At 36.4% G+C, this 51479-nt stretch overlaps 5 protein-coding genes and 1 long non-coding RNA gene across 8 annotated transcripts in view; 5 read left to right on the top strand and 1 right to left on the bottom strand.

Annotated features, from left to right (window-relative positions):
* The first annotated feature begins 4248 nt into the window (after positions 1-4248).
* Positions 4249-8036, top strand: LOC110437916 (C3a anaphylatoxin chemotactic receptor-like). 3 transcript variants are annotated; one of them, XM_087284538.1, is made up of 3 exons: positions 5447-5600; positions 5937-6179; positions 6542-8036. In XM_087284538.1, the coding sequence occupies exons 2-3, from the start codon at positions 6176-6178 to the stop codon at positions 7459-7461; spliced, it is 924 nt and encodes a 307-aa protein (XP_087140664.1). In that variant the 5' UTR covers positions 5447-5600; positions 5937-6175; the 3' UTR covers positions 7462-8036. The 3 variants fall into 3 exon arrangements, with proteins under 3 accessions (XP_087140663.1, XP_087140664.1, XP_087140665.1); XM_087284539.1 differs by having other exon boundaries at positions 5496-5600; positions 6061-6179; XM_087284537.1 differs by having other exon boundaries at positions 4249-6179.
* A 1434-nt stretch (positions 8037-9470) lies between these two features.
* On the top strand, positions 9471-18816 carry LOC137487697 (C3a anaphylatoxin chemotactic receptor-like). Its single transcript, XM_087284536.1, has 2 exons — positions 9471-12054; positions 17215-18816. The coding sequence occupies exons 1-2, from the start codon at positions 12000-12002 to the stop codon at positions 18087-18089; spliced, it is 930 nt and encodes a 309-aa protein (XP_087140662.1). The 5' UTR covers positions 9471-11999; the 3' UTR covers positions 18090-18816.
* LOC147840677 (uncharacterized) lies at positions 16647-27842 on the bottom strand. The gene is made up of 3 exons (XR_015509783.1): positions 27595-27842; positions 17958-18082; positions 16647-17889 (listed from the first exon to the last, which is right to left on the bottom strand). It is a non-coding gene; the product is annotated as an uncharacterized LOC147840677 (long non-coding RNA).
* A 3333-nt stretch (positions 27843-31175) lies between these two features.
* LOC137487696 (chemerin-like receptor 1) lies at positions 31176-33318 on the top strand. Its single transcript, XM_087284535.1, has 2 exons — positions 31176-31452; positions 32052-33318. Exons 1-2 carry the CDS (start codon positions 31449-31451, stop codon positions 32996-32998), a joined length of 951 nt encoding a protein of 316 aa, XP_087140661.1. The 5' UTR covers positions 31176-31448; the 3' UTR covers positions 32999-33318.
* Positions 33319-37650: 4332 nt separating this feature from the next.
* Positions 37651-44889, top strand: LOC147840676 (C3a anaphylatoxin chemotactic receptor-like). Its single transcript, XM_087284527.1, has 2 exons — positions 37651-37709; positions 41823-44889. Exons 1-2 carry the CDS (start codon positions 37655-37657, stop codon positions 42755-42757), a joined length of 990 nt encoding a protein of 329 aa, XP_087140653.1. The 5' UTR covers positions 37651-37654; the 3' UTR covers positions 42758-44889.
* Positions 44890-45768: 879 nt separating this feature from the next.
* The window catches only part of LOC137487694 (C3a anaphylatoxin chemotactic receptor-like), a 15796-nt gene continuing 10085 nt past the window's right edge, over positions 45769-51479 (top strand). Inside the window, exon 1 of the mRNA XM_087284526.1 lies at positions 45769-45959. Within this exon, the coding sequence (XP_087140652.1) occupies positions 45905-45959 (55 nt within the window). The 5' untranslated portion in view covers positions 45769-45904. The remainder of the gene's footprint in view (positions 45960-51479) is intronic.

The raw sequence follows: 51479 nt of genomic DNA, 5'->3' as shown, positions 1-51479 counted from the left end.
TATAAAATAATTCATTCATTCATTTTTTTGTTAGCTTAGTCCTTTTATTAATCTGGGGTCGCCACAGCGGAATGAACCGCCAACTTATCCAGCAAGTTTTTACGCAGCAGATGCCCTTCCAGCCGCAACCCATCTCTGGGAAACATCCACACATACATTCACACACACACACTCATACACTATGGACAATTTAGCCTACCCAATTCACCTGTACCACATGTCTTTGGACTGTGGGGTAAACCGGAGCACCCGGAGGAAACCCACGCAAAGGCAGGGAGAACATGCAAACTCCACACAGAAACGCCAACTGAGTCAAGGTTCGACCCAGCGACCTTCTTGCTGTGAGGCGACAGCACTACCTACTGCGCCACTGCCTCGCCCTATTGTTTTCAGTGTCTGTATATTTACTTAAGGCTGATTTCATTTTTTAGTTCGGTGCTTGTATTTACCAATCTCTGATTGTTATCTCTGATCCCTGATCTCACAAGAAAATGTAAGTATTGTACGTTTTGTGAGTTTAGTGGCTGATTTGTATGAGTTCAGTCGTATAAAATTGTACGATTTTATAAAGGAGGCGTGGCACCTAACTCCACCCCTAAACCAAACCGTCATTAGGGGATGAGCAAGTCGTACTAAATTGTATGAATTAGTTTGTATGAATTTATATGAATTAGCCACTAAATTAAAAAGTTAGGAATTGGCATGAGATTGTGTTGATATTTAAGTCTCAGTCTGTCTTCATTGATATGTGTGTAGTTAACCTGTTCATCTATTTTATTAGATTAAAAGCATTGCTGTGTACATAATTTATTTCTATTCTCTTTAATCAGCACTAACACTTTATTTGTCAGATGACCATTACTGACCAGTTAAGGATTTTTTATGATATTAGCTAAATCGTTATTTTAAAGCTTTTTTTTGTCTGGATTCTGCCACTCCGGTCTTGATAATTCTTGTTTTGGTGGCGGACTCCAGACACTAGACCTGTCATGTCTCATATGTTGAATTTTCTTTCATGTCTGTCATGCCAAATTCTGCATCTTTTCATCTTTCATCCACTAAGTGTTAAAAAGCACTGCTTAAAAAGCAGTATTTTTTTTTGCTGAGACAAGCTTTACTGAGGAATAGAGAGGATCCTTAAGCTAACAATATCTAAATATCGTTTTGTTTTTTTTATTCAAACATTGGCTCATTCTGAAAATGTAGCCCTATTTACATTTCTGGAGACCGCAAATTATATGGGTAATTCTTCAACAACAGGCACTTTTATGTCTTTTGATCATATATCCAAAAATATATATAATTTTGTTCAAATTCCTCTTTCTTTGTCAAATTAACACTAAAACCTATCTTTAAAAAATATACTAGCTTTCTATTTAATTTTTTTTCATATTATTTATCCTCCTTTAAGGTGTCAAAGTCACTGTTTTTGCTTTGTCGCACACTCAGAGTTTTTAACTTCAACAATGAAAATAATATTGAAAAATATTATTTATCTGGTAACTATTAATGTCATTCTAAGCTCTTTGCCTATTCACACACATGCACACGTCAGGTGTGCGGCTGCGGCTGTGTGAAGTTGGGGGTTTTATCCACCTTAAATAAAGCGATTCTCTTCAATGTAGTTAATACAGACTAGTTCATTAATTAGTTGCGGCAAAAATGCCGATTACAGATGTAATTGTCCATGAATCTGCTGTATTAGCGATTAAAATTACTTAATATTAGCTTGTTGCTAACGCTAAAGCCGTTTCCCATGCATTGTTTAATTTGAGACGACTTTGCATTATGTTAACTTAACATTAACGACCACAATTAGCATATTGTTTAGTTGTGTATTTGCTAAATGAGTACTGTGCACACTAACCCCACTGTATTTTTGTAAAAATCAGTTTCTATTGATTTAAGTGACTCAATTAATTTAAAATTAAAATGTTAACCATTTTTAATTCTTTGTTTTTATTGTTGTGATTATTTTAATGATAGTTTTGCATTCTGTATGTAAAGCACTATGAATTACCATTGTGTATAAAATGTGCTACAGTATAAATAAACTTGCATTGCAGTGTCATGTCTTGGCAAATACTAAAAAATGACAAGAGAAATAGACATAAGATCATTTTTCAGTGCAGCTAAACGCCAAGTACAAAAAGTTCACATATTAAGGCAATTTGGCTTTCAGAATGAGTGCTTATGAAAATACTAATGTCACAATATTAATCACAGGCAAAGAGGAAAGAAATGATTGAGGAACAGACAGAGCAGGGTCAGTCAGATGTACAGTATCAGGTAAGGGTGTTGTGCTTTATTGAAGGGATAATGATAATTCTTTTGGGATGAACAATTTTTTTTTTTTAATGTTTTTGGAGTTGTGGCTGTTTAGCAGATGAACCTCACAGGCTCACTGATTTACAATATGATCGGTCATTTTAACAAGTGTAATGTAAACGAGTTAGTTATTATGAGTATGGAAAATGTATTTTCCTGCATTTATTCTGCTTCAGGACTTCAAATAATGCAATGAATAGTTTTGAAGAAAAATTTGCTTTGTCGTTGAACCTGAGAAAAACTTAATCAAAAAATAAATAAAAATAATCATAATGACATAATCTCCATGCTATAATACTAATAATGATGAAACCATTTTTAACTGCGGGGACATAACTTTATTAGTACAGTTCGGCTGTATTATTTGTTTCCCCTTCAAAAAAATGCTGAAAAATTTTTTTATATTTATTGTCCCCCCCTACTGTTAAATCAGATTTACGCCCATGAGTTCAAAAGAGGATAAATTGTTAATGAGCGTCTCGCTGGCACATCTGTGACTAAGACAGCAAGTCTTTGTAATGTATCAACCAAGAAGAAGAACCACATCCAACCGGAGTAACTGTGGACACAAGAGGAAGCTGTTTGAAAGGGATGTCCGGGTCCTTACACCAATTGTATCCCAAAAAAAAGATAAAACCACAGCTGCCCGACTCACTGCAGAATTAAATGTGCACCTCAACTCTCCTGTTTCCACTAAAACTGTTGGTCGGGACCTCCACAGGGTAATATACATGGCCAACTGCTCACTCGTGCCAATCCCAAACGCCTGTTTCAATGATGCAGCAGCCAAAATCTTGTGCTGTGGATAAAGTGAAACATGTATTGTTCTCTGATGAGTCCAACTTCACTGTCTTTCCCTCATCCGGGAGAGTTACGGTGTGGAGAAGCCCCAAAGAAGCGTACCATCAAGACTATTGATGCCAGAGTAAAACATGGAGGGAATCAGTGATGGTTTGGCCTGCAATATCATGGCATTCCCTAGGCCAAATACTGGTGCTAGATGGAGCATCACTGCCAAGAAATACCAACACATTCTGAAGGACCATGTGCATTCAGTGGTTCAAACAATGCATCCTGAAGGCAGTGGCGTGTATCAGGATGATTATGCACCAATACACACAACCAGACTGGTGACGGAGTGGTTTGATGAACATGAAAGTGTAGTTGAACATCACCCATGGCCTGCACAGTCAACAGATGCAAATATTATTGAGCACCATGGGGTATTGTGTGGGAATGAGTCAGGAAATGTTTTCCTCCAGCAGCTTCACATAGTGACCCTGAACACTATTCTGCAAAAAGAATGGCTCAAAATGCCTCTGGCCGCTGTGCAGGACTTGTGTCTGTCATTCCTGAGATGAACTGATGGTATAGTGTCTGCAAAAGGAGGTCCAACACCATACTAATGAATTATTCGTCCGTTCATTTTCTTTTCATCTTAGTCTCTTAATTCATCAGAGGGTCACCACAGCGGAATGATCCGCCAATCTTATCCAACTTATGTTTTACCCAGCCACTGCCCTTTCAGCCGCAATCCATCACTGGAGAACACCCATACACTCTCATTCACACACATACAATATTGCTTACCCAATTGAACTATAGCGCATGTGTTTGGACTTGTGGGGGAAACCGGAGCACCCATGCAAACACACAGAGAACATGCAAACTTCACACAGAAATGCCAACTGGCCTAGCCGAGGCTCGAATCAGCGACCTTCTTGCTGTGAGACAACAGTGTTATTAACTGCGCCACCGCACTAATGAATTATTGTACTCTAAAACCAGGCCTTTCAGTTTCCTTGTCTAACCCAGGGGTGGCCAACCCTGTTCCTGGAGAGCTACCTTACTGCAGATTTCAGTTGCTACCCATATCAAACACACCTGAACCAATTAATTAGGACCTGAACACCACGTGATAATTACAGGCAGGTGGGTTTGATATGGGTTGCAACTGAAATCTGCAGGAAGGTTGCTCTCCAGGAACAGGGTTGCCCACCTAACCCCTGTAGATGTGTATTTTTTTATCATTTATATAAGATTTGAATAATAATCAGTTATTTATAGTAACACTGTTACTGTTCGTCTGTTAGACAAATCAGCTTTTAAGATAAATGTCAGCTTTACACATGCAAAACGTGTGGTTATGCTTAGTAATTTTATAAATTGAGTTTAATAAGTGTGAGTTTAATATTTTTTTCTAATAAATATCTAATGTTTTTCTACATCAACACTGATTCATTGTCATTTCCACCACACCCTGTCATTTCCACCACTGCTCTGTCATTTCCATCACCACACAAATTTTTCTAAAATATTTTCAAAGGTTCTTATCAAACATTAAAAATGTATTTACAATATATGAGATCATGCTCTGTTTAATATACAAATTCAATTTATTTATTTTCTAATAAGCTCGTAACCAAATTAATATTAAGTTTTAATGTGTATCAGGTGTACAATTAAGCATTCGGTCCTGAGGGACTTATTTATTTCATTGACAAATGTATAATTATTGTATAAGATAAGTGTAAAGATTGGTTAAACTAGATACAAAAATGATCTCAGACAATGTTTGACTGCCAAAATTTATTTCATTTTGAAATAAAAAATGTGTATTGAGATGTGGTGGAAATGACATTTTTTCATTCACGATGGCAAAAATGTAAAATATTGACAATTTATCTTCATATCTAAGTTTGTCCTCTTACAGAACTTGAAACTTTAATCTTATGAGGCTATGCTACATTAATTGTGAACAAGTACTTTTTGCTCAACTACACAAGGCTAAAAGTGTCCGTAGTTGAAGAATTGCACAAAGTAGGAATCACTGTTGGCTTTATAAAAGATTGTTTAAGTCTTCATTTTTGAAGCTGCTAGTTGACAAAAGCAGTGCTGTTTTAAAATGTCCAAGTCATTCAGAAAGTTAAGTAGAAGAAATCAAGCTTTACTTTTCTGTTTCATTTATTGCATTTAATGAGCAATAAAATCATTGTGGGCCTGATTTCAATAGCAATACTCCACTTTTAAGAGCAAGGTAGGGCCCCAAAATTATTCTGCTTAGGGCCCCCAAATGTACAGGGCCGGGCCTGATTGGAACTGAACTTTGGCAGCTGATGATGACATTACACTAGAACACGAGGACGCAAGACCACTGAAGAAGGCATATTGAGAAACAGCCAAATATGAGAAGTGGTATGTGTTGAGTCTTCTGAGTGAGACGCGGTTTCCATCTGTGAGGCATTGTGAGGTGCGGGTAAAGTTATTGCCAAGTAAGTTCCTTGACGACATGTTTGTAATTACCCTTGTATGTTTGATATTAAGTCTGTGATGTTGTTAATGACTCGTCATCAGCTGGCATCTTGTTTGTGTTTGATTATGATTCAGTGTCCTATATTCTACATTTGTTATGCCTTATGCTGTCACACGTCCTCTATATGATGCAGCTTTAGTCATTTATGTCCATTTATAATCTGTTTACACCCAGCATAGATTAGTCTGCTGACTGCACTTTAAGAGAGCTGCAAATACTGTATTGTTTGTAACAGGATATTTATTGTTTCAGTACATAAATATTTTTCATTTTAACTCCTTGCTCAAAATGAAAGGTGGAAAATAATTCCTGACTCCTACTCCTTAATCAGAGTGCTGAAGTGGTCAGCAACATTAAAGAACTGGCATGCTAAATTGGGCAATACCCAACAGCAGATATTTGCTGATGACCATATTTAGTTTTATGAGGATGTACCAGGGTTTGCTGTGGTATAAAACCAACTATCGGTCAGCACACGCAAGAAGACGGAACAAGATCAAGACTTAACTCTTTCCACTGCATTGACACCTCAACATGGGTAAGAAATTAATATCTATTATGCATATTATACGTTTATAAAAACCTTTCAGAATATAAATACAAGATTGTTTATAACACAGACAATGCACAGAGATAATATATAATCCATATAATTAAGCACAAGATACACAATTACTATCTCAAACAAATGACCATTCAAACAAATATTTGCTTCTAATGAATCCACACACTGCAAATGCAAAATTATTCAATATAAAAGACTAATTATTGGTTTTATTCTAATGAGGTTTTATTAAAATGTTTGAGAGGAGCATGATCAGATATACTCTAATAGCTAATAGTTCAGAATTTAGCAGCACAATGACACACTGACAGTCCTTTCTGTGCTTCCTTGTATAGAAAACAGCAGTTTTTGGCTTAAAAATGTGATTGGAGGTTTAACAGACAAGAGCACTGTGGAGATCAAGGGATTTGGGATTTTTTCTGCCTGCATTTTCTTTTCCACCATCATAGTGGGTGTCATTGGAAATGGGATGGTCATATTTCTGGCCGGCTGCAGAATGAAAATGACTGTCAACTCCACTTGGTTTCTGAATTTGGCGATTACAGACTTCATCTTCCTTTTATTTTCAGTCACAAATTTTTGCCTAATCATGAGCAATCAGCACAGTGATCTCACATACATATATCTCTTCATCACAACATGTCTAAATGTGTTTGTTAGTGTTTGGTTTCTTGTAGTTATTAGTCTGGATCGATGCCTGTGCATTTGGATGCCTGTTTGGGCTCAAAATAACAGAACTCTGCGTAAAGCCAGAATCATCTGCATCATCATCTGGGTTTCATCCATCGGCTACATTTTACCTCTTGTCAACGTTTTTGAGATTACAGGTACAATTCTTGTGACATATGGATTTATAGTGGTCTTTTTCATCCCCTTCTTGATCATTACATCTTCATACATCGCTATTGGAGTAAAAATCAATCGCCTCAAAAAGAGGAAGCAGTTCAGGTCATACAGACTCATTATAACTGTAATCCTGACTTTCTTCATCTGTTCATTTCCACAACATGTTTGCTATTTTTGGATGGCAAGAGCAGAAAAGAATAATTTGACTCTCACTTATCAATTTTGGGTGCCATTTGGTTTTACTCTCTACCTGGTTAATCTCAACAGCAGTCTGAACCCATTTCTCTACGTGTTCATGTGTGATGATTATAAGAAGAAGCTGAAACAGTCTCTGGTGCTGGTGCTGGAGACGGCTTTTGCTGAAGATCATCTGGACAATAAAGAAATGAGACAGACAGAAAATGATTAACAGGCAAAACAAACCACACTTGAATTGCTAGAAATGTAGAAAACTTTTTTGGGGGAAAAAAGTTTTCCAATCATTGTTAATAATGCATATTATTATCACAGTTAAACAGTAACTGTCATCTGTATTCAGCATAATTTTCTGTCTAAGACATCTCTTGTAAATTATAGTTTTATAAATCCAGGTTTTGTGCTTGGTTTAGTTTTGTGTTCTTGTTTTCAGTGTCTGTATATTCACTTAGGTCTGATTTCATTGTTTAGTTCAGTGTGTGTAAGTCTCAGTCAGTCTTCATTGATGTTTGTGTCATTGACCAGTCCATCTATTTTATTAGATTAAAAGCATTGCTGTGTACATCATTCATTTTTGATTGTCTGTTATCAACACTAACACTTTATTTATTTACCAGATGACCATTACTGACCAGTTAAGGATTTTTTATGATATCGGCTTAATTGTTAAAGTCATTTTACATTTTATTTTTTTTAGAGTCCAGACACTAGTCCTGTCATGTCTTATATGTTGTGCTTGGCTCGAGTTTTCTTGGGTTGTGCACTCATTTTCTTTCATTGTGTGTCTCTGTATGAGCGCTGTCGCAGGGGTGTAGATTTAGGGTGGATGGAGGGGACGCATCCCCACCAATATCCACCAACCATTAATATGTCCCCACCAATAATTTAATCACACTGTCAACATTAACCTAGACACGCAGAAAGGGTTAAATGACGTTCTCTCCTCGAGTCTTCCCACCCCCAAAACACATATGGACATTTTGATTGGCTGTGCCTTTCCCTGCTGTCATGTGAGGGGGTGTGGCTGTGTTTAGATACAAACAGCGCCAAATGCAGTGGATTGTTTATTCCATGCAAGAATAAGGTGTGATGGGTGACACACACACAAGCGAGGATGGCAGCAGCAAAAAAAATGTTAGGTCTTCCAACGAAAAGTCACATACTGTAAATGCATCTTTCCTACTGAATGAGTTCATCATGATAATGCCAGTAATGATCATGTGTTTTTTCCCAGCTTAAACGCACAGTCTATCGTTATACAGGCTGATATAGTCTGTGAATAATATGCCCTGAAAACTAACTGCAGTATAAACAGCTAAATGTAAAAGTATGTGATCCCCGCCAGTTCTTTAATCTCTCAGAGTAGCATGTGCAATTTCGGTTGAAACAGTTTGTCAGAAAAAATACAGCATGTGGATAGGCATAATACTGATAAATGAGATGTTTCGTTTGCACTATGGCTAAAATAAACGGAAGTCTTAATTAAACTCTCTCTTTATCAGTTAATAAACTTTATTCTAACATTACACTATCAGGCCTGTAGCCAGCTTATTGAAAGGGATGGTTCTTTTTTTCTGAAAAAACTGAACCTTTTTGCAGTTATTTGCCTGATTTTCTATTTAATTATGAATGCTATAAATATTGCATTTTAGTGACATTTTAAAAACACATTTTTGCTGGATTAGCTTGTCGGATGGTTATCATAACCACACTTCTTAATATACCAAAAAATATTTCCTACCATGTTGTCAAATTGGTTAGCATACTATTTTAAGTTAAAGTTAAATTAGTTTATTTACAAATGTACATTTAAACTGTAAGTTTTATATTACAGTTTTATAACTAATGGAAATTTTGTATAAAGAATTATAAAGAGATACTTATTTTTAAAATACAAATTTATTATCATCATTACATTTTTATTTTTTTAGAAATCTGTTAAAACTTGTTTTAAATTAAAAAAAATTATGCCTATAGGTAAATAAAAAACTGGCCAGCACATTAAACTTTCCTCAGAATTTGGCCATTTGAATATATATATATATATATATATATATATATATATATATATATATATATATATATATATATATATATATATATATATATATATATATATATATATTTATATATATTTATTTATTTATTTTTTAATACTATTATTACAACTTTTGGTCTTTCAAATCACCTGAACCCCCCCTTTGGCTATGAGCCTGAAAATTTATTTAACCTAATAAATTGTGTGAAGAGAGGATTAATAAAAAATTAATAACATATATTCACCCGTCCCCCCATATATATATATATATATATATTAATTCACCCGTCCTGCTTAAGTGTCAAATCCACGTGTATGCTCCAGCACAGCCTGCAAATAGCCACATAGCCCTCGCTGTGGTCGTCGCCGATGCTGACACGCACCGCTCCAAAAATGTAACTACATGTTGCATTGACGCGAAGCGCAAGCACTGTGATTGGTCAGCTTGGTGTGCTGACGAGACTGAGAGCTAAGTGAGTGTTCACAAGTGTCGAGTCTCGTGAAAGAGGTCCAGATGGAAAGTTCTGTTTTGATTGAAGTTGTTGCACGTCCACTGGTTCCCGCTTCTGAATGAGCTAGTTCGAGCTACAGTACTTCTACATTAAGGTAGCGTTCAGAAAAACAACACACTAGCGAAGAAACTTGATACAGAGAAACATAAAAACCTACTGCCAACTAGTGTTTCTGTGCTATTGCAGAGGGACACAAACAGCACGCAGAAGTATAAATGCAAAGCAATGCGCAAGGCAGATACATTTAAGTCATGCCAATTACTCGACGCAGAGGTATAAACAAAGCTTTAATGCAGGCGTGTGGGGTTTTTTTGTCTGTAGCGTGATCTCTTCTAAGCGTCTGTTTCTTGTTTGTTTCTGTTTTGGCACATCATCTGGACATTAAAAATGAGAAAGACAAAAAAGGATGAGCAAGAGAAGAAAACCACAATTGAATTGCTAAAAATTTAGAAAATCTTCAAATGTTTGTGATCATTGTTAATACTGTATATAATTATCACAGTTAAAACAGTCTGTATTCAGCATAATTATCTGTCTAAGCCATATCTTGTAAATTATAGTTTTTCTTCATCTATGTTAAGCTTCTTTTAGAAGTTTGGCCCCAACAGAGGCTGTTTCTTTTAAGTTTTTTTTTTTTTTTCTTTCACTTTCATCAATTGGTGAAGTTTGTTCCTCACCGTTGTCACCACTGACCTGCTTGGTTTGGGACTTGTGGAGCTGTGTATCGATGGATTTGCTCTTCAGTTTTTGGACTTCCAGCAGTGAAAATTAAACCACACTGAACTGAACTAAACTAAACTTTAACTCTGAAAACAGTTTCAATTACTAGAACTTATAATAAGCTGCTTTGACACAATATACAATGTAAACGCTCTATAGAAATGAAGATAAACTGATTTGAAGTTTACACCTGGAACTGGCAGAGGTGCAACAACTTTAATCATAAAGTCAAAACAAAAGCAAAAAGTTTCCATCTGGAGCTCCTTCTCGGGACTCCACACTTGTAAACACTCGCTCCATTGGGCTTGCAGCTCTCAGCCCCACCCCCACTCATCACCGCTACCAAATCGACCAATCACTGACCATCATCAAAACATGTAGTTGCATCTATTGAGAGATGCCAATAGATGCCATCAGCCAATATAACAGAAAGAACATAAAAAAAAAGAAAATTTCTCTATTAAATAATCAAGTACTGATCAAGAGTTATCCTCACAGGTGTGTGGGTCCTCTGAAATCTTCAAAGCTTTATTTAAAATCAAGTGTCTTATGAAATAACATGGTGATGATAATAATAATTCCATTATTATATCGCATTTGGGTACTCAAAGCACTTAAAAGATGTTGGGGGAATCTCTTCATTTATCAACAATGTGCAGCATCCACATGGATGATCAGTTTTGCTGTAACCCTAATCAAACACAGCTGATCCAGCTAATTAAAGGTGTTCAAGACTACTATAGACTTTTAAGCAGGTGTGAGTTGGAGGTGGTTGGAGATAAACTATGCAGAGCTGTGGCCCTCTAGGAACTGAGTTTGAGGCCATTGGTTTAGAGTCCCCATCACTATACTGGGGCTTTAGGAACCACATAGGGGCATGAGAATCCCCTGGCAGCAACTAAGTTTTCCCATCTAGGTACTAACCAGGCACAGCCCTACTTAGTGTGTGATCATGTTAGAGCTGCAGAGAGCTTGCTGCCAGGTAACCTAACCCATTCTCAGAATTTGTCGTCAGTATATAATCAAATGAGTGCACAACTTAGAAACTTATATTATTTCAATAGAGGTGTCACAGTCATTTCTTTAATGAGCATCACTAACATCCTCCACTGTGTGCCTAAGAATATTTGTAAGGTCACAGTGTATCTTCTATTTAAAAAATTTCCTAAAAACACCTCAATGTTTTATTTAAAGTTATTTGCTTCATGTTAGTGTTAGGGAAGTGAAAGTGAGGTGAAATTGTGATGTGGCCAAATGTGGTGACCCATAGACCTCAGAATTTGTGCTCTGCATTTAACCCATCCAAGTGCACAAACACAGCACTGAACACACACACCCAGAGCAGTGTTTGAGCTACAGAAAATTCTAGCAGGAAAGGTCCTGTGTGGGTTCAACTGCTGATGACCATATTTAGCCTTATTGGCCAATAGGGATGGGTTTACTCTGGTATAAAACCAACTATCGGTCAGTGCAAGCAAGAAGATGGACCAAGACCAACACTCGACTCTTTGTACTGCATTAACATCTCAAAACATGGGTAAGAAATTATTATCTATTATGAATATTATATGTTTATAAAAACCTCTCAGAATATACAGACAAGATTATTTATGCAGACAATGCACAGAGATAATATAAAATCCATATAATTAAGCACAACATACACATTTATTTTCTCAAACAAATGATCCTTCATACAAAGATGTCCTTATTACATAATGAATCCATGCACAGCCAATGCAAGGTTATTCAATTTAGATGACAAATTTTTGGTTTTATTCTAATGAGGTTTTATTAAAATGACACAATCGGATATACTCCACACTGTAAAAAAAATCCTGGGAAACAAAAAAAAGTTAAATTATGGCAAGTAAAATTACTGGAACTTCCTGTAATTTACAAAATTATTTTTTATTAGTTTTTTTGGCTGTACAGTAGATTACACATTGGTTGACCGTATGTTGACAGTTTTAAACAAACAAATCAAACAAACTTAATCCTGTTGCACAACTACACTTTAATTGGGTGTTAAATGAAAATCTGAAATATTTTATTGCATACACCAAAAAAAAAAGATTATGTAGTATTCAAAAATGTTTTATTTTGATTATGTTTTTAAATAAATAATAAATTAAATAAATTGGTCTTGCACTTCGTATTTTTCTGATTTTCATAGTATATGTATTAATACTGTACTTTCACCATAAATCGACATATCAGCCATTTGGTAAAGGCTGATATTTTAGAAATTATGTAATTATTAAGAAATGCAATCCAAAAAAAAAATTCTTTGTGGGACAGTTTAAGGGTTAGAAAACTAAATAACACTAAGTTTGTCATGAGTGCAAAACAGTGTTTTAATCATTTGTTCACCAAACTGCAACAATATTCAAGTAGAAAAATGAGTCCAAAATATAAAATGAAACCAACATCCCAATTCAGTTCATGCAAAATAATGAATTTAAAAATATATATCATAACTAGCACAATAAACCCTTTTCAGAAGACGGTGATGGCGCATTTCAATGGTAATCAGCATCTTAAATCCTTTCAAATTGAATTTTTAGACTGTTTAAAACATTTATGTAGATTTACAAACAATACTTTTAAATCAGGGTGTCTGTGCGGGACCGTGCGTTTGACATTGTTCTCTCTTCATTCTGCTGCTTTCTGTCTCACACAATAAGGCTTGAAAAAAATTCAAAGCAAATTATCAGCAAATAAAATATTGCGCCAATTAGTTATCACTTACCTAATATTTTAAATTAAGTTAACATATCTGAATGTGTTGACATAACTTACAGTATATATCAAAGTTTAGGCTTCTTAAGAGACTAATATTTTAGTCACCAAGCATATTTAACAATTGAAAGATAATACCATTAAATTAAAGCAAAATATTGCAAAAAAAGAAAATAAGTTACAGCCTTCAAAATTCCAACTAATTTATTTTTAATAAATTCGCTTGATTTTTCCTTTTTTTAAATTTTGTATTTAATATTTTTCTATAACATAACTTTGGATGTACTAGTTTCTGGACTGTTATCGTAAGTTATTTTGTTAGATAAGCTCCAGTGGGGTGTACTTTTATATGCTGAACACTATATACAGTTGAAGTCAAAATTATTAGCCCCCCTGAATTATTAACCCCTGTTTATTTTCCCCCCAATTTCTGTTTAACGGAGAAAAGAATTCTTCACCACATTTCTTAACCTAATAGTTTTCATAACTTATCTCTAATCACTGATTTGTTTTATCTTTGCCATGATAATAATATTTTAGATAATTTTTAAGACACTTCTATACAGCTTAAAGTGACATTTAAAAGGCTTAACCAGGCAGGTTAGGGTAATTAGGAAAGTTATTGTATAATCATGGTTTGTTCTGTAGACTATTAAAAAAATCTAGCTTAAAGCGGCTAATAATGTTGACCTTAAAATGTTTTTTTAAAAATTTATAACTGCTTTTATTCTAGCCGAAAAAAACAAATAAGACTTTCTCCAGAAGAAAGAATATTATCAGAATTACAGTGAAAATTTCCTTGTTTTGTTAAACATCATTTGAGAAATATTTACAAAAGAAAAAAATTATGAGGGGGTTTAATAATTCTGTAAATTAAAACTATAAGTGTACAAGTTAAATATTCAACAAAAACTAAGTGTGTTTACCTAGTCGTTTTTAGTTTATAGGTGTGTGTGTGTGTGTGTGTGTGTGTGTGTGTGTGTGTGTGTGTGTGTGTGTGTGTGTCCTTGGTAAAATTTGTATTGGCTGACTTTAAAAACCTGTTTTTAGTATTAACTGAACCATGGTCCATTGGTCATCCTGGGTTGTGTTTTTGAAAACCATCGTTAGCCAACTAAGTTGTGTTGCAAGTTTTGTCATTACTAACATAGTTAGTTGATTTGGCGTTTTCCAAATCCATCGTTTCCAGGAACATTCGCAAACTGCATCGCAAACTTGTATGCTGGCAACTACACCTCTGGAGCTGTAGTTAGAAGCATAGTTCCCCTTCAGGAGGGGAATTCAAATATGTGGAAACTTCCACTATGATGAAATCCCCATAGTGTAAGTTTCCACATAGCATTTCTGTTCCCTCCCTCGAGGAAAGAGTATTATTTTTGTAACTGGAGCATTCCTAGCTGTGTTCTATTCCCAGTTATTCCCCTATGCCCTATTCGTTTAGGCACATTAAAAGATGTTCTTAAAACTTTGACTAACACAATGGCATAACTCAAGTATACTTTGACTGTACAGGCTAATAATGACGTTTTCTATTTAGAACAATAAAGTACACTACAGAAAAAACATCCAAAACAGTTTTATTAGTGTAACCTGAGAAATGACACAAACAACAGAGATAGGTTCCACGTGCAGGTTTAATCAGTGGTCAGGCAAGCAATGGTCAATACAGGTGCAAACAGACATACAAGGGAAATCCAAAATCGTAGTCAAAGGATCAGGCGAGTGGTCAGAAGGCAGGCGGCAGACTGAGACACACGGGTTAACAAGGCTAGGGTCAAAACACGGAAAACAAGACTAAGAAATGCATTGTAGTGTTACTTTACAGTTAACAAGACTCGGCAATGTGAATGAGTGAGTGTGTTGCTTAAATAGTGTGTGCAATCAGTCTCTGACAATCCTCAGGTGGTGCGAGTAATCAGTCTAGATGAGAAAGCATGTGTGAGTGTGAGCGGAGTGCATGTATGAAAATGTAGTCCAGAAATGGCGGAATTGTAGTCCAAGATTATTGTGAATGAAGTTATCGTGACAATTAGTGTGTTTTTCAAAAGTGTGCTTTAAATGCTTTACATTAGTTGATTTTTAGTACACTGTTTACAAACTAATCCTAAGTTTAAAATAAGTTAATATATAAAAAATCTATTAGTAATGTAGTAGAAGTACATTTTCCCAAAAGTTGTACTTAAGTACACTTAATGTGAATGCATTATTATCACTAACACTTAAATAGATTTTGAGTGTGGTAATTTTAAGTTTATATTAAATTGATTTTATTAAAAATCTATTAGTAATGTATTGTAGTAGAAGTACATTTTCCCAAAATGTCTTTACATTTCATGTATGTGCTGTAATGTTGCATCTTATTTATATTTTTGTGTTCTCAGTTTTTGCTAAGTTTTTGTTCCCTCCCATAAGGTATTTTTGGACTTGTGGTTTATTGCACAAAAAGATTAAAGTGTTTTCTTTGTACCCACAGAATCCCTTCAAAATATATTCTTTAAATAAATGTTTAGTATGTTAAAGCACATTTTAGATCAGCTTCATGGTGTCTCATAATAGCACAGTTACACTTAGATGTACTTAAGCTTATCTTAAAATGTACTTAATACTAATTTTAGTACATTAAATACAAAATTAGTTTGGGAAAATCGAGCACTTTTAAAACAGTATTTAGCACACTTTTTTACAATTTGTATATTCTTTTAATATATTACTATTATACTTTCAATTAGTCATAAATATATTTAAATGTTTATAATTAGGGTTCAATTGTATTTCTAGTTGTAACTAAATATATATTTAAAATACAGATATAGTATGTTAAAAGCACATTTTAGTTCAATTTCAGGGTGTCTCAAAATAGCACAGTTGAGTACACTTAGATGGTATTAAGTGTACTAAGTATACTTAAATAAAGTGCATTTTAGTGCACTTTTTTTACCTTAATTTAATATAAACTTAAAATTACCACATTCAAAATCATTTTAAGTGTTAGTGATAATATTGCATTCACATTAAGTGTACTTAAGTACAAGTTTTGGGAAAATGTACTTCTACTACAATACATTACTAATAGATTTTTTATATATTAACTTATTTTAAACTTAGGATTAGTATGTAAACAGTGTACTAAATATCAACTAATGTTTAAAGCATTTAAAACACTTTTGAAAAACACACTAAAAAACTCTTTTGGATGTTTTTTCTTTAGTGTACTTTATTGTAGTACACTAAAAATTTATTTAAGTATTACTGGTATTTGGTATACTTTTGTCAAGTGTACGAAAGTCCTACTGAAGTATAAACATACTTTTAATTATTATATTTATAGTGTAAAACCATCAAACTTTTATTTAACACAAAAAAAAACAATGTACTAAAAATGCATTTGCGGGTATTAAAGTATATTTTAATTGCATTTAATTTTTTTTTTTTTTTTCACCTGGGGAACCTTACAGTGTCAATGTACAAACTTGCATAAAACAACTTGAATCATACATTGATTATGTTTCTATATCATTGCAGTCATTTTCTTATTTTGAACTTATAAATACATTTTTAAAAATGACAAAAATTTAGTCAAAAACTTTGTATTGAACAATATAAAACCTCAGGGTTCTATATAGAACCTTGAGTCTTGGGTTGGGTTTTTGAAACTTTTCAACATTAAAAGTTGTTGGAGGAAAGATCAAGGTCACACTTTTCAATTAAATTGCATTAAAAAATAATAACAAAAAAAATGAATCACAAAATACAAAAATTTGTTAATTTACAAAGTCCCCATGAAGATAACTGTAAGTGCGCAATCCCTCACTCTTAAATCTGTTCTCATACAAAAAAATATGACAAATATGCTTAATATTTGCTTAAACATTAAGTATAAGTGTGATCTTATGAAAAAAAAAGCTTTTGCAGCACAATGACACACTGACAGTCCTTATTGTGCTTCTTTGTTTAGGAATCAGCAGTTTTGGACCTGAAAATGTGACTGGAGTCTCAACAGACATGTGGTTTATAATCTTTCTTGCCTGCATTTTCTTTGCCACCTTTGTAGTGGGTCTCATTGGAAATGGTCTGGTCATATTTCTGACCGCCTGCAGAATGAAGACGACTGTCAACTCCATTTGGTTTCTGAATTTGGCGATTGCCGACTTCATCTTCATTTTATCTTCAATCACAGGTGTTTGCTTAAAGTTGATCGACTGGCACAATGTCTTCACAGCCTATTTTTTCTCCATCACAACATCTCTAAATCTGTTTGCTAGCATTTTGTTTCTTGTAGTCATCAGTCTGGATCGATGTCTGTGCACATGGATGGCTGTTTGGGCTCAAAATAACCGAACTCTGAGTAAAGCCAGAATCATCTGCACGATCGTCTGGGTTTCATCCATCGGCTACATTTTACCTTTTTTCGAAGGTTTTGAGATTGCAGATACAATTCTTGTCACATATGGATTCATAGGGGCTTTTCTCATCCCCTTCCTGATCATTGTGTCTTCATACATCGCTATTGGAGTAAAAATCAAACGCCTCAAAACGAGGAAGCAGCTCAGGTCATACAGACTCATTATAACTGTAATCCTGACTTTCTTCATCTGTTCATTTCCATTCCATGTTTGCTGTTTTTTTATAACTGCAAAAAATAATAGTAATTTGAGAGACACTAAACAAATTTCAATGCCACTTATTTTTAGTATGTACCTGATTTATCTCAACAGCTGTCTGAACCCATTTCTCTATGTGTTCATGTGTGACGAATATAAGAAGAAGCTGAAACAGTCTCTGGTGCTGGTGCTGGAGACGACTTTTGCTGAAGATCCTCTGGGCTGTTAAGAAATGAGACAGAAACAAAAGGATTTACAGGCAAAGAAAATCACACTTGAATTGATAGAAATGTTTGCGACCATTTACACTACAGCATATAATATAATACTGCCAATTTTGCTATTATAATTTTCCAAGACATAATTTGTAAATTAAATATGTATAAATATATTATTTTGTGCTTGTGTAATGAAGGCCAGCTAGTGAATTGCTGTGCAGGCAAACCTCACTCCTCTGAGCTCAACTTTAGAGCCCAAAGTCTTTAGTCTCCTTGTTAGAGCAACCACCTTCAATGCAAAGAACCACTAGTTCAATCACAGCTCAGAGCGGGTTGGGTAGCGTAGGACCGGTGGATTGCACTTGGTTTAGTTGTGTGTTCTTGTTTTCAGTGTCTGTATATTCACTTAGGGCTGATTTCATTGTTTAGTTCAGTGTGTGTATTCAAGTCTCAGACTGTCTTCATTGATGTTTGTGTCGTTGACCTGTTCATCTATTTTATTAGATTAAAAGCATTGCTGTGTACATCATTTATTTTTATTGCCTGTTATCAGCATTAACACTTTAACACTTTATTTTTTCGGATGAACATTTGTTAAACAGGTAAGGAGTTAGATATCGCCTATCTCCTACAATCGATTTGAACATTTATTAGTACATGCTGTGCATCTTTTTTCTATATTATCTATGATATTTTGGCAAACATGTCAATAAATGTGAATAAAATCATTGAAAAGGTTGCTTACTTCTGTCTTTGGAAGAAAGTGCTTCTTTTCACCTTTGTGGATATTTCTCAAATCACAACAGACAGAGCTTTACTGCTGTTTGATTCGATGACAAAAGTCCATAATCATGGACAACAGCCTTTAAAATTGGTGAAATGACCCAGAACCGAAAAATTATGACCTGAAAATCGATGCAGGTACCGAAAGGGTTGAAGAGACCTGAAATGTTCATTCATTTATTTTATTTTCGGCTTTAAATTAGGGGTAGCCACAGCATAATGAACCGCCAACTTTTCCAGCGTATATTTTACGCAGCGGATGCCCTTCCACCCCCAAACATTCTTGCATTCAGACACATACACTATGGCCAATTTAGCTTACCCAAATTGCAAGCCTGGTGGTATTCAGCCCAGACAAAATCAACCTGAGCCTAAAGTGGCCCACCTGTACAGTGGCAAAGGGGGCCAAAGACTCAAATTCATATATGGGCCATTTAAGCATTTAAGATTTGGCACCCATGGCAAAAAAATAATCTGAATATCCGCATTTCCACTATCGGGCCAGTGCGAGCCAGGGCTTTAATCCAATAGCCCGGAAGGTTGAGAAATGAGGCTGAAATCATGTCGCTTTTCCACTGTCAGGCTAGTAGCTCACAGCGCGTCACGCAAACACCGCCCCCAGAACGTCCCCGAATCAAACGTCACACAACCCGCCCACTTCAGCAGGAATGAGGACAGACAGATAAAGCACACCATAGAATCATCACGAAATGAAACCATTAAAATGAAGACAACCGAAACAAACAAACAACGCGTTACTGTACAGCAGTACATGAAATGTCTATACGCACAGACCTGTGTATTTCCATTCATTACATTTATTGGTTACTCGCCGACCGACTGTTGACATTGTGCATCGAGTGCTCTCACCACTAACGCAGGGACCCAACACAGAGAGCGCACACATCCATAATATAAAGCCACAGTAATTCTCCTTTATAACTCGATATGGCATGTATTTTATAACATCCTCGTTTTGATAGAAGTCGTGTTAAGTGTTTCAGCACAAGAGCGAGTAGCTTAATAAAATATAGCCATATTTGTTGCGCTCGGCAGATATTCACTAAAGCTCTTCATTTAAAGTTTCATTTATAAATTTAACCACGTCATATTAAAACATAAACAGTTGTTTGAGGATATAGAACACATTTTGTGTTTGGACTTTCCCTTGATGCGTTTAAAGCAGCGAGCGATGCGCAGGACTGACTGAGTGACAGAAAAAAAGGTAGGCTAGATTCTGCTTTCACTCACCGAAATAATGCTCTGTTTGCACGATTAGATTAATATCATCGTATCCAAATACTTTATAAATATTTACTTTATATAAATATTTTAATCCTTCTCCGGTGTTTAGTTTTTAGAAAATATCGAAAATCTTTTTTTTTCAGACAGGTCTTTGTAAAATGAAAGTTACTGTAGGCTATATGTGGCTTTCAAACGGTTTGATTTATGTATTATATATAGGCTACCTACATTGTTATAGCTATCTTTTGTTTATTTAATATTGATTAATTTATTTAATGTAATTTTAAATGTATATCCGATATTTGTAATTCTTTAAATTATATTTCAATGTAGCTTAGGCTATTTTATCAAGATATGACAATATATTGTTTAAAGTCTACGAAAGTGGGCACGTAATTTGTTAAGTTTTATGTCTTTCTGTTGTATTTATATTGTGTATTATCTCCAAAATAAATAAAGAAAAAGCCGCTCGCGGCATAACAGAGCTGTGAAGGAGCGCTTTTGCCCGGTCTCACACACACATACAGGCATCTAAACGCGCAAAAACAAACATTTTAAACTTGACAAAAACCCTCGAAAACCTTTACTGTCTGCTGTGTCTTTAATATGGTGTAAAGATTATTATGCGTTATTGAAACATAAAGGAGGACGCAGCAAAAAACGTCACTATAAATTAAAACTACTTTATTATTTTATGCAGCAGCCTTACATTTAAAAGGGAAACATAAGGGTGATCATACGCAAAAAGACCCCAGACTATAAGGCTAGATGTTTTCTTTCCCTTATTTCTTTATTTATTTGGTGCATGTACTCATGTGCGATCAGAAAACTGCCCGCCTCTCATTTCACTCCACCCCGAAGCCCCAGCTGGCCCTCCTTGGTCCAAGGTATTCGGCGGGCCGAAAAAGGCCGGCCGCTGGCCCCAAGAAAGCCCCGCTTTGGCCCGATTAGGCCCCGGAAGTGACAGTGGAAACCCCACTGGCCTTGGCTCACCCTGGCTCGCTCGCTTTAGGCGCGATAGTGGAAACGCGGCTATTGTGAGCCTAATGTGGCCCGTGTGGAAAATGATGAATTTGTCCCAAATGATGGAGGACAAATGTGCACCACAGTTGGCAAAATGTGGCATAAGCTGCATCCCAAATCGCATACTTATGCACTATTCTACGCCATTTTGTAGTATAGATACTGTAAGTAGTGCATTTACACTGAAAACTCTAAAAATATTAAGTGCACTTTACTTATCCGGATGATACACTCATTCAGCAGATAAAATGAAGTGTGTAAAGATAGACACTTCATGCACTCAACGACCGCCGGTCTACTTAAATATTTAGCAAATGTTGAATAACTATTTATTTTGGATGGTGAAAGCAAAATTCTCCTATGAGAGTGATTATAGCGCCTTCTGATGGTGAATGCAGTTATACTAAAGGCAGGTATTATTTGATAATTCGGTCGTTTATTTCACTGATTTTGCGACTGTCAAACGTCATTAGGGAAACGGTTTGAATTTCCGTTTATTAAAAAAACATTAGTGTGCCATTTGGGATGACTCTACATACATATACTATACTGTTGAGTGTGTAAGTGCATAAGTACATAGTGCATAAGTGTATAGTGTGCCATTTGGGACGCAGCTATAGTCATTTAAGGGTAATCTGGGTCTAAACCTAAAGTGGCTCACACGTGTAAGTGCAAATGTGGCTCAGTTATCTGAAGACATATGTGTGCCACTTTTGGCAAATAGTCGGCACAATAAGCTCTGGATAATGCAGCTGTTGGCCTATAGTGGCCCAGAGAAGATATGGAAAATGTGGCCCAGTTATCTTAAAACAAATGTCGGCCACTTATGGCGAATATTCAGCACAGTAAGCTATGGCTAATGTGGATTTGAGCCTATAGTGGCCCAGACAAGATATGGCAAATGTGGAAAGGGGTCTGGATGCAGACCTGGTGCAGTGGAATCTGTACTGCATCCAATGCTTTTTAAAAGGCTCACCTAACCCCACCCCTAACGCTACCCGTCACAGTGACGTCACTAGCTCCATTGAGTGCATTGTGTCTGACATTGCATCCCTGAGTGATGCAATCTCAGCTTGCATCATAAAGGCTGCATCCAGATACTATTGCAAATGTGGGCCGCTTTTGGCAAATATTTGGCACTGTTAACTCTTGCTAATGTGGCTGTGAGCCTATAGCGGCCCAAATAAATGTGGCTCAGTTATCTTAAAACATGTGGGCCACATAGACTAAAGTCACCATCATGGACAAAAGTGTTTGCTCACAGCCCTGAACCTCTTAATATATTTTTCTTTTGGGCTGCTGTAACTCTTAGGAACTTTTAGGAACTTTTTACTTGAAAAGTTTAAGATTTATTACTTTTGAAATCACTATAACAATACATACGTCCACACCTCATATCTGACAGGCAGAAAGTGATTCATTTTTATAAATTGTTACGTTTTTGGTAATTGTTATGCAGCAAGCAATGGTTGCGTACACTGATTTTGTATAAAATGTACTTTATTGTGTGATAAGAATTTAAAGTGATCATAAACGATTAAATTTCTCAACTTAAATGAGTGGCGGCTTGGACCCGGAAACAGTATTACATACGTCACCAACAGGTCACCACTTAACAAGCGGACTCTTCCTTCATGCCGCTTGCAGATTAACCAGGTTTGTTCAGGCCCTTATGCAAGTTCCAGCGTGAGGCCGCCTCCGCTGATGTCACCAACGCCGGCAGCCCCTTCTCTATTCTCTTTTCCTTCCACCTGTGATCCTAGGGCTATCAGTAGCGTGAGCATGCCTCCGCAATCGGCTCTAGCCCCCAACTTTCTTCAGGCCCTGACGCAAGTTCCAGCGTGAGGCCACCTCCGCTGATGTCAATAGCACCAGTAGCTTTCCTCTCTTCCCTTTTCCTTCCACCCGTGATCCTAGAGTCATCAGTAGCCCGACCATGCCTCCGCGAACGGCTCTAATCCCCAACCTTCTGTCAGGCCCCGTCGTAAGTGCCAGCGCGAGGCTGCCTCCGCTGACGTCACTAACGCCAGCAGCCCCTCTTCTCTTTTCCTCCCACCTGTGATCCTAGGGCCATCAGTAGCGCGATCATGCCTCCGCAAACGGCTCAAGTCCCTAACTTTCTTTCAGGCCCCAACGCAAGTTCCAGCGTGAGGCCGCCTCCACTGTCGTCACTAACGCCGGCAGCCCCTCCACTCTTCTCTTTCGCTTCTACCTGTGATCCCGGGCCACGTATAGACTATATTCCTTAGATTCATCGTCTAGGTACCTAACATGTATAAACTTAAATAGGTTATTAATGTTTACATAGACAACACGCGTATATAAAATAAATCGCTTAATTAAATAAATTTGATAAGTAATTATGAACTAATAATAACACCAAGCAATTAGCAACTTCAGCTCAGAAATCATCCAGAATCCCATGACTAGCTTACCCCATCTATTTTCACAGCGATTCAAGTCGTAATTGCACTCAATATAAACCACGGAACTCCATTCAAACTTTCGGCTACTACTCAATGCTCCTCGCACTACCTTAAGTTCCTTTAATACTATCAATTACATTTTCCACAGAAATTAAACTGAAAAGTCAGTGGAAATGCGCCATCATTGCCCCCATTTTTAGTATTTCAACCCCTAAACCTTTCCTAATCCTGGTCATTAACCCCTTCAAGGAGTTCTATTATAATGTTGCTGCTGCACAGCGACCGCTCTAACTGGGGACGCACACCCTATTACATACTACCGCAAGCACAGTGGCTGCTTCCACTCTAGACGTACACATTATTATTATTATGCACCACTGCTAGCGCAGTGACCGCTCTCACTGAAGACGCACACCTTATTTATCATGCACCACTGCAAGTGCAGTTACCACTCCTACAGGAGTCACACACCTTATCATTTTGTATTATTGCAAGCGCAGTGACTGCTCCTACAGGAGTCGCACACCTTATCATTTTGTATTATTGCAAGCGCAGTGACGGCTCCTACAGGAGTCGCACACCTTATCATTTTGTACTATTGCAAGCGTAGTTACCGCTTCTACCGGAGTCACACTCCTTATCATTATGCACTACTGCAAGCGCAGTGACCTATTCTATGGGAGATGCACACCTTAAATTATACTACTGCTAGTGCAGTGACCTCTCCTACAGGAGACACACACCTTATTATCATGCACCACTGCTAGCGCAGTGACCGCTCCTACGGGGGACGCAAACATTAATATTATGCACCACTGCAAGCGCAGTGACCGCTCCTACAAGAGACTCCTCATATGGGAGACACACCCTATTATTTTGCACCACTTCAACCGCAGTGACTGCTCCTATGGGAGAAGCACACCTTACTATTATGTGCCACTGCAAGTGCAGTGACAGCTCCCACTGAAGACGTACACCTCATCACGCACCACTGCTAGTGCAGCGACCGCTCCCACGGGGGAAGCCCACCTTATTATGCACCACTACAAGTGTAATGACAGCTCCCACTGGAGACGTACACCTTATTATGCACCACTCCAAGTGCAGTGAACGCTCCTACGGGAGACACACACTTGATTACACACTACTGCTAGTGCAGTGACCACTCCTACGGGAGACGCACATCTTATTATGCACCACTGCTAATGCAGTGACCGCTCCTACGGGAGACGTACACCTCATAATTATGCACCACTGCATGCGCAGTGACTGCTCCTACGGGAGACGCACACCTTATTACACACTGCCGCTAGGGCAGCGACCACTCATACCTCATACAGGAGACACACACCTTATTATTATGCACCACTGCAAGCACAGTGACCGCTCCTACGGGAGACGTACACCTCATAATTATGCACCACTGCAAGCGCAGTGACTGCTCCTACGGGAGACGTACACCTTTGTAGTAATGTTCGTTGTTGTGTGGGAAGAAGAAGACAGGGTCGGTGATATCAGGTAAGCAATATACTTTATCATATTTATGCACACCACTTGCAGGCTGTGTCTGTGTGTGTGTGTGTGCTCTCTCTTCTCTCGACTGCTCCTCCCGTTCTCCTTAAGAAGGGAGTCTCTCCGGCCCAATCACTAGAAAGATAGGTGTTATTTATCATTTCTGATTGACCTGATGATTAGCCACCGGGCTCCTAACATGCTCTCCCCCCTTATTGGGTGTTCGATCACGCTTACCTCTACACAACCTTATAATTATGCACCACTGCAAGTGCAGTGACCGCTCCTATGGGAGACGTACACCTCATAATTATGCACCACTGCAAGTGCAGTGACTGCTCCTACGGGAGACGCACACCTTATTACACACTGCCGCTAGGGCAGTGACCACTCATACCACATACAGGAGATACACACCTTATTATTATGCAACACTGTTAGTACAGTGACCGCTTCTACGGGAGACGTACACCTCATAATTATGCACCACTGCAAGTGCAGTGACTGCTCCGACAGGAGACGCACATCTCATTACACACAGCCGCTAGGGCAGTGACCACTCATACCTCATACAGGAGACACACACCTTATTATTATGCACCACTGTTAGTACAGTGACCGCTCCTACGGGAGACGTACACCTCATAATTATGCATCACTGCAAGTGCAGTGACTGCTCCTACGGGAGACGTACACCGTATTATTATACACCACTGCAAGCGCAGTGACCACTCCTATGAGAGACGCATACCTCATCATACACCACTGTCAGCACAGTGACAGCTATTTCGGGATGCATACTTTAACACACACCATTGCTAATGCAGTGACCGCCCTTACGGAAGACGCCCGTCTCCCGTGGGAGCAGACACTCTTGCTGGAGAAATTCACTATCACTATCAACACAGCAAATGCTTCCTCCCGAAACACATACCTTATAACTCAACAGCACCCCTCCATATTTTTAAGATCAGCAAATTTTGGGGGGCTTGCACATTGTCTGGCTGCTGTCCTGTAACCAAATAGCGTTTTTTGGGGAGCGTTCTGGGGCCGGGCTAGATACTTCGCTCGGATCCCAACTGCTCTTTGTTTCCTGATAAGGGGAATAACTCGAGTTGGGGTGTCTCCTCGAGCTCGAGCTTCGTTATACTTAAACGAATGCAAGTGTGAACTTGTAAAATTATGTTAAAAAAGTCACATACTGCATTTATAAAAGGTAAGATTCATCAAAAAAAATGTCATTTTTGTATTCGCGGCCGGGAAATCATACGTGACGTGAGCTGCTGACTGTGCGGGCGCATACGCAACTTAATGATAGACGCGCACACGTCTACTTTAGTGAACAGAACCTTCATTTGCTTTGAGTAACAGGTAATAAAGTTGTAAACAATATTCAGTTTGTAGCACCTAGTGATCATTTGAAGCGCTTAATCAAATTATATACGATGATACATAAATTAATTGAATTATGTTTTTGTAAGGTAAGGTTAAATTGTGATGATACCAAAATTGCAATATTGAACAGTTATGTCCATGAAAAAGTGCTACTATAAAGGGTCACATTAAAGTGCAGATGAAAGGCAATGATATGCCAAGATTACAGAGGCCGCAATAGACCTAGCTATATGCAAGAACCCGATTAACCATAGAAACTGGTAAGCCGAGATGTCATGTCATGCGAAGTGCCATAAAATCCAACTGGACCACCACCAGTAGCTGCAAAGACAACACAGGATGATTATTACTTGAAATGAAAGGAAACATTTGAAACTTAAAATGTATGTATTGGACTTACATGTTAGGCTGACTATGTACCTGTAACAGCTTGGTTCATTGAAACAGCATATTTACGATTATGCCATCGAATTGGTTCAACCCGATACTATGGTATGTCAGGGTGCATTCACGATGCTTTCCATAGACGATTATATTTTACTTCATAGCACAAGAAAAAGTATGCATAGACTTATTTATATGTATTATTTGTAATACAAGTTGTCATTTAATACAAACAGTCGGAACTGTACTCTAAAAAACTTGAGCATGTACATAACAACATGAGAATTTAAAGCAAATAAACAAAAGTGAATGTCCTGCTCGCTTTATCGAGTGAATTCAGTTGCTCTGCAATTGCACTTCCAAAAAGCTAGTTGGCAGTGAGGTGTTAATGTTCCTCTGTGTCGTGTTTCTTCGCAGTTTTTTTTTTTTTTTTAAAGAGTTCGTAACATACAATTGGCCCCAACGGTCTTCCATAATGTCTCAATGCATAAACTGCGCTCGACGGAAAGGGCTGCGATTGGTTCTAACGGCTGGCGCTGTTCGCCAATGAGTGACACTGATAAAGTTTAGAGGCGATCACAGCTGATCAATGATAAACACGGAGAAAAACTCGCTATGCTATGGATCCACGAATAAAGCTATTACAGCCGAGAGGAGAGGAAATGTCACCTTCACAAGTCAAAGGGCAACAGTGAGAGAAATGGTGTTTACCTTCATTTTCTCAATCGCAGTGAAATTGAGGCTGTACCTGTAACTTCCGTGTCAGCAAAGGACTGTCCAGCAGACACTCGATGTTGCCACTGAAATCTGCAGGAATGTGGCTCTTCAGGAACAGGGTTGCCCACCTAACCCCTGTAGATGTGTATTTTTATTTTATCATTTATATAAGATTTGAATAATAATCAGTTATTTATAGTATACACTGTTACTATTCGTCTGTTAGACAAATTAGTTTTTAAGATAAATGTCAGCTTTACACATGCAAAACGTGTGGTTATGCTTAGTAATTTTATAAATTGAGTTTAATAAATGTGAGTTTAAGAGTTTAATATTTTATTTTAATAAATATCTAAGGTTTTTCTACATCAACACTAGGGATGTAACGGTATCAGAATTTCACGGTACGGTAATACCTCGGTATGAATGTCACGGTACGGTATTTATTGAATCATTTACAGGAAAAAACAAAACTTATGAAAATACTCCAAAAAAGTGCCAAAAGTGTCAATGACATACAAATTAGCCATCTATCTGTAAGCTTTGAAACAGGAACTTCAATTTTAATAACAAAAAAAATATTAAACCATGTAAAAAAAATAAAGTTTTTAATTTAGTATTGTTGAAAACTCATCACATTCAACATTTAATCACTCACTCACTTAGATAGAGATGGGTTTAAAGGAAAATTATCATATAAATATAATCTGGTAAAAGCTGGGATCTCTGGGCATTTACATTGTCCCCTGCAACAGAAAAAAAACCCTCTCATTTGGGACTGAGGTTTCTGGGACAAGAGAGATATGACTTATATGACTTATTTCTCGAGCGCCGAAAACGGAGCGTTTCGAAAACGCTGGAGAGGCCGTTTTCATTCTGAAACGCTGCTGCTTCGTCTCAGTGTGGATGGGGAAAGACGGAGACATCTGTAAACGGAGGCGGGGCTGCAAACGTTCGCCTATCTGATTGGGGCTTTTCCTGAATATTAAGTAGCCTAACACACACAGTTCAGTCTCGCATCCTCTTCTTGTAAGTTCAGACTTCGCAAGTTTGATCAAGGCTGCAGTCTCCCCCTTCTCAGTTTGATATGGAAAACATACCGAGGACACGCATAAATCTTCAAAGGGAACAGTGTACTTTATAACTTCATTCACATCACCTTGGCTACGTTGTTTCACTTTCTCAACAATAAAATGTAAACATGATTTAAGGAACTGCATATTTCCTTTTTAATATTAGAAAACTTAACAGACAGCAGAAATGTTGAGGCGCCGTGCTGCATATATGAGCGTCATCTTCACTGTGTGGATATTTATAACAAAACGGAGCCGATAACAACTGCCTCCTTTCAATTTCAGTGAAAATACGAAACACACCCTCTCTTTTGCTGAGTATCAGTTTTAATAATCGACAATTATAAAAGTATAACATACAATAAGTTTATACATTGTAGGAAATAAAGGCAAGCGATCAGTCAATGTACCTGGATTAATCATTAACTTATCTTTGCGCTTAACCAAAACATGTTACCCGTGAACAAGTAACTTAATAGATTCCAATGACCAAAGTCAGGGAATTGGCCTATGTCGTTAGATAAAGACAACAACATGAATGAAATATCACGTTTAGCAAATATAGTGAGATTAGATCCAGCGGGAGATGCTTGATAAGCAGTCCGACAAGCAGAGCTCTCATCTGGGTAAAAATGCTGGAGCGCTTGCCCGAGAGTGTCTGTGGTCACGTGATGTGCGTTTTCAGCGTTTTGGTCTGGACGGAGAGCTGTTCAGAAACGCTGGGTAAAACGCGAGTGTGGACGCGGATCGTTTTCATTCTACAACGCCGTTTTAAAACTAAAACGCACTAGTGTAAACGGGGCTTACAGCTCTTTTTGATCCCCGCTTCTAGCAGCACACTCCATTTCCGCATTACTGGATCTGTAGCGACAACAGACCGCAAGGGATGATGGGAATTGTAGTTTTCGCTACCTCCCGTTCGCTTCATTCGCCTGAGCAAATTTTCTCAGAAGACCTATAGTTTTACCGAGTCATGCGACTTCGGTAATATCGAAAAAAATTAATATTGCGGTATGACGGGATTTACAATACCGTTACATCCGTAATCAACACTGATTCATTGTCATTTCCACCACACCCTGTCATTTCCACCACTGCTTTGTCATTTCCATCACCACACAAATTTTTTAAAAATATTTCAAAAGTTCTTATCAAACATTAAAAATGTATTTACAATATATGAGATCATGCTCTGTTTAATATACAAATTCAATGTATTTATTTTCTAATAAGCTCGTAACCAAATTAATATTCAATTTTAGAGTGTGTCAGGTGTACAATTCAGCATTCGGTCCTGAGGGACTTATTTATTTCATTGACAAATGTATGATTATTGTATAAGATAAGTGTAAAGATTGGTTAAACTAGACACAAAAATGATCTCAGACAATGTTTGACTGCCAAAATTTATTTCATTTTGAAATAAAAGATGTGTATTGAGATGTGGTGGAAATGACATTTGTTCAGTTCACGATGGCAAAAATGTAAAATATTGACAATTTATCTTCATATCTAAGTTTGTCCTCTTACAGAACTTGAAACTAGGCAAATTGTTTAATCTTATGAGGCTATGCTACATTAATTGTGAACAAGTACTTTTTGCTCAACTACACAAGGCTAAAAGTGTCCGTAGTTGAAGAATTGCGCAAAGCAGGAATCACTGTTCCCTTTATAAAAGATTGTTTAAGTCTTCATTTTTGAAGCTGCTAGTTGACAAAAGCAGCGCTGTTTTAAAATGTACAAGTCATTCAGAAAGTTAAGTAGAAGAAATCAAGCTTAACTTTTCTGTTTTATTGATTGCATTTAATAAGCAATAAAATCATTGTGGGCCGGATTTCAATAGCAATACTCCGCTATTTAGATCAAGGTAGGGCCCCAAAATTATTCTGCTTAGAGACCCCAAATGTACAGGGCCGGGCCTGATTGGAACTGAACTTTGGCAGCTGATGATGACATTACACTAGAACACGAGGATGCAAGACCACTGAAGAATGCGTATGGAGAAACAGCCTAAATATGAGAAGTGGTATATGTTGAGTCTTCTGAGTGAGACGCAGTTTCCATCCGTGAGGCATTGTGAGGTGCGGGTAAAGTAATCTGTTATTGGCAAGTAAGTTTGTTCCTTGACGGCATGTTTATAATTACCCTTGTATGTTTGATCTGTATGTATGTTGTTAATGGCCCAAGATCGGCCACGCAATTTGATTTCTGTGTAAAACAAAAGTAAAAGTTCTAGCATCAGCATCGTGACTAATCCCAATGTCATCGTTGGCATCTTGTTTGTGTTTGATTATGATTCAGTGTCATATATTCCACATTTGTTATGCCTTATGCTGTCACACGTCTTTTATATAATGCAGCTTTAGTCATTTATGTCCATTTATATTCTGTTTACACCCAGCATACATTAATCTGCTGACTGCACTTTTAAGAGAGCTGTAAACACTATTGTTTGCAACGGGATATTTATTGTTTCAGTACATAAATATTTTTTACGTTTGACATTTTATTATGTACTTATACTTATTGTTCATCACAGAAAATGACTTGCTCCCAGTAAGAGGTGGAAAATATCTCCTGACTCCTACTCCTTAATCAGAGTGCTGAAGTGGTCAGCAACATTAAAGAACTGGCATGCTAAATTATGCATTACCCAACAGCAGATATTTGCTAATGACCATATTTAGTCTAAGCAGTCAATAGGGATGTACCAGGGTTTGCTGTGGTATAAAACCAACTATCGGTCTGCACACGCAAGAAGACGGAACAAGATCAAGACTCGACTCTTTCCACAGCATTGACACCTCAAAACATGGGTAAGAAATTAATATCTATTATGCATATTATATGTTTATAAAAACTTTCAGAATATAAATACAAGATTGTTTATATCACAGACAATGCACAGAGGTAATATATAATCCATATAATTAAGCACAAGATACACATTTACTTTCTCAAACAAATGTATTTTCATACAAATATTTGCTTCTAATGAATCCACACACTGCAAATGCAAAGTTATTCAATATAAAAGACTAATTATTGGTTTTATTCTAATGAGGTTTTATTAAAATGTTTGAGAGGAGCATAATCAGATATACCAACACAATCTCACGGCAATTCGTAACTTTTTCATTTAGTGGCTAATTCGTATGAATTCGTACGATCTAATTCGTACAATTTAGTACGATTTGCTTATCCCCCAATGACGGTTGGGGTTAGGGGTGGGGTCAGGTGCCACGCCTCCTTTTTAAAATCGTACCATTTCGTACGAATTAGCCACTAAACTGACAAAACGTAAAATACTTACGTTTTCTCGTGAGATCAGGCTGGATATACTCTAATAGCTAATAGTTCTGAATTTTGCAGCACAATGACACACTGACAGTCCTTTCTGTGCTTCTTTGTTTAGAAAACAGCAGTTTTGAGCTTAAAAATGTGACTGGAAACTCAACAGACAAGAGCACTGTGGAGGACAAGGGATTTGAGATTTTTTTTGTCTGTATTTTCTCTGTAACCTTTGTAGTGGGTCTAATTGGAAATGGTCTGGTCATATTTCTGGCCGGCTGCAGAATGAAGATGACTGTCAACTCCACTTGGTTTCTGAATTTGGCGATTGCAGACTTCATCTTCTTTTTACTTTCAATCACAAATTTTTCCTTAACCGTGAGCAATCAGCACAGTGTCTTCACAGGCGACTTTCTCTTCATCACAACAGCACAAAATGTGTTTGCTAGCGTTTGGTCTCTTGTAATTATCAGTCTGGATCGATGTTTGTGCACATGGATGACCGCTTGGGCTCAAAATAACAGAACTCTGCGTAAAGCCAGAATCATCTGCATCATCATCTGGGTTTCATCCATCGGCTACATTTTACCTTACTTTAAAGTTTTTGAGATTACAGGTACAATTCTTGTGACATATGGATTTATATTGGTCTTTCTCATCCCCTTCCTGATCATTGCATCTTCATACATCGCTATTGGAGTAAAAATCAATCGCCTCAAAAAGAGGAAGCAGCTCAGGTCATACAGACTCATTATAACTGTAATCCTGACTTTCTTCATCTGTTCATTTCCACAGTATGTTTGCTATTTTTGGATGGTAAGAGCAGAAAATAATAATTGGACTCTCACTGATCAATTTTGGGTGCTATTTGCTTTTGCTCTCTACCTGATTAATCTCAACAGCAGTCTGAACCCATTTCTCTATGTGTTCATGTGTGATGATTATAAGAAGAAGCTGAAACAGTCTCTGGTGCTGGTGCTGGTAACGGCGTTTGCTGAAGATCATCTGGACATTAAAGGAAGGAGACAGACACAAAATGAACAAATCACACTTGAATTGCTAGAAATGTAAAAAAAAATTTGAACGAAAAAGTTTTGCCTTCATTGTTAATACTGCATATATTTATCACAGTTAAACAGTAACTGTCATCTGTATTCAGCATAATTTTCTGTCTAAGACATCTCTTGTAAATTAAAGTTTTATAAATCCAAGTTTTGTGCTTGGTTTAGTTGTGTGTTCTTGTTTTCAGTGTCTGTATATTCACTTAGGGCTGATTTCATTGTTTAGTTCAGTGTGTGTATTTAAGTCTCAGTCTGTCTTCATTGATGTTTGTGTCGTTGACCTGTTCATCTATTTTATTTGATTAAAAGCATTGCTGTGTACATAAATAATTCATTTTCTGTTGTCTGTTATCAGCACTAACACTTTATTTATCAGATGACCATTACTGAGCAGTTAAGGATTTTTCTATGATATCAGCTAAATCATTAAAGTCATTTTAAAGTGTCCGGTGCTGGTGTAAATAAACAGGGGTGCTAATAATTCAGAGGGGCTAATAATTCTGACTTCAACTGTATGTTTGTATATAGATTCTTTTTGTAAGAAGGACATCCATTTAAGGGTCACTTCTTTTACAGAAAAACGTATATCTAACTTTTGCTCTTATTTATATGATTGATTTTGTCTTGTATTGACTGTATTGACTGTATCTTAAAAAGTTTAGAGTTTTTATTCTGAGAGTTTTCTATAAACATTTGCACAATAAATATACATTTCTCACACATGTTTTTGAGGTGTCAACGCAGTGGAAAGAGTCGAGTCTTGATCTTGGTCCGTCTTCTTGCTTTCGCTGACCGATAGTTGGTTTTAAACCAGACAGCAATTCTGCTACTGCATCTCTATAGGCTGATAGGTTTAAATATGGTCATTAGCAAACTTGATGTAATGATTAGAGATGTGCAGTCTCATGAGTGGGCATTGAATCCACCGCAGAACATTTCCTGCCACACCAGGCTTTTCTTTTGCTCAAACATGAACAAACTATTTTAAAATAAACATTCAGGTGTTTATAAGAAAGAATAGGACATATGTTGGATATTTTCTACACATATTCTTTGGCACACAGTGGAGGATATTAGTGATGATATTAGTGTTGGATTTTGGTCGCTTTCCAACTCAACCTAAAATCAACAAAATATTAATGTCATTTTACACCGTTATTGGACGTCAAAATAACATTGTCCTTAGACTGAGTCGACTTAAATATAACCTGATATCAACGTCTTATGACGTTCTGTATCTGCTGGGTATCGATTGGGTTTAGGGATGGAGGAGGGTGAGTCAGACGATCGGTCAGTCAGTCCTTCAGTAGGTCAATTAGTCAGTCGACAGTGGCCTCTAGTGAAGGCTGAGAAAATAAAACAAGTCGCGAAAACAAAAACTAGAAAAGAAGTAAACCCTGGGACGTATTTGGCGCCTCCAGAAATGTATATAGTGGTACGTTTTCAGAATGAGCCTGGGTTGTTTTATTCTTTTCATCTGTTAAGCTTCTTTGACACAATCTGCAATGAAAAAGGCTTAACAGATAAATTGTCACTAAAATGCAGTATTTAAGCCTCATAAATAAATGCAAAAATGACAAGAATTACTTCAAAATGCAACCAGTCTGTTTCAATGAAGATGTCACAGTAATTTCTCTAATAAACATCACTAATTTCCTTCACTGTGTGCCAAAGAATATGTGTAGAAAATATCTAACATATGTCCTATTCTTTCTTAAAAACACCTGAATGTTTATTTTAAAAATTGTTTGTTCATGTTTGAGCAAAAGAAAAGCCTGGTGTGGCAGGAAATGTTCTGCGGTGGATTCAATGCCCACTCATGAGACTGCACATCTCTAATCATTTCATCAAGTTTGCTAATGACCATATTTAGACTTATCAGCCTATAGAGATGCAGTAGCAGAATTGCTGTCTGGTTTAAAACCAACTATTGGTCAGCGAAAGCAAGAAGACGGACCAAGATCAAGACTCGACTCTTTCCACTGCGTTGACACCTCAAAAACATGTGTGAGAAATGTATATTTATTGTGCAATTGTTTATAAAAAACTTTTAGAATAAAAACTCTAAACTGTTTAAGATACAGTCAATACAGTCAATACAAGACAAAATCAATCATATAAATAAGAGCAAAAGTTAGATATATGTTTTTCTGTAAAACAAGTGACCCTTACATGGATGTCCTTCTTACAAAATGAATCTATACACTGCAAATGCAAGGTTATTACATTTAAATTCCATTTTTGTCTTATTCTACTGAAGTTTTATCAAAATAGGGGAAAAGCTCGATCAACTAATTAGGAATTAGGAAATTAGCAAAATCTAATCTTTCTAAATCAGTGGATCTCAAACTTTTTTCACTAAGTACCACCTCAAAAACAATTCTCTCTCCAAGTACCACCATAATAAGCAGTATTGAAATATAGTAGCGCAGTAGGCCCAGTAAAGAAGCTACAGCTCTGTACCGTTCAAAAACATGGCAGATTAATTCCTATTATTAAGAATATTTATTATTATCAGCCACTTTATACAATACAAATACTTTGAACATTAACACTGTACTGTGCTTATAACAATATAAAACATCAATGTTTAAATTAAAATCTGCTTTTAAAAGGTACAAACGGTAGGCTACTGTTCTTTAAAAGTTAAAAAAAAAAGACTGCTGTTATAAAATGTAAAGTAATAACATATAGCCTTTTTATCAAAACTTGGAGTTGTTGCTTGGACCTCATAAATATAGGCTGTATGTCCTCACATTGATATACTGTATAAATAATTTTTTAAATATATGTAGCATGTACATACATATTTGATTCCTCCGCGTACCACTAGAAGGAAGCCCACGTACCACTAGTGGTACAGGTACCACAGTTTGAGAACCCCTGTTCTAAATAACTTGGTGTGTGTGTGTTTGTGTGTGTGCGTGTGTGTGTGTGTGTGTGTGTGTGTGTGTGTGTGTGTGTGTGTGCCTGGTATTCTTGACCTCGTGAGCACCATACTGTATGTCCTCAAAATTATAGCAATACCAGTACATTTTGACCTTTGGGAATATTTTTTGGTTTCCATGAGGGAAAGGGCATTTTGAATCCATGGTATTTAGAAAATGTAAAAATGTAGACTGTTTTCTATGATGGTTTAGGGGTAGAAAAGGAACAGAATATACAATTTGTACAGTAGAAATGTCATTACGTCTATAAGAAGTCACCTAACTTAAACAACTAAATAACACTTAAATAACTGTAAATGTGTGTGTCCTCAGTCCCAAAGTTTTCCAGCTTCCTCACCCCTATTTCCTCACTCTTAATCTTAAACATTTATTTATCTTCATTTAACTTTAAAAAGATGTCTAAAAAAACATTTATTCTAGCTCCTTAATAGACGTTTTTTATATGTTCTCTAAAATGACGTCTAAAAAGACTTCATCTTCATTTTATCTTCAATCACAGGTGTTTTCCTAAGGTTGAATGAGCAGCACAATGTTTTTACAAACTACTTTTTCTCCATCACAATATCTCTAAATCAGTTTGCTATTGCGTTTTGTTTATTGTAGTTATCAGTGTGGATCAATGCCTGCGCATATGGATGACTCAAAATAACAGAACTCTGCGTAAAGCCAGAATCATCTGCATGATCGTCTGGGTTTTATCCATCGCCTACATTTTACCTTTCTTTGAAGTTTTTCAGGTTACAGATACATTTCTTGACCCATATCAATGTATAGTGGTCTTTCTCATCCTCTTTCTCATCAACTCTGAAAACTGGACTGACAGTTTCAGTTACTATAATCTTCTATGTTAAGCTGCTTTGACACAATCTACAATGTAAACGCGCTATAGAAATGAAGATGAACTGATTTGAATTTTACACCAGGAACTGGAAGAGGTGCAACAACTTTAATTATAAAGTAAAAACAAAAACAAAAAGTTTTCAGCTGGAGCTCCTTTACGGGACTAAACACTCGCTCCTCGGCTTGCGGCTCTCAGCTCCACTCCCACTCATCACCGCTACCAAATCGACCAATCACCAACCATCATCACAACGTGTAGTTGCATTTATTGAGAGATGCGCATCGGCATCAGCCAACATAACATAAAGAACATAAAACAAAAAGAAAATGTCTCTATTAAATGATCAAGTACTGATCAAGAGTCATCCTCACAGGTGTGTGGGTCCTCTGAAATCTTCGAAGCTTACTTCAAAATCAAGTGTCTTATGAAAAGACATGATGATAATAATAATGCTTTTATTATATCACATTTGGGTACTCAAGGCATTTAATAGATGTTGGGAAATCTCCTCATTTATCACCAATGTGCAGCCTCCACAGCTGATCCAGCTAATTAAAGGTCTTCAAGACTGCTATGGACTATTAAGCAGGTGTGAGTTGGAGATGGTTGGAACTAAACTATGCAAGTGAAGTGGCCAAATGTGGTGACCATAGACCTACTCAGAATTTGTGCTCTGAATTTAACCCATCCAAGTGCACAAACACAACCCTGAACACACACCCAGAGTAGGGTTTGATCTACAGAAAATTCTAGTGTAACAGGAAAGGTCCTGCGGTGGGTTCAACTGCTGATGACCATATTTAGCCTTATCAGCCATTAGGGATGGGTTTACTCTGGTATAAAACCAACCAACCAATCGGTCAGTGCAAGCAAGAAGATGGACCAAGATCAACACTCGACTCTTTCCACTGCACTGACATCTCAAAACATGGGTAAGAAATTATTATCTATGCTTATTAAATGCATATAAAAACCTTTCAGAATATTAATACAAGATTGTTTATGCAGAAAATGCACAGAGAAAATAAAAAAAAAACATATAATTAAGCACAAGATACACATTTACTTTCTTAAACAAATGACCTTTCGTACAAAAACGTCCTTATTACATAATGAATCCATGCACGGCCAATGCAAGGTTATTCAATTTAGATGACAAATTTTTTTGTTTTATTCTAATGAGGATTTATTAAAATGACACAATCGGATTTACTCCACAATCTAAAAAAAAATCCTGGTAAACAAAAAAAAAAAAAAGTAAAATAACGATAAGTAAAATTACTGAAGATTCCTGCAATTTACAAAATTATTATTTAGTTTGTTTTAGATTTTTTGCTGTAATTTCACAGTAGATTACACATTGCTTGACCATATTTTGACAGTTTTAAATAATGGTTTACACTACACTGCATTGTTGGTTTACAAAAAAAAATCAAACAAACATAATCCTGTTGCACTACACTTAATTTGGATGCTAAATGAGAATCTGAAATATTTTATTGCAAACATCAAAAAAATAAAGATGATTTAGTATTCAAAAATGTTATATTTTAATTAGGTTTTTAAATAAATAATAAATTAAATAAATTGGTCTTGCTCTTCATATTTTTTTGATTTACATAGTATATGTAATAATTCTGGTACTTTTACCATAAACCGATATATCAACCATTTGGTAAAGGCTGATATTTTAGAAATTATGGAATTATAAAGAAATGCAATCCAAAAAAAAAATCTTGGTGGGACAGTTAAAGGGTTAAAAAACTAAGTTTGTCATGAGTGTAAAACAGTGTTTTAACCATTTGTTCACCAAACTGCAACAATATTCAAATAGAAAAATGAGTCCAAAAGATAAAAAGAAACCAACATGCAAACTCTGTTCAAAATAATGAATTTAAAAATATATATCATAGCTGGCACAATAAACCTTTTTCAGAACACTGTGATGGCACAATTCAATGGTAATCAGCATCTCAAATCCTTTCAAATTGAACTTTTAGACTGTTTAAAACATTTATGTAGATTTACAAACAATACTTTTAAAGCAGGGTGTCTGTGCGGGACCGTACGTTTGACATTGTTCTCTATTCTTTCTGCCGTTATCTGTCTCACACTGTGAGGCATAAAAAAAATAAAAGCAAATTATCAGCAAATATTTAAGGTCTGTGACACTGCCAAGAATTTCTGGTACACTGCAAAAAATGATTGCATCAATAGTTATCACTAACTTGATATTTTAAATTAAGTTAACATGTCTGCACTGAATGTCTTGACATAACTTACAGTACATATCAAAGTTTACTTTGCTGGACTTCTTAGGCTTCTTAAGAGACTAATATTTTAGTTACCAAACATATTTAGCAATTGAAAGATAATACCATTAAAGCAAAATATTGCCAAAAAATTAAAATAAGTTACAGCCTACAAAATTTCAACTAATTTATTTTTACTTTTTTAATATAATTTTTATTTTTTTTATTTTTTTTTGCTTCGCTTGATTTTTCATCTTTTTAAAATTTGTATTTAATATTTTTCTAAACCATATAAATTTGTATGTACTAGTTTTTGGACTGTTATCGTAAGTTATTTTGTTAGATAAGCTCCAGTGGGGTGTAATTATATATTGCTGAACACTATATACATTTGAAATCAGAATTATTAGCCCCCCTGAATTATTAACCCCCGGTTTATTTTTTCCCCCAGTTTCTGTTTAACGGAGAGAAGATTTCTTCAACACATTTCTAAACTTAATAGTTTTAATAACTCATTTCTAATTTATCTTTGCCATGATAATAATAATATTTAACTAGATATTTTTCAAGAAACTTTTATCCAGCTTAAAGTGACATTTAAAGGCTTAACTAGGATAATTAGGTTACCTAGGCAGGTTAGGGTAATTAGGCAAGTCATTGTATAACAATGGTTTGTTCTTTAGACTATTGAAAAATATATTGCATAAAGGGGCTAAAAATTCTGACCTTAAAATGGTTTTTAAAAAAATTAAAAACGAATTTTATTCTAGCAGAAATAAAACAAATAAGACTTTCTCCAGAAGAAAAAATATTATCAGAATTACTGTGAAAATTACCTTGCTCTGTTAAACATCATTTGGGAAATATTTAAAAAAGAAAAAAATAATGAGGGGGTTTAATAATTTTGTAAACTAAAACTGTATGATATGTTAAATATTCAACAAAAACCAAGTGTGTTTACCTAGTCGTTTTTAGTTTATAGGGGTGTGTGTGTGTGTGTGTGTGTGTGTGTGTGTGTGTGTGTGTGTGTGTGTGTGTGTGTGTGTGTGTGTGTGTCCTTGGTAAAATTTGTATTAGCTGACTTTAAAAACCTGTTTTTAGTATTAACTGAACCATGGTCCATTGGTCATCCTGGGTTGCGTTTCTGTAAACCATCGTTAGCCAACTAAGGTCGCAAGTTGTGTCATTACAAACATAGTTAGTTGATTTGGCGTTTCCCAAATCCATCGTTTCCATGAACATTCGCTAACTCCGTCGCAAACTTGTATGCTGGCAACTACACCTCTGGAGCTGTAGTTAGAAGCATAGTTCCCCTTCAGGAGGGAAATTCAATTCTATGTGAAAACTTCCACTATGACAAAAGTGTAAGTTTCCATGTAGTATTTCCGATACCCCCCTCGAGGAAAGAGTTTTATTTTTGTAACTGGAGCATTCCTAGCTGTGTTCTATTCCCAGTTATCCCCCTATGCCCTATCCATTTAGGCACGTTAAATGATGTTCATAGAACTCCGACTAACACATTGGCATAACTCAAGTGTACAGACTGTACTGGCTAATAATGACTTTCTCTATTTAGAATAACAGAGTATTGTTGAGACCAATCTTCATGTGGGTGGACCTTTATCTCTAAACTTATAATACTATTTAAATCATATGGTGATTACTAATAGTTTGAGTAAATTGGTCTGCTTGATTCTAAAGTAATGATCATGATTAAATAACAGATCTATGGGAACAACACAAAAAGAAACTCTTAAATGAGTATGTAGGGTTCTGCCTTTTAGAATAGTGGTTAATCACCTCTGTTTAGTGACACAGACTGACATGCTTGTGTCTAAGGGATTGTATAGTCAGCCAGTACAAGACTCAGGATGTTGTAGGAATCTGAATGAACAAGTGTAATATATAGAAACAAGATTAAATAAAATAATGATTTTATCTAAATGAAATATTAAAATAAGTTTCTTAATGTTTTATGATTCAGATAAAAGAAGATAAAATATTTACATTCTAAATCACCTCATATTAAATTGGAGTCAGATATGAATTCAATTTAAAGGAATTCAACATTGTGCACTGAAAAGACCGAACATGCAGCAAACCTTCATCCGCCTAGACACCATTGTTGGGCCAATTGGGTAAACCTTACAGTGTCAATGTACAAACTTACGTAAAAAAAAAAAAAAAAAAAAAACCTTGAATCATACATTGATTAGGATTTATATCACTGCAGTAATTTTCCTATTTTTGACTCATAAATAAAAAATCATCAGTAATTTTTTTTTAAAATGCCGAAAATTTAGTCAAAAAAATTTATTGAACAATATAAAACCTCAGGGTTCTATATAGACCCTCGAGTTTTTTTAGGATAGTCACTTAAAAATAAAATAAATCAAAGTCACTTTTTGAAACTTTTCAACATCAAGAGTTGTTGGATGAAAGATCAAGGACACTCACTCACTGCACAACTGCAAGAACAAAAAACATGAATCACAAAATACAAAAAACAACAATCACAACCCCCACCCCTTCCCCTACACTTAGCGTGAATTCCAGATGGTCTTTTTGCATTTCAGTTTTTGCATAGTTTTTGGCCTGGAATCAGTCAGCTACATCTAGCAACACTGTGTGCAATTTCTCATTCTTAAATCTGTTCTCATACAAAAAAATATGCCAAATATGCTTTATATATGCTCAGACATTAAATATAAGTGTAAATTTGTAAAAAATAAAAAATAAAGCTTTTAAAGCACAATGACACACTGACAGTCCTTACTGTGCTTCTTTGTTTAGAAAACAGCAGTTTTGGACCTGAAAATGGGACTGGAGGGTCAACAAAAATAGGGTTTATAATCTTTCTTGCCTGCATTTTCTTTGCCACCTTTGTGGTGGGTCTCATTGGAAATGGGCTGGTCATATTTCTGGCCGGCTGCAGAATGAAGACGACTGTCAACTCCATTTGGTTTTTGAATTTGGCGATTGCAGACTTCACCTTCCTTTTATCTACAATCATAGGTGTAAGTTTGAGCAAGCAGCGCAGAGACTTCATGATCTACTTTTTCTCCATCACAGCATCACTAAACCAGTTTGCTAGCATTATGTTTCTTGTAGTCATCAGTCTGGATCGATGCCTGCGCACATGGATGACTGTTTGGGCTCAAAATAACAGAACTCTGAGTAAAGCCAGAATCATCTGCATGATCGTCTGGGTTTCATCCATCGGCTACATTTTACCTTTCTTCGAAGTTTTTGAGGTTACAGATACATTTCTTGACCCATATCCATTTATATTGCTCTTTCTCATCCCCTTCCTGATCATTGCATCTTCATACATCGCTATTGGTGTAAAAATCAAACGCCTCAAAATGGGGAAGCAGTTCAGGTCATACAGACTCATTATAACTGTAATCCTGACTTTCTTCATCTGTTCATTTCCATTCCATGTTTGCTGGTTTTGGATGGTAAGGGCAGAAAATAATAATTGGACTCTCACTGATCAATTTTGGGTGCTATTTGGTTTTACTCTCTACCTGATTTATCTTAACAGCTGTCTGAACCCATTTCTCTATGTGTTCATGTGTGATGATTATAAGAAGAAGCTGAAACAGTCTCTGGTGCTGGTGCTGGAGACGGCGTTTGCTGAAGATCATCTGGACAATAAAGAAATGAGACAGACACAAAATGATAAACAGGCAAAACAAACCACACTTGAATTGCTAGAAATGTAGAAAACCTTCAAAGGTTTGTGAACATTGTTGATATTGCATATAATCAGTCTTCATAATCAGTCAATAGTCTTTATTCAGCATCATTTTCTGTCTATAGGCCCGTGCACACTGAGACATTTTTTGCTCACGTTTTCCGTCGTCGTTTAACGCCTTGTGACTAAATAAAGGGTGTCAATGTGATCGTGCACACCAACGTGTAAAACGGCAGGCGCAAAAGCGTAATTTTGAAAAAAAAAACGCCTCATGCTCGTTTTTTCGTTTTGACGCACCGCATCAAAACCTTCTCCACCAATCAGTTTGGCACTTTTGTTCATGTGCACGGAGCTGCTGAAGTTACCGTAAACAGCACTTGGAGGGGCTCTGGCGCAAAACTGTCAACGTGAGCGCACATTGAAGAAGATGCCCAGAGGCGATATGAACGTGGAGCTGCTTATTGCACTTGTGAACAATCATTTCTGCATCGCTAGAGCTGGAGCTGCTGCTTGAACCATCCATGCTTGTTCGAGTCACCAGTAACTTTAACAACACGCGTGTGAACTTCCTCTCCTCCTCTTCTTCTGTGTTATAAGCGGGTGTCAGAAACTTTAAGCTGAGTAGCGCCATCTAACATCTAATGTCTCGTAAAACTCTGACGTTAAACGCAAACGAAAATCGTCCCGGTGTGTAGGAGCCTTAAAGGTTTTCATTTGCGTTTATCGTCAGCGTTTTATGAGACGTTTTTCAGTATTTAAACCCAAGGGATTTTCACTGGCGTCAAGCAGAAAAGTATGTAAAATGAATGACGCTTTTCATTTGCGTTAATCGTCAGCATTTTACGAGACGTTTTTTAGTATTCAAACTCAAGGGATTTTCACTGGCGTCAAGCTGAAGAGTATGCAAAATCACTCTTTTTAACGTTAAATGGCGCTACTTTTCAAAATTACGCTTTTGCGCCTGGCGTATTGCGCGTTGGTGTGCACAAACACATTGGCGCCCGTTATTTAGTCACAAGGCGTTAAACGTCGACGGAAAACGCAAGCAAAAAACCTCTTGGTGTGCACGGCATATCTTGAGACATATCTTGTAAATTATAGTTTTATAAATCCAGGTTTTGTGCTTGGTTTAGTTATATGTTGTTGTTTTCACTGTCTGTATATTCACTTAGGACTGATTTTATTATTTGGACATGTATTTTATTCAAGATGTCCTCGCTGTAGCAAGATGTCATACTAATGTACAAGATGTACATACACTGTATTTTGTTTTTAGATGACCATTACAGAGCAATTTTAATGATATTGGTTAAGTTGTTAAAGTCATTTTAAAGCTATTTTTATGTTCCATTTATCAGTCAATATTGTGTTTAGAAATAAAAAAATAATTAGTAGACATCAAATCCTTATCATTTGTCATTAATTTAGCATACACGGCTTGTGTTTACCAAACACTTTATCTTACCACTAAGCGTTCTGCTAAAAAGGAGTAAACGTTTTCGCTGAGAGACTTTGCTAAGCTAACAATATCTGAAATATTGTTAATATAATATAAAGAGGATTTTATTTCTCTTTTCTTCATCTATGTTGCTTTTGCAAACAGCAGTGTTTGAGCCTACTTTGGCCCAAACAGAGGCTGTTTCTCTCAAGGTTTTTTTTTTCTTTCACCTTCATCAATTGGTGAAGTTTGTTTCTCGCCACTGGCTTGCTTGGTTTGGGACTTGTGGAGCTGTGTATCGATGGATTTGCTCTTCAGTTTTTAGACTTCCAGAAGTGAAAATTTTACCACACTGAACTGAACTAAACTAAACTTCAACTCTGAAAACTAAACTGACAGTTTCAATTTACTATAATCTTCTATGTTAAGCTCCCTACAATCTACAATGTAAACGCCCTATAGAAATGAAGATGAACTGATTTGAATTTTACACCAGGAACTGGCAGAGGTGCAACAACTTTAATTATAAAGTAAAAACAAAAACAAAAGTTTCCAGCTGGAGCTCCTTCACGGGACTCCACACTTGTAAACACTCGCTTCATTGGATTTGCGGCTCTCAGCCCCACCCCCACTCATCACGGCTACCAAATCGACCAATCACCAACCATCATCACAATGGGTAGTTGCATTTATGGAGAGATGCGCATCGGCATCAGCCAACATAACATAAAGAAAATGTCTCTATTAAATGATAAGTACTGATCAAGAGTTATCCTCACAGGTGTGTGGGTCCTCTGAAATCTTCGAAGCTTACTCCAAAATCAAGTGTCTTATGAAATGACATGATGATAATAATAATTCCTTTATTATATCACATTTGTGTACTCAAAGCAATTAAAAGATGTTGGGAAATCTCTTTATTTATCAACAATGTGCAGCATCCACAGCTGATCCAGCTAATTAAAGGTGTTCAAGACTGCTATGGACTATTAAGCAGGTGTGAGTTGGAGATGGTTGGAACTAAACTATGCAGAGCTGTGGTCCTCCAGGAACTGAGTTTGAGACCATTGGTTTAGAGTCCCCATCACTATACTGGGGCGTTAGGAACCACATAGGGGCATAAGTACCCCCTGGCAGCAACTTATTTTTCCAATCTAGGTACTAATTAGGCGCAACCTAGCTTCAGTGTGTGACCATGTTAGCGCTGCAGAGAGCTTTCTGCCAGGGATCCTAACCCATTCTCAGAATTTGTCTTCAGTATACAATCAAATTAGTGCAAAACATAGAAACTTGTTTTTGTATTTCAATGGAGGTGTCACAGTCATTTCTTTAATGAGGATCACTAATATCCTCCACTGTGTGCCTAAGAATATTTGTAAGGTCACACTATATGTTCTATTTTTTCTTTCTCTAATAACACCTGAATGTTTTATTTAAACTTCTTTGCTTCATGTTAGTGTTAGGGAAGTGAAAGTGAGGTCAGTTGTGAAGTGGCCAAATGTGGTGAACCATAGACCTATTCAGAATTTGTGCTCTGCATTTAACCCATCCAAGCGCACAAACACAGCACTGACACACACCCATAGCAGTGTTTGAGCTACAGAAAATTCTAGTGTAACAGGAAAGGTCCTGTGGTGGGTTCAACTGCTGATGACCATATTTAGCCTTATCAGCCAATAGGGATGGGTTTACTCTGGTATAAAACCAACCAACCAATTGGTCAGTGCAAGCAAGAAGATGGACCAAGATCAACACTCGACTCTTTCCACTGCACTGACATCTCAAAACATGGGTAAGAAATTATTATCTATGCGTATTAAATGCTTATAAAAACCTATTAGAATATTAATACAAGATTGTTTATGCAGAAAATGCACAGAGAAAATATAAAATCCATATAATTAAGCACAAGATACACATTTACTTTCTTAAACAAATGACCTTTCATACAAAAACGTCCTTATTACATAATGAATCCATGCACGGCCAATGCAAGGTTATTCAATTTAGATGACAAATTTTTTTGTTCTATTCTAATGAGGATTTATTAAAATGACACAATCGGATATACTCCACACTCTAAAAAAAATCCTGGGAAACAAAAAAAAAAAAAGTAAAATAACGGCAAGTAAAATTACTGAAATTTCCTGTAATTTACAAAATTATTTAGTTTGTTTTAGATTTTTTGCTGTAATTTCACAGTAGATTACACATTGGTTGACCATATTTTGACGGTTTTAAATAATGGTTTACACTACACCATATTGTTGGTTTACAAAAAAAAAAAATCCCGTTGCACTACACTTAATTTGGATGCTAAATGAGAATCTGAAATTTTTTATTGCAAACATCAAAAAAATAAAGATGTAGTATTAGTATTCAAAAATGTTTGATTTTAATTAGGTTTTTAAATAAATAATAAATTAAATAAATTGGTCTTGCACTTCATATTTTTCAGATTTTCATAGTATATTTAATAATACTGGTACTTTTACTATAAATTGACATATCAACCATTTGGTAAAGGCTGATATTTAAGAAATTATGGAATTATAAAGAAATGCAATCCAAAAAAATAAATAAATAAAATCAGTAACACTTTACAATAAGGTTCATTAGTTAATGCATTTACTAACATGAACCAATCATGAACAACACATGTACAGCATTTATTAATCATAATTGAACATTTACTAATGCATTATTAACATCCAAGTCCATACTTGTTAACATTAGTTAATGCACCATGAGTTAACGAACTAACAATGAACTACTGTATTTTCATTAACGTTTATTAACATGAATAAATACTGTAGTAAATGTATTGTTGATTGTTTGTTCATGTTAGTAAATGCATTACTTAACATTAACTAATGAACCTTATTGTAAAGTGTGACCATAAAATCTTGCTGGGACAGTTAAAGGGTTAGAAAACAAAAGAACACTAAGTTTGTCATGAGTGTAAAACAGTGTTTTAACTATTTCTTCACCAAACTGCAACAATATTCAAATAGAAAAATGAGTCCAAAAGATAAAAACAAACCAACATGCAAATTCTGTTCAAAATAATGAATTTAAAAATATATATCATAGCTGGCACAATAAACCTTTTTCAGAACACTGTGATGGCACAATTCAATGGTAATCAGCATCTCAAATCCTTTCAAATTTTAGACTGTTTAAAACATTTATGTAGATTTACAAACAATACTTTTAAAGCAGGGTGTCTGTGCGGGACCGTACATTTGACATTGTTCTCTATTCTTTCTGCCGTTATCTGTCTCACACTGTGAGGCATAAAAAAATTAAAAGCAAATTATCAGCAAATATTTAAGGTCTGTGACACTGCCAAGAATTTCTGGTACACTGCAAAAAATCCTTGCATCAATTAGTTATCACTAACTTAATATTTTAAATTAAGTTAACATATCTGGACTGAATGTGTTGACATAACTTACAGTACATATCAAAGTTTACTTTTCTGAACTTTTTAGGCTTCTTAAGAGACTAATATTTTAGTTACCAAACATATTTAGCAATTGAAGGATAATACCATTAAAGCAAAATATTGCCAAAAAAATTTGGTAACGCTTTCTTTTACAACCCGCAAAGTACCGCGTAAGTACAGTGAAATTACAGTGTACTTTTCTGTACGTACTGTGTAAGTATAATGAACGTATGTGTAGGTATAAGGGAACAAACCGTAATGTTTGGGTAATAAGGGGGTAACAACCAGATGTTCATCACGAAAATTACCGCGTAAGTATAGTGAAATAACGGTGTACTTTTCTGTACGTATAGTGTAAGTATAAATAACGCTTACTTAGGTATAAGGGAACAAACTGTAATGCTTGGGTAATAAGGGGGTAACAACCAGATATTCAGCATGAAAAGTACCGCGTAAGTACTGTGAAATAACGTTGTACTTTTCTTTAAATTGCAAAAGAACAAACCATGATGTATGCGTAATAGGGGAGTAACAATAAGATATTCATCAAGCAAAGATCCGCGTAAGTATATTACGTTTACGATGTACTTTTCTTCAAGTATTGTATACATACGAAAAATTATGCAAGGATGGTGACAACCTATTGCTATCTGCAAATGTACTGTACATGCACCTGCGTGAGTACATTAGTACTCTTATTCAGTGCTTGGGTTTTATACGGGGTGTTTAATGAATAAAAGGTTTACAACCTGTGAAATTATGAACCCTTATTGTATACTGTATGCATTTTAAATCTGCAATTCAATATAAAATATATTTCCATACACTACTTACCTTGTTTACTCGTCGATCTCACCAAAGCCATCAATGTCTCCATAACTCACTATCAACAAATAACTTTGCATGATATAGGCCTTACCGTCAGGGTTCAATGTAGATTAAAACAGGATCGCATCTTTACTGCTGTTTGCACAGGGGGGCTAACTGTTGCATTTCAGTAAATGTATAACTGATGCTTTATAGAAAAATCTAGTAATTTGGTCTTCAATCAATAAAAACTGCTGCTGTAGTTTACTCTGTTCTTAGTGTTCACGTATACACTAGTGTGTTAAAAGTTCAGCTTCTTCCCTCTTTGTTCCCTGTAGTTAAAGGATGAATACAGTATTTGTTCCCTCCTTGTTCCCTGTTCTTACAGGGTAAATACCACATTTGAGGGTTGTAAATTAAAGTGAAGCATTGTTCCTCTCTTGTTCCCTTTACTTACAGGGTAAATACCACATTTGAGGGTTGTAAATTAAAGTGAAGCATTGTTCCTCTCTTGTTCCCTGTACTTACAGGGTAAATACCCCATTTGAGGGTTGTAAATTAAAGTGAAGCATTGTTCCTCCCTTGTTCCCTGTACTTACAGGGTAAATACCACATTTGAGGGTTGTAAATTAAAGTGAAGCATTGTTCCTCCCTTGTTACCTGTACTTACAGGGTAAATACCACATTTGAGGGTTGTAAATTAAAGTGAAGCATTGTTCCTCCCTTGTTACCTGTACTTACAGGGTAAATACCACATTTGAGGGTTGTAAATTAAAGTGAAGCACTGTTCCTCCCTTGTTACCTGTACTTACAGGGTAAATACCACATTTGAGGGTTGTAAATTAAAGTGAAGCATTGTTCCTCCCTTGTTACCCCCTTGTTCCCTGTACTTACAGGGTAAATACCACATTTGAGGGTTGTAAATTAAAGTGAAGCATTGTTCCTCCCTTGTTCCCTGTACTTACAGGGTAAATACCACATTTGAGGGTTGTAAATTAAAGTGAAGCATTGTTCCTCCCTTGTTCCCTGTACTTACAGGGTAAATACCACATTTGAGGGTTGTAAATTAAAGTGAAGCATTGTTCCTCCCTTGTTACGCCCTTGTTCCCTGTACTTACAGGGTAAATACCACGTTTGAGGGTTGTAAATTAAAGTGAAGCACTGTTCCTCTCTTGTTACCTGTAGTTAAAGGGTAAATACAACATTTGTTCCCCCCTTGTTCCCTTTAGTTTACAATGTAAAATCTTGAAGGCAGTGAAATAAATATACAAACACACAATATATTTCTTCTTTACTTTGTAACCTTTATTTTAATAAATAAGCATTTTAAAACACTTCATCTTAATCAAACATTGTCTTGTCTATCATTGCCTATACTCATTCATTTTCTCTTCGGCTTTGTCCTTTTGTTAATCTGGGGTCGCCACAGTGGAATGAACCACTAACTTATCCAGCATATGTTTTACGCAGTGGATGCCCTTCCAGCTGCAACCCATCTCTGGGAAACATCCATACACACCCATTCACACGCATACACTACAGACAATTTAGTCTACCCAATTCACCTGTACCGCATGTCTTTGGACTGTGAGGGAAACCAGAGCACCCGGAGGAAACCCACGCGAACGCAGGAAGAACTCCACGCAGAAACGCCAACTGACCCAGCCGAGGCTCGAACCAACAACCTTCTTGCTGTGAGGAAACAGCACTACCTACTGTGCCACTGTGTTGCCACCCAGCTGCAACCCATCACTGGGAAACATCCATACACACTCATTTACACACATACACTACGGACAATTTTAGCTTACCCAATGTCACCACATATTTTTGGACTTGTGGGAGCACCCGGATGAAACCCACGCTAACATGGGGAGAACATGCAAACTCCACACAGAAATGCCAACTGACCCAGCCGAGGCTCGAACCAGCGACCTTCTAGCGGTGAGGCGATTGTGCTACCCACTGCACCTGCCTATACTCAGACAGCAAAATAACACATTATTTCCTTCCCCCTTTTTTATGGCATCTCTTGCTTGGCTTCCTCTTCTGCTCTTCTCAGCTTCCACTGAGGACTCTGATGGTGAGTGGCTGATGAAATCCCATGGGTCTTGCTGCTCTGCATTTATATAAAATATATGAACAGACATAAAGGCTTTTAGTAAGCTGTAGACATGTTTATTTTGCTGTTTAATGTGTGTGTGGTGGTTGTCCAACAATTTCACATACTAAATATTTACAGATACCATACAGACACTATACATTACTATCAAACAAAAGTACTATCATTAGATCATATGGGAGATTGTGATCATTTATAGTGATAATAATTAAAGCGCAGAGGGGAAAAGGCTTATATAGTAGGCTACTGTGCTAAAGTTCAAGGCTAACGTTACTAGTAATTGGGGGGGGGGGGGGGGTGTTGATATTTTCTGTAGCATGCCAGTTTGATATATCAATTTACATTTCCAAACATTATTTTTGTCATTAACTTTGCTGTAATTAACGTATACAGGGAGAAAATAGTCTGAGTGTGACAACAGCCACAGAGATCTGAACTGATTATCATCCAGTCTATCTGGAATGACATGAAGAAACTAAATTCAGAAGAACTTTGGCAACATCTCTAAGATGTGCAAAGTAAACGACAGTAAACATTGGTAAATATTCGCTGCTGGCCGTTTAGATTCGGCCATGAACTAGCATTAAGTTTACGCTAAAACAAATGAAACAAAATAAATATAATCTGGTTAATGCAATTTCTAATCGTAACAGTAGCGTTATTTACTAACAACGATTTACTCACATGTGTTACATGGTGACAAGACGGAGCAATTCTAAAAGTCTGAGCAAAACCTCGTGGCGTGCTGCTGCAGTTTGATTCGGATCTTTAGAGGCTTCTTGATTCACAACTCGTTTGAATCAACAAATCAGTAGGCGCGTACCTGAAGTGATACAATATCGCGAGATGGATTCAAATGCACACGGAGCTGTCTGTTGTTCTCGCGATGTTTTGATGTCACACTGATCGGTTTGTTGAAGACGAATCGATTCAAC

The sequence above is a fragment of the Danio rerio genome, chromosome 15 (genome assembly GCF_052040795.2).
Source record: "Danio rerio strain M-AB ecotype USA chromosome 15, GRCz13ab, whole genome shotgun sequence".
Classification (NCBI taxonomy): domain Eukaryota; kingdom Metazoa; phylum Chordata; class Actinopteri; order Cypriniformes; family Danionidae; genus Danio; species Danio rerio.
The sequence above is the reverse complement of the archived record's forward strand: the minus strand, read 5'-3'. Positions and strand labels throughout refer to the sequence as shown.

Bases quoted from the DNA above. Each gene is read 5' to 3' on its own strand.
- LOC137487697 (XM_087284536.1), top strand. From the start codon at position 12,000: ATGGACCAAGACCAACACTCGACTCTTTGTACTGCATTAACATCTCAA. The intron at 12,055-17,214 runs GTAAGAAATTAT...TTCTTTGTTTAG, and splicing joins ATTAACATCTCAAAACATGG to GAATCAGCAGTTTTGGACCT.
- LOC147840676 (XM_087284527.1), top strand. From the start codon at position 37,655: ATGGACCAAGATCAACACTCGACTCTTTCCACTGCACTGACATCTCAA. The intron at 37,710-41,822 runs GTAAGAAATTAT...TTCTTTGTTTAG, and splicing joins ACTGACATCTCAAAACATGG to AAAACAGCAGTTTTGGACCT.